We start from the raw sequence: 72,089 nt of genomic DNA on the forward strand, positions 1-72,089 counted from the left end.
GCCAGGTCTTAATTATTTTGACCTTTAAAAGTAGTAAACAGGCACCCTTGTCAGACATAGTGGCTCCCAACTCGTTAGTTGTCAGGGCATGTTACAACATGCCAACTTCAGACACCCTGGCGCCACTGTCCATCACACGCCAACTTCAGACACCCTGGCGCCACTGTCCATCACACTGTGCTGCGTGGACTATATAAGATGCGCACAAACATCGAAGAAAACACAGCACACATCAGACGGGGACTCCATGCAACACCTGCTTCTCATCAGTGAATATTTGGATCCGTTTCTCTCTTTCTTTCTCGGTTTCATTTCTTTCTTGCTTTCTGTCTTTCTATCGCGGATGTGTCAGGATCCAACGTCCATCATTTGTGCCGTGTGAGCATTCCGTGCGTCCTTGAATGTAAGTTGTTTATTGTTGCGTAGCTACTGTGTTATGTGTGTACTCGTTATCTGTAACTGTTACATGTGGCGGTAAGGCTAGCGAGTATTTCTTCTCTTTTTCTCTCATCCTGTGTCTGTCTATTTTCTTACGTGTTTGTTCTGTTCTGTTCAGTAGCCATGTAATGATAGCGCTTGTTTTCTCGTCCACGGTTTGTTACGGGAGCACATTTCATTATTAGCCATTGCCGTGTTGGGAGTGTAGTGGTGGTATGTACAGTTCATAACTGCGCCACATATTCTAACCTTCTATGCGCAATACAGCGCGGCGCAGCGCTTAAAGGAGCTACGCTCCCCTTCATTCAGCCAACACACTCTGTGTCTTCATGCGGGTGTGACTCGCTGTAAGCAGTTGCACTACGCACCTTGGTAATGATAGCTGCTGTAGGCAGCTATCCTCATCCTCCGTGTACGTTGTACACATTGTACATATTGTGTACATATCGTGTAGATAGTCAGTATCTAGTGTGTTGTGTTATTTATTATGGGGTGTAAATAGCATTCATTGGGCTTTACATTGTTTTACTTATATAGTATTCATTTGTGTGTTTTACATTTGTATTACATTGTATATAGTTATTATTCATTTGCGTTAATATATATTTAATGCGATGTGTATTTGTATTTATATCATTGTTATTATTTACATTATTGCTTGTGTGTATATTATTGCTCATGTCTTGTTGTATTTGTATTTTATTCTGTTTTCTAGTAAAACCACGGTTTACACGGTTTCTCGTGAGTGGACAACCATTAATTCCTGTTCTAACCGGACAGCCTGTGTAGCTTGCTGTATACCCGATCCAGTGTCCCTCCTATACAGTCCTTTACCCTGTCCATCACCGGACACCCATTTTTATAGGGGTGGTGGTCCCTCTTTTTAAGAAAGGGGACCGGAGAGTGTGCCCCAATTATAGGGGAATCACACTTCTCAGCCTCCCAGGGAAGGTTTACTCCAGGGTACTGGAGAGGAGAATTTGACCAATAGTCGAACCTCGGATCCAGGAGGAACAATGCGGTTTTCGTCCTGGTCGCGGAACACTGGACCAGCTCTATACCCTTCATAGGGTGCTCGAGGGTTCATGGGAGTTTGCCCAACCAGTCCACATGTGCTTTGTGGATCTGGAGAAGGCATTCGACCGTGTCCCCCGTAGTATTCTGTGGGGGGTGCTTCGGGAGTATGGGGTTCGGGGCTCTTTGCTAAGGGCTGTCCGGTCCCTGTACGAACGGAGCAGGAGTCTGGTTCGCATTGCCGGCAGTAAGTCAGACCTGTTCCCAGTGCATGTTGGACTCCGGCAGGGCTGCCCTTTGTCACCGGTTCTGTTCATAATTTTTATGGACAGAATTTCTAGGCGCAGCCAGGGGCCAGAAGGAATCCTGTTTGGGAACCACAGGATTTCATCTCTGCTTTTTGCGGATGATGTTGTCCTGTTGGCTTCTTCAAACCAGGACCTTCAGCATGCACTGGGGCGGTTTGCAGTCGAGTGTGAAGCGGCTGGGATGAGAATCAGCACCTCCAAGTCCGAGGCCATGGTTCTCGACCAGAAAAGGGTGGCTTGCCCTCTCCAGGTTGGTGGAGAAATTCTGCCTCAAGTGGAGGAGTTTAAGTATCTCGGGATCTTGTTCACGAGTGAGGGAAGGATGGAGCGTGAGATCGACAGGCGGATCGGTGCAGCCTCCACAGTGATGCGGTCGCTTTACCGGTCCGTTGTGGTGAAGAAGGAGCTGAGCCAAAAGGCGAAGCTCTCAATTTACCGGTCGATCTACGTTCCGACTCTCACCTATGGTCATGAGCTTTGGGTAATGACCGAAAGGACAAGATCGCGGATACAAGCGGCCGAAATGAGTTTCCTTCGCAGGGTGGCTGGGCGCTCCCTTAGAGATAGGGTGAGAAGCACAGTCACTCGGGAGGAGCTCGGAGTAGAGCCGCTGCTGCTCCACATCGAGAGGAATCAGCTGAGGTGGCTCGGGCATCTTTTTCGGATGCCTCCTGGACGCCTCCCTGGGGAGGTGTTCCAGGCATGTCCCCCCGGGAGGAGGCCCCGGGGAAGACCCAGGACACGCTGGAGGGACTATGTCTCTCGGCTGGCCTGGGAACGCCTCGGTGTTCTTCCCGAGGAGCTGGCCGAGGTGTCTGGGGAAAGGGAAGTTTGGGCTTCCCTGCTTAGACTGCTGCCTCCGCGACCCGGTCCCGGATAAAGCGGAAGAAGACGAGACGAGACGAGACGAGTATAAACACTAGATAAGAACTAGACATAGACTAAACACTCATATGTACACACACACACACACACACACACACACACACACACACGCAGAGACATAAATTGAAGCAAATAAACAGTCAAGGGCACTTGAGGTATAGCAGGTAAACATGAGATGAGCAGAATAAACAATAAACTAATAGCTGTTTAGGTGAGGTAGTGCGGAATAGTGCAAATAAGCAAGGTAAAGTGAAATGTGCAGTCCCTGAGTTCAGTGTGTTAATGAACGTTGAGTATGTATGTATGTATGTATGTATGTGTGTGTTTGTGTGTGTGTTGGCGGGGGAACTGTGAGGGTGACATGTCGGATGCTGAAGGGGGGGCAGGGGGGTGTGCGGGTCAAATCTGTGGGAAGGGGCAGAGGGGGGAGGAGGGGCAGAACAGGGAGGGAGTTGAGCCTCCTGACTGCCTGGTGAAAGAAACTGTCCTTGAGCCTGCTGGTTTTGGCCATCTGTATTGCACTTTCTGTTAGCTGCAGACAGTCAAAATTCAGGATCAGAGAGGAATTTCCTGGCTTGCAGACAGTGTTCAGCGCTGCAAGTTTAGTTGATACACTACCATTCAAAAGTTTGGGGTCACTTTGAAATGTCCTTATTTCTGAAAGAAAAGCACTGTTCTTTTCAATGAAGATCACTTTAAACTAATCAGAAATACACTCTATACATTGCTAATGTGGTAAATGACTATTCTAGCTGCAAATGTCTGGTTTTTGGTGCAATATCTACATAGGTGTTGTGGGTGAAATTGGTCTCAAGTGGTCAGTCTCATTAAATCAGTCTCATTAAATCAGTCTCATTAATAATACCATTAATTTTGGTGTTTAATAATAAATTACCAAACAGCTAAATTATGGTATATTCCAAATTATTATGATCACTACCAATGCAGCAATAATGTATTACTTACCATATTACATAGACACTACAGCCAATAGTATTCATATACTCTTGGGTGAAGGCAATTTGGAGTTCTTTGAGATTGTGTGACTTCAAATATATAGTAGCAAACAATGGACAAACACAGTTTAACAGAATAATTGAATTTATTATAACAATGATATACATTCAATAAGGTCAGCATATATATATATATATATATATATATATATATATATATATATATATATATATATATATATATATATGTAAGGCATAAACAGTGAGGTATTATGTGTGTGTGCGTGTGTGTGTGTGTCTGTGTGTGTTTGTCTGTGTGTGTGTTTGTGTGTGTGTGTGTGTGTGTGTATGAGAGGGATAGTGAGGGTGTGTGTGTGTGTTGGGGGAGGTGAGAATCACCTCGTGGTCTAATGAGACAAAGGAATATGTCGTGATTGCTAATCCCACTAGCTTATAACATTGCTAAATCCACTGAAATCTTGATGAGGTCAAAATATGTGTAATAATGAAATTAAAGGTGTTAGAAAGGATAGAGAAAGAGCATGCAACACCTATCTATTAAAACAACTGAGAGAACAATATAGAACCATAATGATCAGTGTGCACAATTAAACAGTTCCTGAGTTTAAATTCACACTACTTCATAAAGCTAATTCCTAAGACTAATTTTTGCCCAAATGCCAGTCTTACTTTCAGTAATCGATATCTCTATGCAGGATATGCAGAGATGTCCTGAAGAGGCTGGAGTTCACAGAAGCTCATGGGTTACTTCCGTGAAAAGGCGCAGAGAATTCCTTGGTCCGAAGCTTCGTTGTTCATGAGGAAAAGTCTCTGATCAAATAATGTGCACAGCGATTAAGTCAGAAGGAATCCAGTCGCTTCTAACTTTTAATTAACTGCTTGGGCTGCAGTCGTAACGTTACTTATAATGAACAAACAAAACCGGTTGTAACACAAAATGAGTGAGACAGCGCACTTAAGTAGTATTTTTACCGTGGCCAGTGGTAAATACGAAAGCGAGCTGAGTCTTCTTTCTTGCCAGGCAGAAGTCGTGATTTCGGATGGTCTGGTGAGAGGGTGTCTCTTTATGTCTGTATGACACAGAGTCCACAGCGCGAAAGAGGAAGACAGAAGGTTTCCAGGTCACTTATAGAGTCATGGAGGAAGTGACGTAGGTCATGGCAGAAGTTAGTTGATGGGAGTTGTAGTTCTAGACGGGACTGTGACTGTCCCTACAGTGTGTAGAGGCCCATTTCCAGCAACTATCACTCCAGTGTTCTAATGGTACAATGTGTTTGCTCATTGCCTCCGAAGGCTAATGGATGATTAGAAAACCCTTGTACAATCATGTTAGCACAGCTGAAAACAGTTTAGCTCTTTAGAGAAGCTATAAAACTGACCTTCCTTTGAGCAGATTGAGTTTCTGGAGCATCACATTTGTGGGGTCAATTAAATGCTCAAAATGGCCAGAAAAATGCCTTGACTATATTTTCTATTCATTTTACAACTTATGGTGGTAAATAAAAGTGTGACTTTTCATGGAAAACACAAAATTGTCTGGTGACCCCAAACTTTTGAACGGTAGTGTATCTTGTTGGTTGTATCACACCCAGTCAGTGCATGGAGTGCTGGGAGACACTTTGTGAGCTCATCTCCCAGTGCCAGCAGTCAGCATATACTGCAGAATTTGAAAGACTACATTAGTCTTCTGCTGAGATGTGGTTTTCCCCTTGAACATATAGGAGCAAAATTCATCCCATCTTGGTGGTCGGTTCTTAATGAATTTGTCCATGGACAGTTGGAGGTCTTGGGGCTCACAGAAGCACCTCTGCAGTCCAAAGCTGTATTCCTTCATCTCCTGCACCAGCTCAGTTGCAACCTGTTGGAAAAGTGAAACTCTCAGGGACTCTACCAAAACCTCCGGAGAACTGTTGGTAGAAAGTACCATCTGGGGTAGTCACTTGTTACTTGGGTATGTAAAGCAGACAGCATCACCATACAGCTTGGTGATAAGTTGCTTTACTGGTCTGGTTGACACTATTCCAGTTGAACCTTCATTTAGCCTGTCTCTGATGGAAGTTAGACTGTGTGCTGATGAACTGAAATCAAGACCAAGGGCTAAAAATCTAGCCTTGAAGGAGGAAACCCACACAGACACTGGGAGAAAACTCCACACAGAAAGGCCCTCGCCAGCCACGGGGCTCAAATCCAGACCTTCTTGCTGTGAGGCGACAGTACTAACCACTACACCACTGTGCCGCTGTAAACTGACTTGACTTCTAAATATTCAAATTCATCTCTAAGTTTCAGGGGTCTGTCTCCTTTAATATATTTTATGTCTATAGTTACATCCAGTACAAGTCAAAAGTTTGGACACAGTTACTCATTACTATGAATCAGTAAGTGTGCTGATTGACTGGTACTGTACATGTTATTTGTTCTTCTCTCACCCATGTCCTCTCTTATTATCTCTTATCTCTTCTTCACCTCCATTATGTCCATAAGCTCATTTTTCTTACACAAAAAAATTATTCCATTCATCAATCTCTCACCTTCCTCACCTGAACTGTCACATTATGAATAAAAACAATACAAAAACTTAAAGTGTACCTGCAGCGAATTTTAATTACTAGCTATTTCAAAAGATCACATATGATACCAGTGGTTCCATCATGTAATGGTCGTCATAAGCTCTTGTTAAGTACATGCAAGTTTTAAGTCACTGCTCCATCAGTCAGGCATGGTCAGCAACATGTCGCCTCCTTCATGGGCTGTTCCAGCACCAGTAGTGACGCACAGTCGTTGGTTTGTCTGATTGTCTGTGCTGCAGTGGACTGGTCACTGACCCTGTGTTGCAAATACCAGTCTAAGAGAACACTTTATCAACTGATCTGCTCATAAGAAATAGAAGAAATATTTACATTAACTCAAACTGATCTTTGGCTGGATTGAGTTGAAGTAAAAAAAATAAATAAATAAATAAGGCACCGTTCATTATCAGTGTCACAGTTCTCAAGCTTGAACCTAATCGCTGTCCTGAATCATGAACTGAATCATGAATTGATTCACTGTCCTGAAATTGAATCGCCATCCTGAATCATAAAATGAATCATGAATTGCATCGCTGTCCTGAATCATCCAAAGTGCATAAAATCCGCATGCCATCTCGCAACAAGTTTTACCTCCAAATAGCCCGAACTATGTCTGACAGATTTTATCCTGTTTACGGTGGGCGTTCCCACCGCGAAAGAGAAACCAATCGAAACCGAAAGAGTGAAAGTGATTATTATGCCATTACCATGTGAATAGTTTTATGAATTTGTAAGTGGGCGCTCAGCCCTCTGACTCCAGTGTGACTGAGTAAGGTGACAAGTTTTATATTTCATCTAATTTAGGTAATTTAAAAACTATAATATTATTTGTCAGTGGGCACATAGGACCCCTCCTTGAACTGCCACCTTATTGTGGTGGAGGGGTTTGTGTGCTTGAATGATCCTAGGAGCTATGTTGTCGGGGGCATTATGCCCCTGTCAGGGTTTCCCAAGGCAGACAGGTCCTAGGTGACAGGCCAGACTAAGAGCAGTTCACCAAAACCCCTATGGAGAAAAATCCGAGGACCGTGACGTTGCCCGGGATGACGCAGCCGGGGCCCCACCCTGGAGCCAGGCCCGGGGTTGGGGCTCGTATGCGAGTGCTTGGTGGCCGGGCCTTTGCCCATGGGGCCCGGCTGGGCTCAGCCCGAAGAGGTGACGTGGGCCCGACCTCCTGTGGGTTCACCACCCACAGAGGTAGCAGTAGGGGACTGGTGCAATGTGGATTGGGTGGCAGTCGAAGGCAGGGGCCTCGACGACCTGATCCCCGGACACAGAGGCTGGCTGTTGGGACATGGAATGTCACTTCGCTGGGGGGGAAAGAGCCTGAGCTTGTGCGGGAGGTTGAGAGGTACCGGCTAGAGATAGTCGGGCTCACCTCCACGCACAGCTTGGGCTCTGGAACCCAGCTCCTCGAGAGGGGCTGGACTCTCCACTTCTCTGGAGTCGCCCGTGGTGAGCGGCGGCGGGCTGGTGTGGGCTTGCTTATAGCTCCCCAGCTCAGCCGCCATGTGTTGGAGTTTACCCCAGTGAACGAGAGGGTCGCCTCGCTGTGCCTTCGGATTGGGGAGAGGGCTCTTGCTGTTGTTTGTGCCTATGGCCCAAATAGCAGTATAGAGTATCCGGCCTTCTTGGAGTCCCTGGGAGAGGTACTGAGGAGTGCTCAGACTGGGGACTCCATTGTGTTACTGGGGGACTTCAATGCTCATGTGGGAGATGACAGTGACACCTGGAGGGGCGTGGTTGGGAGGAACGGCCTCCCCGATCTGAACCCGAGTGGTGTTTTGTTATTGGACTTCTGTGCTAGTCACGGTTTGTCCATAACGAACACCATGTTCGAGCATAGGGGTGTCCATAAGTGCACGTGGCACCAGGACACCTTAGGTCGGAGGTCAATGATAGACTTTGTAGTCGTTTCATCTGATCTCCGGCCCTATGTCTTGGACACTCGGGTGAAGAGAGGGGCTGAGCTGTCAACTGATCACCACCTGGTGGTGAGTTGGATCCGCTGGCGGAGGAGGAAGCTGGACAGACCTGGCAGGCCCAAACGTATGGTGAGGGTCTGCTGGGAACGTCTGGCCGAGCACTCTGTCGGGGAGGTCTTTAACTCCCACCTCCGGGAGAGCTTTTCCCAGCTTCCGAGGGAGGCGGGGGACATTGAGTCTGAGTGGACCATGTTCTCTACCTCCATTGTGGACGCAGCTGTTCAGAGCTGTGGCCACAAGGTCTCCGGTGCCTGTCGTGGCGGCAATCCCCGAACCCGGTGGTGGACACCAGAAGTAGGGGATGCCGTCAAGCTGAAGAAGGAGTCCTATCGGGCCATGTTAACCTCCAGGACTCCCGAGGCAGCTGACGGGTATCGGCAGGCCAGGCGTGCTGCAGCTCGGGCAGTTGCGGAGGCAAAAACTCGGAACTGGGAGGAGTTCGGGGAGGCCATGGAGAAGGACTATCGGTCGGCCTCGAAGAAATTCTGGCAAACCGTCCGGCGCCTCAGGAGGGGGAAGCAGTACTCTGCCAACACTGTTTACAGTGCGGGTGGGGAGCTGTTGACCTCGACTGGGGACATTGTCGGGCGGTGGAAGGAATACTTTGAGGATCTCCTCAATCCCACCGTCATGTCTTCCACTGAGGAGACTGAGGCTGATGACTCAGAGGTGGACTCGTCCATTACCCAAGCCGAAGTCACTGAGGTGGTTTGCAAGCTCCTCGGTGGCAAGGCACCGGGGGTGGATGAGATCCACCCTGAGTATCTCAAGTCTCTGGATGTTGTGGGGCTGTCTTGGTTGACACGCCTCTGCAACATCGCGTGGCGGTCAGGGACAGTGCCTCTGGAGTGGCAGACTGGGGTGGTGGTCTCTCTTTTTAAGAAAGGGGACCGGAGAGTGTGCCCCAATTATAGGGGAATCACACTTCTCAGCCTCCCAGGGAAGGTTTACTCCAGGGTACTGGAGAGGAGAATTTGACCAATAGTCGAACCTCGGATCCAGGAGGAACAATGCGGTTTTCGTCCTGGTCGCGGAACACTGGACCAGCTCTATACCCTTCATAGGGTGCTCGAGGGTTCATGGGAGTTTGCCCAACCAGTCCACATGTGCTTTGTGGATCTGGAGAAGGCATTCGACCGTGTCCCCCGTAGTATTCTGTGGGGGGTGCTTCGGGAGTATGGGGTTCGGGGCTCTTTGCTAAGGGCTGTCCGGTCCCTGTACTAATGGAGCAGGAGTCTGGTTCGCATTGCCGGCAGTAAGTCAGACCTGTTCCCAGTGCATGTTGGACTCCGGCAGGGCTGCCCTTTGTCACCAGTTCTGTTCATAATTTTTATGGACAGAATTTCTAGGCGCAGCCAGGGGCCAGAAGGAATCCTGTTTGGGAACCACAGGATTTCATCTCTGCTTTTTGCGGATGATGTTGTCCTGTTGGCTTCTTCAAACCAGGACCTTCAGCATGCACTGGGGCGGTTTGCAGTCGAGTGTGAAGCGGCTGGGATGAGAATCAGCACCTCCAAGTCCGAGGCCATGGTTCTCGACCGGAAAAGGGTGGCTTGCCCTCTCCAGGTTGGTGGAGAAGTTCTGCCTCAAGTGGAGGAGTTTAAGTATCTCGGGATCTTGTTCATGAGTGAGGGAAGGATGGAGCGTGAGATCGACAGCCGGATCGGTGCAGCCTCCGCAGTGATGCGGTCGCTTTACCGGTCCGTTGTGGTGAAGAAGGAGCTGAGCCAAAAGGCGAAGCTCTCAATTTACCGGTCGATCTACGTTCCGACTCTCACCTATGGTCATGAGCTTTGGGTAATGACCGAAAGGACAAGATCGCGGATACAAGCGGCCGAAATGAGTTTCCTTCGCAGGGTGGCTGGGCGCTCCCTTAGAGATAGGGTGAGAAGCACAGTCACTCGGGAGGAGCTCGGAGTAGAGCCGCTGCTGCTCCACATCGAGAGGAATCAGCTGAGGTGGCTCGGGCATCTTTTTCGGATGCCTCCTGGACGCCTCCCTGGGGAGGTGTTCCAGGCATGTCCCCCCGGGAGGAGGCCCCGGGGAAGACCCAGGACACGCTGGAGGGACTATGTCTCTCGGCTGGCCTGGGAACGCCTCGGTGTTCTTCCCGAGGAGCTGGCCGAGGTGTCTGGGGAAAGGGAAGTTTGGGCTTCCCTGCTTAGACTGCTGCCTCCGCGACCCGGTCCCGGATAAAGCGGAAGAAGACAAGACGAGACGAGACGAGACGGGCACATAGGAAAGTGTAAAGTATAAAGTTTCTGTCAATATGTTTATCATGCTTGTATGATTAAAAAACTTGTGAAGATATTTATCTTAATACATGACCTATTCATTCTAAACCTGTTGAGCTTCGCTGGCGAAGCTCTCGACCCCAAATTACAACCAAATCTACTTCCACATAATGCCATGAAATAATACATATGTGCTGTAAAATAAAGCTCTATTACAAGTATTAGATCTATATTTATTCAATGTGTTCTGAAGTTACTTGACTGGGAACTGGGAATCTCGACCCACAGAACACTCACATCCGATAACCCGGAATCAACGACTGTATGCCACTTCCAGCCAGCAATGGTTCTGTCTCCACGGGTAATTCATGGAATAAAATTGTCCACAAAAGTGCTTTTATGGTGGGTTTTTTTGACTGAATGTACGCATCTTTTGTCTATAAGCATGGGCGTACCGGACGCGGGGTACGCGGGGGACATGTCCCCCGCACTTCCTGTATTTGTGCCTTCTGTCCCCCGCACTTTTTACAGCCATTACAACCACTCAATTCATTTTTAACATGTGGAAATGCGTTTTTCCGAGCCACCTCTAAACACATCATGAGCAGGCGGAGCTGAGGCGGCAAACAAACACCGCTGTCGTGTGTGATCAGAGACGCTTTAGAAAATATTGTGTGAGTATCTTTGTTGTGATTCAGATCTGGGCAGCGCTTCTGTATGTTCAGCAAACCAGCCAAGAGGCTAAAGACTTTAGACAGTTTTTTTTTCCAAACAAACCGTGTAAGTTGAGTAATGCTGTTGAATGTAGATAATGTTTAGCTAAAAGATGTCAATTAGATGTCAATTTAGTTAGTTAAGCTAGCTAGCTAACTTAGAGGCGGCAGTAACTAGTTACATTTACTCCGTTACATTTACTTGAGTAACTTTTTGGATAAATTGTACTCTTAAGAGTTGTTTTGTTGCAAAATACATTTTACTTTTACTTGATTAATATTATTCTAAAGTAACAATACTCTTACTTGAGTAACGTTACTATTTTGGCTACTCTAAGATTACTCACTTCTGGGTAGAAAATAAGAATATAAATGTATTTGTGTTCCTTTGACTGTTATTTTTGTAAAGATTTAATTTATTTTTGTGGTAGTTAAAGTTTCAAGTACATGAATTTGCTGATTATTATTACTGTATTCCCAATTCCATTTCAAAATGTTGCTTTCCACATGTTTTTTAAACTTTATTGCCACAATAGAAAGAGCAGGGTGAGAGAGGAGACAGTGGACCAGAGGCCAACAGGGATGATTATGCAGGGTCACAGGTGAGAAGAGAATATAACTAGCTATGTCACTACTACTATTCTTAATTCTATTTATAAATTTTACTTTATAGATTTATAGATTTTGACTTTAGATTTTGATAGTATATCATTTTAAAGAACTAAAGTCGGTTCCCTGGTGCTGTGCTGTTTGTGGTTATGTGGTTCTTTAGCTGCTAAGGAGAGGTGCAATTGAATGCGAGAGGATGATAAATCACTCAGTAGACCTCTGAACAATTTGTCCTCCTCACTTCTAAAATGATGGCTACGTCCCTGTCTATAAGTAATATATCCATCCATCCATCCATTATCTGTAGCCGCTTATCCTGTTCTACAGGGTCACAGGTAAGCTGGAGCCTATCCCAGCTGACTATGAGTGAGAGGCAGGGTACACCCTGGACAAGTTGCCAAGTTATCGCAGGGCTGACACAGATACAAACAACCATTCACACTCACGGTCAATTTAGAGCCACCACTTATCCTAACCTGCATGTCTTTGGACTGTGGGGGAAACTGGAGCACCTGGAGGAAACCCACAAACACAAGGAGAACATGCCCTCAGAAAGGCCCTCGTCGGCTGCTGGGCTCAAACCCAGGACCTTCTTGCTGTGAGGTGACAGTGCTAACCACTACACCGTGCCACCCCTAAGTAACACATAAAGCATGATTAATGTGTAAGCATGACCAGTACCGGTACACTTTAATTTCAGAGTAAATGAAATGAATTACCTTCTTTCTTATGATTTTTTCCCTCAGATTTTTAGACCCAGGATATTCAGTGCAGTACAGATATTACTTCATTAGGTTAAAACTTATTCACAATAAAACATGGGGTAATTTTTTTTTTGGGGGGTAAGTTTTTTTTCACTGTGCACTTCTTGTCTTATGAACTTCAAGTGAGAGAATAAAGAGAGACTGGTGACGGAGTGACTGACTGCTGGAATGTGAGTGAGAACAGGAATTAACTTGTTTTACTGATGTTGCACAACATTAAATTAGTGTGAAATGCATGACATCATTCTTTAAAAAGAAAGAAAGATGTAATTGTTGGTAAACTGCTGCTGGTATAAGAGGAATGAAACATTTTAGACAGCAGTGAAGTTCAGGCTGTCAGTAACTCCTGTCAGTGTATTTTGTGGAGAAAACATCATCCTGCTCTGCAGTGTATGGACCGGTAGTCTTTCCATATTTGGCAGTCCAGGGAATGCTGTTCAGAATTGCGCACCCGTTCCTGATCCTCCCCGCCCCTTGTGTCCATTGGATACCCAGCTGATCTTCTCGAGGCTCAGGCTGCTGCGCGCGCTTCCCAGTCTGTTTCAGCCGCTTTACTGGTCACCATGTGTCTCCTGTACGCGCTGCTGGCTCTGGTCCTCCTTCTCCTCCTCGTTCATGCCCGTTTTCTGTACCTGGTGTATGATGTGCTGTATGTAGTGAAGGTACTTGGTGTGGCCATGAGCTTGAGGAGGTCCCGCAGCTCCACTCCGTGCTACACCATCCTGGACTGTTTCTTAGACGTGGTGAAGAAGCATCCTGAGAAGTTCCTGGTGTTTGAAGGTCGCTCCTACACGTACAGCGAGGCGGATAAGCTGAGCAGTAAAGCGATGAGGGCTCTGCTCCATCACACTGAGCTGCAGGAGGGAGAAACTGTGGCTGTGTTCCTCGGGAACGAACCCAACTTCATCTGGGTTTGGCTCGGACTTTCCAAATTGGGCTGCTCCGCTGCGCTGCTCAACTCCAACATCCACTCCAGGTCCCTGCTGCAGTGCTTCAGCTGCTGCGGGGCAAAAACCCTCATCGCCGGGGCAGGTAAAATGTGTTGAGTGCAAAAGTTGGCATCCCCCTGTGACTGAATGGGAAAAAATTATTTAAAAAATTACACATCTTTATGAAAATAAGCTGGTGTTTCTCTTCAGGCTGTTGTTTTATTCATGTGGTTATTTTAAATTATTCTAAAAGTATATCATTTATCATAACAGTAATTCCTCTTTTTGCATTTTTAATCTTTCTTTTAGTCGTTGTTGTTTATACAAAAGTCCGAGGCTGCATTGAAAATCTTGATATTTTTATGCCTCCACCACCGTAAGGTGCAGCAGGCATTATGGTTTCAGGTTGTCCGCCTGTCCGTGCATGCGTCCGTCTGTCCTGAAACCTTGTGAACGCGATATCTCAAAGGCTAATGAAAGGAATTTCACCAAACTTTCACCATTTGTGCACTTTGGGACAAAGATGAAATGATTAGATTTTGAGATCAAAAGGTCTACGTCAAGGTCACTATAAGGTCAAATGTCTGTCCGAAAACCTTGTGAACACAATATCTCCAAGGCAAATGAAAGGAATTTCACCAAATTTTCACCATTTGTGCATTTGGGGACAAACATGAACTGATTAGATTTTGAGGTTAAAAGGTCACAGGTCAAGATTGCTGTGAGGTCAAATGTCCATCCCCAAATCACAACTTAATAAGGCATGTAGTCTACCAGGTGGAGGCATCCCCATCGACGCCGTTGGCGTCAAGTTCTATCTAGTTATTTTGTTTTTCATTTGAAACTCAAAATAAGAGTAAAATAAAAGAGAAATATTCAGAATTCTGCACAATTTCGAGGTCATGAGTCAGAATTCAACAAATATGACATCATATGAACTCCATATGAACTCCCTTGTTAAGAAGAAAAGGTCAGATTTTCTTCTCCCTTCTGTTGAAGCGTGTGTTCAGGTGGCACTGATGGATTTAATCAACCTGTAAAATGGATCATCAGGTTTTACACTTCAACCTTGTGGGGTCCGGTCCAGCAAAAGTGGGCAAAAGCAAAAAAAAAAAAAAATCGTACACAGATGGTGTTAGGACTAGGACTGTTTTGGCCTCTAGAGGCCGCTGTTATTTCCTTTTCATGTCGTGTTTATTTTGGCCTCTAGAGGCCGCCACTGTTCCTGTGTTTTGTGTTTGTGTTAATTGCCTAATTATCTTCACCTGTGTCCTTAATTAGTTTGTCTATTTATACCCCTGAGTTCAGTCCTCTTGTCACGGAGTCTTTGTGCTGTTATGTTTATCTCCAGTTTCCTCTGTACCGTGTTCTTTGTTTTGCACTTTGCTTTTCTGGTTTTTTGGCTTTTGTTTTGTACCTTTGGATATTTTTATTTTAGTTATCTTCTGAGCTTTTGGATTTTCTTTTTTTTGTTTTTTCATCGGATTGTAAATATTGTACATAGTATAAATAAACTGTTGTTTGATACTTTTTCTACTTCCGCCTCACGCCTCTGCATTTGAGTTATCCCCCTGGTGGCCTAGTGGGGGTTTGCTGGATTATCACACCAACGAACCAGGTTCGAATCCCAGCAAATCCCTAACAGAAAGACTCCGTCATGACCGACTCAGCAGAGGCTGCTTCAACTGTCTACCCGGCCAACCTTCAGGGAATTATGGCAGCTTTGACACGCTTCGGAGCAACCATGGACGCTCATGGACGTACGCTCACCAGCCAACGTGAGGCCCTCGCTCGCCACGAGGAACTGCTTCAGCAAATTGGGAAAACCCTGGCACAGCTGACATCTCTGCCTGCATCTCCTGCTCCTGATCCAGTTCCTGCTCCTGATCCAGCTCCCACTCCTGCTCCAGTGCCTCCTGCAATGCTGCCTTCTTCACCTCGCGAACCCAGCCTTCCTGCACCACAGAGGTATGACGGCAAGCACAGTGAGTGTCGAGAGTTCCTTACCCAGTGTCAACTCACCTTTGAGCTTCAGCCTACCACCTACACTACGGATCGCCGCAAGATTGCCTTTGTGATCACCTTATTAGCTGGTAAGGCGCGAGCCTGGGCTACTGCTATCTGGCAAAGACAGGGACCTGAGTGCTTTGATTTCCAGCTGTTTTCTGAAGAGATGCTTCGGGTCTTCGTTCAGGCAGACATCAGTACCGACGCAGCCCGAAAGCTCATGTCCATCCGGCAAGGAGGAAGCGTCGCAGATTACGCCATCTCGTTCCGAACACTCGCAGCAGTAAGTGGATGGAACGAGACTGCCCTGGTGTCAGCCTTCCACCATGGTCTGTCTGACCCCATCAAGGACGGTCTGGCCTCTATTGGATGCCCAAGTGACCTCGAAACCCTCATCTCACATGCTATTCGTCTGGACAACAGGATGAGAGAACGCCACCAAGCCTTGAGCCCCCCCAGCCTCCCTACCTCTACCTGGAGACCGTCTACCTCCTTCAGTGACTGTCCAGAACCCATGCAAGTGGGTCGTACTCGCCTCTCCGCATCTGAGAGGGAGCGCAGAAGGAGGGACAAGTGCTGCATCTACTGTGGCAAACCTGGTCACTTCCGAGCATCATGTCCCGAACTCTTGGGAAAAGGACCGCCCCGTCCAGCCGAGGGAGGGTTGTGACGGGGCCTACCCTCTCTCCCGGACTCCCTGGCCAAGGAATCTACATCCCGGTCTCCATCTCCTGGGGTGAGTCTGTCCACTCTTGTCAAGCTTTGATAGACTCAGGGGCGGCTGGGAACTTTATGGATATTCACTTCGCCCAAAGCATCAATATTCCGACTGCACCTCTTGAAATCCCACTGTCTGTGTCTGCCCTCGATGGCCAAGCGTTAGGTGATGGAAGAGTCACCCAAGTTACTTCTCCAGTTTTCCTCCAGTCTCAAGGTCACAAGGAAGAAATATCCCTGCACCTGATTCCTTCACCTGAGTTCCCAGTTATTCTAGGCCTTCCTTGGCTTACTCGCCACAACCCTCGCATAGACTGGGTAACAAGCCAGGTTGTGGAATGGGGCCCTGCATGCCATGCCTCTTGTCTGCTCTCTAGCTCTCCTGTGTCTCCTGCCGAGCCCCCTGATCTCACCGAGTTATCTCAAGTTCCCACAGAGTACTGGGATCTCAAGGAGGTATTCAGCAAGAGCAGGGCCGCCGTTCTTCCTCCGCACCGGGCCTACGACTGTGCCATCGACTTGCTCCCTGGGACTACCCCTCCTCGTGGCAGACTGTTTTCACTCTCTCAGCCAGAACGCAAGGCCATGGAGGAATACCTCAAAGATGCCCTGGTCTCTGGGTTTATTCGACCCTCCACTTCACCTGCTGGAGCCGGCTTCTTCTTTGTCGGCAAGAAGGATGGGGGGCTCCGACCATGTATTGATTACAGGGGCCTGAATAAGATCACTGTGCGCAACCGATATCCCCTTCCGCTGATGTCCACAGCTTTCGACCTGCTCCAAGGCGCCACCGTCTTCACCAAGTTGGACCTACGGAACGCATACCACCTCATCCGTATCCGACAGGGAGACGAGTGGAAGACTGCCTTTAACACCCCGTCTGGGCACTACGAATACCAGGTGATGCCCTTCGGACTCACCAACGCACCAGCTGTTTTTCAGGCCCTAATCAACGACGTCTTAAGGGACATGATTAACCTGTACGTTTTTGTCTACCTCGATGACATCCTTATCTTTTCCAAGACCGTGCAGGAGCACCGCCACCATGTCCGCCAGGTTCTCCAGAGGCTGCTACAGAACAATCTGTTCGCCAAGGCCCAGAAATGCGAATTTCATGTTCCCGAGGTCTCCTTTCTGGGATTTATTGTACGGACAGGCCAACTCCAAATGGACCCTGCCAAGACCCTGGCCGTCCGGGATTGGCCTACTCCCAAGTCCGTTAAGGAGGTTCAGCGGTTCTTAGGATTCGCTAACTTCTACCGCAAGTTCATCAGGAACTTCAGTTCTGTGGCAGCACCCATGTCAGACCTCACCAAAGGGACAGGTGGATCTTATGGCTGGTCTCCTCAGGCAGAAAAGGCGTTCAAAGACCTCAAGGACCGCTTCTACACGGCACCCATTCTGGTTCTCCCGGACACCTCCCAACCATTCATCGTGGAGGTGGACGCCTCGGACAGTGGTGTCGGCGCGGTGCTCTCTCAACGTTCGGAAGGAAAGCTGCACCCCTGCGCTTACTTCTCCCACCGCCTGAGTCCTGCTGAGTCCCGGTACGATGTGGGGGATCGAGAACTGCTAGCGGTCAAACTGGCCCTTGAGGAGTGGAGGCACTGGCTGGAGGGAGCACAACATCCATTCCTGGTTTGGACTGACCACAAGAACCTGGAGTACCTCCAGCAAGCCAAGAGACTGAACCCTCGACAGGCTAGGTGGGCCCTGTTTTTCAGTCGATTTGACTTCACCCTCTCATACCGCCCCGGCTCCAAGAACACCAAACCTGACGCACTGTCCAGACTGTTCTCTGCCACTAACAGGGAGAATGAAGTCGGGCCTATTATCCCTGTGTCCCGGATTGTGGCCCCTGTCCGCTGGGGTATTGAGGAGGCTGTCCGACGAGCCCAACGCCAGGACCCCGGTCCTGGGACGGGGCCACCAGGCCTCTTGTACGTCCCACATCAAGCCCGGGCCAAGGATCTCCAGTGGGGTCACTCTTCCCCTCTCACCGCCCACCCGGGAGCTCGGAGGACCCTGGACTTCCTGAAAAGACGCTTCTGGTGGCCTAACATGGAGCAGGAAGTAAGGTCATTTGTCCTGTCCTGTGAGGTTTGCACCAGAACCAAGAACCCACGACAGCGTCCCCAGGGTCTCCTGCATCCTCTGACCATTCCCCGGCGTCCCTGGTCCCACGTGGCAGTCGACTTTATCACGGGTCTCCCTGAGTCACAAGGTAACACGGTCATTTTGGTCTTAGTTGACAGATTCTCCAAGGCCTGCCGCTTCATACCACTGTGCAAACTCCCCTCTGCTCTTGAAACTGCGAAACTTTTGTTTAATCATGTCTTCCGAGTCTTTGGTCTTCCACAGGACATCGTCTCAGACCGAGGGCCCCAGTTCTCCTCCCGAGTGTGGCACGGGTTCTGCAAGGTCATCGGAGCCACTGCCAGCCTCTCCTCTGGGTTTCACCCACAGTCCAATGGTCAGACGGAGAGGCTCAACCAGGACCTGGAAACCACCCTGCGAGGCCTGGCTATGGATAACCCGACATCGTGGAGCACCTGGCTGCCATGGGCGGAGTACGCCCACAACACCCTGCAGTCATCGGCCACCAAGCTGTCGCCATTCCAGTGCCAATTCGGGTTCCAGCCACCTCTGTTCCCGGACCAGGAGGAGGACGCGGGGGTGCCCTCGGTCAACCAATATGTGAGACGGTGTCGCAAGACCTGGAGCAAGGTCAGGAAGACCCTCATACAGACCTCCAGAACCAACCAGACTCAGGCCAACCGCCATAGAAGACCTGCACACGCTTTCCGCCCTGGGCAGCGTGTTTGGCTGTCCACTAAGGACCTTCCACTGCGGGTGGAGAACCGCAAGCTTGCTCCTCGCTACATTGGCCCCTTCAAGGTGGTGCGCAGGGTGAACCCTGTCTCCTACCGGCTCCAGTTGCCCCGGACTCTGAGGATCAACCCCACTTTCCATGTTTCCCTGTTACGGCCCGTACTGACGTCTACGTATGCCCCTGCCCCTAGGAACCCCCCACCCCCCCGCATCTTCCAGGGGCAGACTGTGTTCACTGTGAATCGCCTGCTTGACTCCCGCCGGGTCCGCGGCGGGTTGCAATATCTGGTGGACTGGGAGGGCTATGGTCCTGAGGAGCGCTGCTGGGTTCCTGCTCGGGATGTCCTTGATAAAGAACTATGTCGGGACTTCCATTCGGCCCATCCGGATCGCCCTGGGAACGTCAGGAGACGCTCCTAGAGGGGGGGGGTCCTGTTAGGACTAGGACTGTTTTGGCCTCTAGAGGCCGCTGTTATTTCCTTTTCATGTCGTGTTTATTTTGGCCTCTAGAGGCCGCCACTGTTCCTGTGTTTTGTGTTTGTGTTAATTGCCTAATTATCTTCACCTGTGTCCTTAATTAGTTTGTCTATTTATACCCCTGAGTTCAGTCCTCTTGTCACGGAGTCTTTGTGCTGTTATGTTTATCTCCAGTTTCCTCTGTACCGTGTTCTTTGTTTTGCACTTTGCTTTTCTGGTTTTTTGGCTTTTGTTTTGTACCTTTGGATATTTTTATTTTAGTTATCTTCTGAGCTTTTGGATTTTCTTTTTTTTGTTTTTTCATCGGATTGTAAATATTGTACATAGTATAAATAAACTGTTGTTTGATACTTTTTCTACTTCCGCCTCACGCCTCTGCATTTGAGTTATCCCCCTGGTGGCCTAGTGGGGGTTTGCTGGATTATCACACCAACGAACCAGGTTCGAATCCCAGCAAATCCCTAACAGATGGAATAGATTTTCAGTACAGACATGCAGAAAACATTCTACACTGAAAAGCAAAAGCTTCCTAGCATTCCTCTGCAGTTTAGTGAAGATATGTCAGCAGAGGGCTGGGTTTTATAAAGAAGTAAACAGTGCTGTTTTTTGTTGAGAGAAGTGTACGGTGTGTCAGGCCCGGTGCCAGGAACAGTTTACTAAGGGGGCAATTAGAAATCGCAAGGGAGCAAATATTTTTCATATAGTGTGTAATAGTGATGGCGGTCTGACAACGTGTTTCAAACAATTAACTGCGCCAACCACAAAACCACGGCCCTGAAGGTTGCTTTAGTCCGGGAAAATCATGTGACATATTACCAGGGCAGTTTTATCAACTCCCATGCCCACCTGTTAACCCTCCCCTCCAATTTTCTCACAGATGCATTACAACCCGAAAGATGCCAAACATAAAACAACACACACAAACCTACAGGCAAGTCCTTTAAATTTAAAATACATACAAATAGCTCCGCAGCATGAAAACAAAACGTCAATGCAAGTCTAAGGTACTTGGCTCGGCGGCCAAAATCATCTCATCTCATCTCATTATCTCTAGCCACTTTATCCTGTTCTACAGGGTCGCAGGCAAGCTGGAGCCTATCCCAGCTGACTACGGGTGAAAGGCGGGGTACACCCTGGACAAGTCGCCAGGTCATCACAGGGCTGACACATAGACACACAGACAACCATTCACACTCACATTCACACCTATGGTCAATTTAGAGTCATCAGTTAACCTAACCGGCATGTCTTTGGACTGTGGGGGAAACCGGAGCACCCGGAGGAAACCCATGCGGACACGGGGAGAACATGCAAACTCCGCACAGAAAGGCCCTCGCCGGCCATGGGGCTCGAATCCGGACCTTCTTGCTGTGAGGCGACAGCGCTAACCACTACACCACCGTGCCGCCCGGCCAAAATCATAATTTAAAAAAATCAACAGACCCCGCGGCTGCACCAGTAATAGCCTTCCTGACTCCTGACCGAGTCAACACTAACCACTTAATCCACGATCCCAGTTTAGGTGTGTAGGGGACAAAGCACTCTGAAGTGATGAATTTTCACCCCCGCTGAATGGGGGGTGATGTGTTTTGACACAATCCATTTTCTTATATCCATTCTGATGCCATCTAACACACGGTCAGCAGCAAACTGCGAATTAACCACCAACACTCTCAAAACCCTTTGCCTGCGTGTACAGCGTCAGCAATGAAAGAGTAACAATGTGCAACGTAAGAATCATAACAACCAATCAGATTTGTTCTACCGTGCCAGTTTTAGTAATGATTTATGTGAAATGTATTTTTGTGCAATGCGCAACCACTTAATATTGACTTCTGCTGCCTCAGAGATTCTGTCTCACAGAGTAAACAGTCACTGACACACACACACACACACAGTAATGTTTCTCAGATGTTCCTCAGTTTACTGTAGGACAAATGTGTGTGTTGTAGCTCTTTGATTGGATGATGATGATGATAATGATGTGATTGACGATGCTAAGTTATCTATGTATAATGTAAATGGGTGATGAAGCAAAGAAGAGAGACATTATGTACCATTACATCACCCGTCATGATCATAGTCTGATGAAAAGAAGAAAAACAGTGAATGAAGGTTATATTGATCAGTAAGCAAAGAGCAGAACGTGCGAGTGAAGATAAATCTAAGTAAACAAAACAAGTAGCAATCAGAACAGCCTGTTCCAATTCCAAGCATCCAAAACATATCTTTCTATCATGTAGGTATGATAAGACAGGATGTTACATACGATACACTCGGATAAAGGTCCTTATCTCATCTCATTATCTCAAGCCGCTTTATCCTGTTCTACAGGGTCGCAGGCAAGCTGGAGCCTATCCCAGCTGACTACGGGCGAAAGGCGGGGTTCACCCTGGACAAGTCGCCAGGTCATCACAGGGCTGACACATAGACACAGACAACCATTCACACTCACATTCACACCTACGCTCAATTTAGAGTCACCAGTTAACCTAACCTGCATGTCTTTGGACTGTGGGGGAAACCGGAGCACCCGGAGGAAACCCACGCGGACACAGGGAGAACATGCAAACTCCACACAGAAAGGCCCTCGCCGGCCCCGGGGCTCGAACCCAGGACTAAAGGTCCTTATATTAGATAAAACTTTATTGATCCCTTTGGGAGGGTTCCCTCAGGGAAATTAAGAATGGCAATACGTCAGTGAACTTGCATAAAAAAATATTGAATCATGAATAAAAAAACATCCCTCCAAGTTTCAGGTTACTTAATTGTACACAAAAGATAATTTGTGTTGATTCCATGGCGACAGCCATCGGGGGGGGCGGGACAACGCTTCTGGAAATATCTGAAGGTGGTATTTACTGCTGGAAGTGTTGGGGCGATATAAAATTCATTCTCTTTGGAAATGTCTGTGAATGTTCAGTCATCCAGGTCATCATAAACCGTAAGTGCTAAAGAAGGCAACTGGACTTGCTTGAAATTCTTGAAATTCTCTATGAGTGATAAAAATGCGTGATAAAAATGACAGATAATGTGTGATAAAAATGGCAGAAAAAAAACGAGCAGACTGGTTAATTAGCTGGGCACGAGACGGCCAAGTTAAAATCGGTTTGGCATCGATATCTGAAAAACTGTGTGATGCTTTGCAATCACATAATTAACAGTTATTCCACAAAATCGAGTCATACATGAGCTGATAGCTGACGAGGCGTACACCGGTAGCACCGAGTTGTCTATAAACCGTGTATGACAAGATTGAGTGGAATAACTGTTTTATTCTATCCACATTCAGTGGATTTTGAGAAACAGAGCATTTTTATTTTTTATTTTTTGCAAATTCAATAAATAAAAAAAACTTTATCCAAAACGTCCAACAAAATAATTTCTGCTTAGAATGTAAACAACCCAGCAAAATGACAGGAGCAATTTGTGAAAACTGCAATAATAATAATAATAATAATAATAATAATAATTCTTGAACAATAAAAAAGATACATTCTTATCATCAAATACTTTCATTCCATATTTTGTTTTGGGGTTTTCTTTTCGAGCAGAGTTTTTATTTCGTCCTCAGTTGGTTCAGCAACACGCTCCACCATTTTGTTTTTCTCTACTCACAGAATATGAGCTGATATCCTAGTAGTAAAACCATTTTGTTTTTCTCTACTCACAGAATATGAGCTGATATCCTAGTAGTAGAGTAGCCAATCAGAGCACGCAATTGCTCATATCCAGTGAATGTGGATAGAATAATGAGAAATATTTTCCATGGTATTTTCTGATGGATCTTTTTTTTGCCACAGTGTCTCATGAATGACCATAGCAACATTCTGCTATTCTGAAAAAAAAAAAAAAATAGGCCATACTATGCTGTAACTGACCAGTCAGGATTGTGTATTTAGTAAAGTTGTGTAATAAAGTGTCTAATTGTCTGGTTGCTTCTTTATTCCTGCAGTGTTGATTGTTGAACAGTGAAGCATCGAGCTTTTCGGAATGAAGACTAAAACATGATCAGAGTGTTTTTTATGATTAAACAGCAAGCGAGGAGTCGCGTTCTAATGGTTCTTAAATTTACCTTCAGTGAGGATTGTATTTAAAGCAGATATGCAGAGCCATGGCCTGACTTTCGTTTATAAATGCCTTGAGACCTCAAAAATGGCACAGAAATACTGTAGTTTTAAGCGTTAACAATAAATCTAATATAGTCATTTTTACGATTAAAGTGATTTATATAGGTAGCGGTCTGAGTGAATGACCTTGACATCTGTAACGTCACAGCAGGAAGTCTATCGGTCTCATCGCCATTTCCACTATACTAAAACACAGAGCTGACTGCAACTCCGAGCCTCCATTTTGAGCTAATTTATCGCCATGCCACGTAGATGTGTTGCTGGCGGGTGCAGCAACATGACAGAAGGTGGATTTACGTTGCATTCATGGCCCAAGAATGTTCAAACTGCAAAGATTTGGATGCGTTTTGCGAGAAGTTCACGGGCACGTTGGGCGCCTACGAAGTGGTCTCTCCTCTGCTCTGCACATTTTACTGAAGACTCGTACGAGACCTCTGATCTGTTGAGGAGTGTTGGCTATAAGCCCGGATTGAAAGAGGGTGCAGTACCAACAATTAAAGAAAAATAAGACAAGAAAAATATTTATTTTATTTTATTTTTTTAAAGAAGAGTGTATGCATGTGGTTCATTGGCAGCAGAACAAGATGGCGGCGCCCTGTGGACCGCTGTCTTACTAACAGAAAAACAAAACTTTTTCCACTTACTAAAGTAAGTAACTTAACAAAAAGAAGATGCGACAATGCCTCCAAAGAAAACCATAAATAATCCTCAGATGGAGGATGACCTCAAGGAAATCCGTAAGTCGCTAAATCTAATGTCAGAGGAGTTGACTAAAGTAACTAAACAGCTGACAGTGCTAACAGAACTTGTAGGTGAAGTCAAACCATGGGCGCAGCCAAGGGGGGAAAGATTAGAACAATTCTAGGGGCCCAGCACTGCCATGGGGCCCTTTAAGGGGCTGATAATATGCTTTTAATGATTTTCATAAGACTTTTGAAATAACAACAATGCAATATTCCATCTGGTAAAATGAGCTAATTGAACAAGGTTGTCTATTTCTTGAGTTCTTCAACATATTGTCATTTAACCCTCCCCCTTTTGCGAAATGGTACGGTCCAGTTCTGGTAGAAGCGCGATGCGTTAAATCTGTGTGCTGATCAGTGCAACGCTACTTGCTGCTGTGTCGCGGTGCAGCAGCCAGCCAGCCAGCCAGCCAGCCAGTAGTGGAGTGCGTACAGTCTATGATCGCTAAATATGAAGAGTGGCTGTCAAAAACGTAAAGAAAGGCAGCTGAAAGCTGAGAGGGACCGGAGAGGCAGGCAACTGGTCACTCAGTTTTTCCCAAAGAAAGGTAGCTATCGCTCACATGTGTGTTCAAAATATTAGCGAATGGTAAATGAACAGTATGAACGTGGTTGGATTAGCCTATCAAGAGAACACTTTTACAGTTTGTACAGTGACATTTTTTCCATTTTAATAACTGAACTGACTTGTGTGATAAACAAGATGAAATATTACATTATGCTGGTGCTAATAACTAGTGCTAATAACCAGTTTCATAACTAATGGGGTGCCCTAAATATGCATAGATTCAGCCTCAGGGGGACCTCCGCCCTACCAAACCACTGAACCCCCCTTTGGAGAAGGAGGTAAGCAGCAATACAACCCATAAATGCTTTAGGATTGAAGTTTTTAATGAGCGAGCGCCATATACAGTTTGCTAGATTAAAGTGTTGCTAATAACGGACACCAGTCAAGTGTTTGGCATGGTTACATGTGTGGAATGTTCACACGTTCTAAACCTTTGGTTTCAAATTGAGGAGCTGGAGAAAGTGCAGCACACATAAAAGAGGGATAGCGGTTACAACATATGAAGAAATACGTACGTAATTGATCAAATTGAAATGTCACTCCATGTCACTTTGAAATAAATTTATAATAAGATGTTTCCTGTCTTTTATGGGTAACATTTGTAAGGCTACTGAGTATGGAGTTCATTTAAATGCATCAAACTTGAATGCATCAAACTTTTTCATGCATTAACTAACCCCTCATCAGGCCATGATGCAGCAGCCAGGGAGGACAAATAATGACAATAGTGCAATTATGACGAGGGTGGGCAAAGTTGGGGGGCCCAAAATTCTAATCTTTCATGGGGCCCAAAATTTCTGGCAGCACCCCTGAGTCAAACAATTAAAGAACATGATCAAAGAAAAGGACAAAACCATCTATGATCTGGAACGAAGGATAAATTATTTGGAACAATACACACAAATGAATGACGTTATTGTAACCAGACTATATGTTAAACCCCGATCATATGCTAAAGCTGTGGCTGAAGGCGGAAACGTTAACGAGGATGCTGGAACCGAGGATCTGCAAACACTGGAAATGCAGCTCCTGCAATTTTTCGAGAGTAAGAACATCTACCTCGATGCTAACAGCATCTCAGCGTGTCACACCCTTCCTTGAATGGACCACAAATCTAAACCTGCCATCATTGTTCGTTTTGTGAATCGCAAGTACAAAACTGAACTACTGATGCAGGGGAAGAAGTTAAAGGGGTCCGAGGTCTACTTGAACGAACATTTAACTAAGAAAAATGCCGAGATTGCCCGAGAGGCCCGCAACCTGAGGAAAAACAATAAGATAAAAGCAACATGGACCAGGAAATGTAAGGTGTTGATACAACTGAATGGATCCACACCTGAACAGGCCAAAGTAATAACGGTAAGGGAGCTTAAAGACCTTGATCCATACAGATAATGTTGCTGTTTTTTGCTGTTGTTTTTTTTTCACAAAGAAAGTATGGCCTAGTCGGTGGTGTGTTATGGAGCAGATCAGAAATAGACTGTTTGTAGCAATGCAGTTTGCGTCATTGCTTTTTTTTTCTTTTTCTTTTTTCCCCTTGTTTGGACTGATTTCTATATTATTGATATGGCATATAAGTGGGTTTTTTCCCTCTTTAATTGTTTTTTTTTTTCAAAATGAACGTTGCATGGATCTTCTGGGGTTTTGCATTGAACTATGCCCTTATTTTTGCATGGAACCTTGTTCTTATTTGCTGCATGAAATGTTACTTTATGCATGGAACTTTGTTTTGTCGCATGGAACATTGCCTTTTGGGTACTATATCCAGGAAGGATATCCCCCTGCTATTTTTCTATGTATTACTATTTTATTTATTATTTATTTTGATGTATTGGACTTAAAATGGGCAAAAACAACACGTTGTTTACCTGCATTTAGATTAATCCATGTAACTTGTATTGTGTGTTTAAGTTAGCGGTATAAGATTATTTAATTTGCTTCAGAATGTGATTGTCTCAGTTCATCTGATTATTTAATGAGCCTTTTATGTTTTATCAGTGAAAATGCATGCATGTACATGTATGTTGCATAAGTTATAACACCCATACTGTTTTGAGACAGTAATCCACGCCTTCATAACATCTCGGCTGGATTACTGTAATGCACTTTATTTTGGAGTCAGCCAGTCCTCCCTCGTACGTCTCCAGCTGGTGCAAAATGCAGCCGCTCGCCTCCTAACTGGAGCACGTAAGAGGGAGCACATAACTCCCATCCTGGCCTCCCTCCACTGGCTGCCTGTGCACTTTAGAGTCCATTTTAAGATTCTTTTATTTGTTTTTAAATCTTTAAATGGTCTTGCCCCCCTTACCTCTCCGAGCTCCTTCAACCCTACGCTCCTGCTCAGTGCCTCAGGTCAGCTGACTTGCTGCTCCTGGAGGTACCGAGGTCCAAACAGAAGCTCAGAGGGGATAGAGCTTTCTCCACTGCTGCTCCAAGATTATGGAATGAGCTACCATTGCACATTAGGCAAGCCTCCTCACTGTCCATTTTTAAAACTAGTCTTAAAACCCATTTTTACTCCTTGGCTTTTAACTCCGCATGAGACTCTGCTCTTGTTTTAGTGTTTTATGGTTTGCTTTTATTTATTGTTTTATTGTTTTTAATCGCTTTTAAAAACAATGAAACAACTGTTCTACTGTCTGTTTTATTTATTTCATTGCTTTTAATTGTTTTATGTCTTTCTGTACAGCACCTTGTTTTCAACTACGGTTGTTTTAAAGTGCTATATAAATAAAGTTGAGTTGAGTTGAGTTGAGTTAATGCGAATCAACCCACAATCAATGAAGTCAAATCAGTCTTAGTTGAGCAAGTCGGTAACGGTATTTCTTACTTTCACCATTAATTTTTATGACTTTGGTCTATAGCTGTAAAAGGCCTCGGCCTTAAAACCGGTTACCGCTGTGATGTCACGCACTCAGGGCTGGCTGGCTCAGCGGGGCAGCTCCAATCACAACCTTGCGGTCGATTTTAACTCTCAAAAATATATTTTTTATTCCCATTTATGCAGCATACAAGAGTCAAGGATGGAGATACTATCCACTCAGAAATGTATTTAAAAATAAAGGTTCTGCGGATCTCCTTTAAGGACATCATGTTGTGATTTCTTGGTTGTTCTGATGTGTTCTCATGTTCTCCGGGTGCGTTCTCATCCTGAGTGTGTTCTGTTTGTTTATATATCTGATTTTTATATTGTGTATGTAACACATGAATATGTTGTTCCACTGCAGTGCTGATCTGCAGCTGATCACATTGTGCAAATGGTTAAAAATTACAAAAGCTCAAACGGTTGTCAGGTAAATATTGATCCTTAAATAAGTGCATCCAAAGGCAGTGTGGGACTCAGCAGATCAGCTCCAAGCTACTGTTGAAACCGAACTGAGTCAAAGATTAACATCCGATCAGCTGTTTGTTCTTGTGTGTAGTGACAGGGTCTCAGAAAGGTCTGATGTGTTACAGCTAGAAGGTTGAATCCACTGCTGTGGGTCAGTTTTGGGTCAATTTTGACTCTCCTGGTTCAGCTGGAGCAGACTGATGGTGTGGACTGATTGATTTGAGAAACCCTCAGGATTCAGACCAGGTTTATGATCTGCTCTAGCTCCTTATAAACCTGAAGCAGGTGAGGAACATCTGCAGGATCAGGTGTGTTTGAGGAGAAAGTGAGTCTGTGTGCAGGTTCAGGACTGGGTTGGGAAAGTCAAGTGTAATCAGCAGGCCTGTTATCTGACATGTTTGCTTTTTGCCCTGCTGGAACTTGGCAAGTGTTTTCAGTGAACATGAGGCAGATGACTCAATGATCCCTCTAACTCTCCTCACTCTCAGTTCCTTATAACCTCCTGTAGTGAGTTCAATGCGTGGGTGGAGCACAGAAGATGGCAGGACAGAGATCAGGATGCAAAAACGGCTTTTTATTGCCAAACTTTTCAGTCTAACATTTAAACAACACATTCAGAGACGGACTCACGCACACGCAGCCTGTAGTCTCCTCTCAATCACTCCCCTCTGCTCTCACTCTCCCTCCTTAAGTAAGGCGCGGTTTACTGGGGAGAACACACACAAAACATAGGTTAATCACACTCAGGTGTAGTGATTCTGCCACTTACCTTCCCCAACTCCGCCCTCCTGTCACAGACCGGCGCTTGACCACACCCCTGCTGCCACATACCCCCACCGCCTGACTCAGGCTGGGCGCCCGTCCGGCCCGCAGCCGACTCCCCCCCCCCCTTGACGGGAGAGGAAGTCCGCCACGACCATCTGCGCCCCCGGCCTGTGGACCACCTTGAAGTTGAAAGGTTGGAGCGCTAGATACCAACAGGTGATCCGCGCGTTGGCATCCTTCATGCGGTGGAGCCACTGGAGGGGCGCGTGGTCCGAACAGAGGGTGAAAGAGCACCCCAGCAGGTAGTAACGGAGGGCGAGGACCGCCCACTTGATCGCCAGGCACTCTTTCTCGATGGTGCTGTAGCGCCCCTCACGCACTGACAGCTTTCGGCTGATGTATAATACTGGGTGATCCTCTCCCCCCACCTGCTGGGACAAAACAGCCCCCAGCCCTCTGTCCGACGCATCCGTCTGTAACAAAAAAGGGAGAGAGAAGTCAGGGGAGTGCAAAAGTGGCCCCCCACACAGTGCAGCCTTTACCTCAGAGAAAGCCCGCTGGCACTGCTCCATCCACTGGACCGGATCTGGCGCCCCCTTTTTAGTGAGGTCAGTCAGCGGGCTGGTGACGTCCGAATAATTAGGTATAAACCTACGATAATAGCCAGCCAGCCCCAGGAACTGTCTCACCCCCTTTTTGGTCTTGGGCCTCGGGCAGGCCGCAATCGCTGCTGTCTTATTAATTTGGGGATGCACCTGCCCGTTACCCAAGTGGAAGCCCAGATACCGTACTTCCACCCACCCAATCGCACACTTCTTCGGGTTGGCAGTGAGCCCCGCCCACCTCAGCGACCTAAGGACGGCCCTCAGGTGTTGCAGGTGCCGCTGCCAGTCATTACTATAAATGATGATGTCGTCTAAGTAAGCGGCCGCATAGGTGGCGTGGGGCTGGAGGACCCGGTCCATCAGCTGCTGAAACATAGCGGGCGCCCCAAACAGCCCAAACGGAACTGTGACGAACTGGTGTAAGCCGAACGGTGTGGAAAAGGCCATTTTTTTCCCGGGATAATGGAGTCAAGGGGATCTGCCAATATCCCTTCGTCAAATCCAGTGTCGAGTAAAAGCGAGCCGTGCCTAGTCGATCGAGCAGCTCATCAATACGAGGCATTGGGTACGCGTCAAATTTAGACACCGCGTTGACTTTTCTATAGTCCACACAGAACCGGACCAAGCCGTCGGCCTTGGGAACCAAGACCACCGGGCTGCTCCAGTCACTGTGGGACTCCTCGACGATGCCCATTTCGAGCATGGCCTGAAGTTCTTCCCGAACCACCTTTTTTTTGTGTTCGGGTAATCTATAAGGATGGCTACGCACTACCACCCCCGGGGGCGTCTCTATGTGGTGTTCTATGAGGTTGGTGCGACCGGGCAGGGGCGAGAACACATCCGAAAACTCGGCCTGCAACTGGGCGACCTCCGTGAGTTGGGTCGGGGAGAGGTGGTCTCCACAGGGGACCGGAGAGGTGCGAGATGCCAATGACCCTTTTTGGACCTCCGGCCCCAGCTCCGCCTTCTCCGGAACTACCGACACCAACGCCATGGGGACCTCCTCGTTCCAGAGCTTCAGCAGATTGAGGTGGTAGATCTGTAGCGCCCCCTCCCTGTCCGTTCGCCTAACCTCATAGTCGACGTCCCCGACTCGCCGTGTGACCTCAAAGGGCCCTTGCCACTTGGCGATTAATTTGGAGCTCGACGTGGGCAACAGGACGAGTACCTTATCTCCCGGAGTGAATTCTCTAAGGCGCGTGCCCTTGTTGTACAGGCGGGTTTGCCATTCCTGGGCCTGCCGCAAATTCTCCTGAGTTAGGTGGGTGAGCGTGTGGAGTTTTGCGCGCAGATCCATAACGTATTGAATTTCATTTTTGCTCTGTGAAGGTCCCTCCTCCCAATTTTCCCACAGTACATCTAAGATGCCGCGCGGCTTATGCCCATACAATAATTCAAATGGGGAGAACCCCGTGGAGGCTTGGGGGACCTCTCGCACTGCAAACAACAAGGGTTCGAGCCACTTATCCCAGTTACGTGCGTCCTCACTTACGAATTTTTTGATAATATTCTTGAGGGTGCGATTGAACCGTTCGACTAAGCCGTCCGTCTGTGGGTGATACACGCTGGTGCGGATCGGCTTAATACCCAGTAGCCCATACAGTTCGGCCAGTGTTCGTGACATAAACGAGGCGCCTTGGTCAGTCAGAATCTCTTTCGGGATTCCGACCCGGGAGATGACGTGGAAGAGGGCCTCTGCAATACTACGTGCGGAGATATTGCGAAGAGGCACTGCTTCCGGGTATCGCGTTGCATAGTCCACCAGAACCAATATAAAGTGGTACCCTCGTGTTGACCGATCTAATGGCCCGACGAGATCCATCCCAATTCTTTCAAACGGGGTCTCGATTAATGGTAGAGGGCGCAAGGGCGCTTTTGGAATGGCCGCTGGATTTACCAACTGGCATTCGCGGCACACCGTACACCACTTATGGACGTCACCGTGAATCCCCGGCCAATAGAATTGGGCCATTATCCGGGCGAGTGTTTTATCCTGCCCGAGGTGTCCCGCCATGGGATTAAAGTGAGCCGCCTGGAATACCAATTCCCGGCGGCTCTTTGGAATTAACAACTGGGTGACACGCTCCTTCGTCTGAGTGTCCTGCGTCACTCAGTATAACCTATCCTTTAAAATGGAAAAATAGGGGAAGGGCGGGGTGGCGTTCGGCTGGAGCGTTTGACCATCGATTACTCTCACTTGGTCAAACGCGTGTCGCAGAGTTTCATCTCACAATTGTTCCAGTGGGAAATCCGTGAGGGATTCCCCAATAGAAAGAGGAGGGGCCGGGGGTTCCTCACTCTGTCTCAGAGATGACATAGACGGCTCTGCGACCGCAGCTCCAGCCAAAGCGACACCGGGACCCTCCCCTGATAACCGGCAGGACCCACTCTTTACTAGGCGTGCCATCAACCCCCGAAATCCCGGCCAATCAGTCCCCAAGATCAAAGAGTGGGTAAGGCGAGGATTAACCGCCGCCTTCACTATGGATTTGTCCCCTCTGAAATGTATGTGGACTGACACCAACGGGTAGTAGTGAACATCCCCATGCACACACAACACCTTCACCCCTTGTGCTCCCCCCAATGCCTCGTCTTGCACCAGGCTTTGGCGGATCGAGGTCTGATTGCAACCCGAATCCACCAACGCCTGATATGTCGCCCCTTGTACACTTATCGGTATGCGATACGCTCCGGCCTGATCGAGGGCAGCCTCTGGCGCATCGGGGATCCGCACCACCGCCCCCACCTCCATCGCGGCACACTGTTGCTGCAGGTGGCCCAGTTCCCCGCAGCACCAGCAAACCGGCCCGGGCCTCCCCTCTGCAGCTGTGGTTTGAGGGTCACTCACCTGAGGGGGGGGGGAGAGACAGACACAGAAGGAAGAAACGGGAGGGCACCACGGGTGCGGTGGGCCGGCTGGGGTGGAGCCAGCCCCCGCCTCCGTGGTGGGGGAATGGGGCAAGGACGGGACACGGGAGGAGGGGGGAGAGAGAGAGAGAGAGAAGAGGAGAGAGATGATGATGCCATCCGTTGTCCTGCCGCTGGGACAGCCGCCAGATGATCCTCTGCCAGTCCTACGGCCTGATCCAGTGACGCCGGGCGGTGGCACTGGACCCACTCCGCGGTTCCGGCGGGCAGGCGGGCGATGAACTGTTCCAGCGCCACCTGGTCGATGATTCCCTCGGCGTCGCGATCTTCGGCCCTCAGCCACCGCCAGCAGGCATTCCAGAGCTGCTGGCCGAACGCGAACGGGCTGCCGACTTCCTCCATCCGCAGCGTACGGAAGCGCTGGTGCTGCTGCTCCGGCGTGCGCCCCACGCGCTGGAGGACAGCCCGGTGAAGGTTGGCGTAGGCCTGCCGGTGGTCGGCGGGGAGCTGTAGTGCGGCTAACTGTGCCTCTCCCGTCAGGAGGGAGAGGAGGCGCGCTGCGCGCTGCTCCATCGGCCACCCCGAGGCTTCGGCGACCTGCTCGAATAACGTGATGAACGCCTCGGGGTCGTCCTGCGGGCCCATCTTAGTCAAGGTGATGGGAGATGGGCCCGTGGCCGGGGCGCTGGTGGACCCCGCCGACACGAGGAGGCGCCGGAACGCCTCTCGGTCTTCCTGCTGAGCCAGCACCAGGGCTTCGAAGCGGCGCTCCTGCTCCTTCCGGAGCATGACAAGTGCCTGGTGCTGGCTCTGCTGAGCCGTGGTGAGGGCGTGGACCAAGTCCGTGAACGGGGAGGATTCCATGGGGCTGCAGGACTGGTGCTCCACCTTTCCCGGGTTTCGGCACCACTGTAGCGAGTTCAATGCGTGGGTGGAGCACAGAAGACGGCAGGACAGAGATCAGGATGCAAAAACGGCTTTTTATTGCCAAACTTTTCAGTCTAACATTTAAACTAAACATTCGGAGACGGACTCGCGCACACGCAGCCTGTAGTCTCCTCTCAATCACTCCCCTCCGCTCTCACTCTCCCTCCTTAAGTAGGGCGCGGTTTACTGGGGAGAACACACACAAAACATAGGTTAATCACACTCAGGTGTAGCGATTCTGCCACTTACCTTCCCCAACTCCGCCCTCCTGTCACAGACCGGCGCTTGACCACGCCCCCGCTGCCACACCTCCATTTATTTCTTTAAGCAATTCTTGCTTTATCTTTCTTTATTTCTACTTATCGCTTCCCTCTTCCTTTCTTCTTCTTCTTCTTCTTCTTCTTTTCCTTCTCTCACCCCGCCCTCTTTTCGTTTCTGAGTGCAGCTGTTGCTTTTGTACAGAACGCACTCTGAATTCTAGGGAATTAAAGCAACACACCTTTCAGCTCAGTGGAACCTCCAACACATTAAAACACTCACACACACTTTATCGTCACACACTGAATTAATCTTTTATTATTTTTATATTATACAGCTGAGTGCAAAAGTTGCGTCAGTCTCAGGATAAAATGAAGGACAAAATACATAATTTTGTTTATTTTATATAAATACAAAGAAGGCTCAGTGTAAGATTAGTGTGAGTTGAACTGGTTATTAACCTTCTGAAAATAAAGTACTAGTAGCCTGAGTAGTAGTAGTAACAGAATTTAATTTGTTTGTTTTCACAGATGTTGTTTCATTAACATAAGTAACAAAATGGTCAAATAACTAAGGTTAAGGTGTTAATAGTGGGAAAAAAAGTTTGTACCCCCCATTCTGATTGTGATATTAATATTGTCAGTGTCTCAACAGAAAGGTCTGTGATTGGTGAATGCACTCTTGATGGACTTTAATTTATTTTTAATGAGTGATGAGTCTACCTGTTAAGTGTAAGTTTTGATTGTAAATTTTCTAAATGTGAAACAGTGGACATTTGATCCCATGTCCATGCAATAAAATGTATTATGACATCCCTCATAAACATGTAGGTCAATGATAGGAAGTGCGTAAAAGAGAAATTAAATGAAATGAGCTGGGTATACTATTAATGCTCCAAGGTAAATGGAAGTGAGAATAGTTCCCCTCATAAAATAAGTGTAGAAATGGCTTAAGGTGGGTGGAGCACAGAAGCACGGCAGACCAGAACTGAGTTCTCTCAAACTCCTTTATTTTAGCTTTTCATCTTTCACTTTACACTCTCCCAGTCACACGCACCCACACACAAGCATTCTGGTTGGGGGACAGCTCCCTTCTTCTGCTCTCCCTCTCCTCTTATAGGGCGCGGTCACTGGGGAAGACCCCCAAACACAGGTTAATTCCCATCAGGTGCAGTGACTCCGCCCCCCATTCACAGACGATGCTTGACCACGCCCCCACTGCCACAATAAGATAATACTTTATTTATCCCCAAGGACAAATTCAAATATCCAGCAACTCATTAAAAAAAACAATCATTTTCCACCAGTCATAACCATAAAAAGACTAAAATAAATAGAACAATTAAAATAGGGATAATAAGTAAGATAAAAACATGATAAATCAGTCCCCCCAGGATTTCGCGGGCCTTTTTTGTGATTGTTGCGGGCTAAAATGACTGATGTTGCGGGGTTTTTTCCAAAAAATTGCAATGAAAGTTGCGGTGTTTTTTAGGTTTTTGTTGCGATTACATTGCGTGAGGAAGTGAAAGTTGCGAGAAATTGTTGCGATTTTCTCTTTTTGTGATTAAAATTGAGTGATATGTTAAATATTAAGTTATTACTGAAAAACTATTGATTAAAAAAACAAAGACACTGAGAAATGGTCCTATAAACAACTTTACCAATATAAAAGATTACCAGGACTACAAAAATGCAGAAAAATAGGCTTTACTTATCCAAATGCACCTGTTGGTTCAAAAGTTAAAGTGCAGAGAACCTCACAGCACAACATGAAGTTACCTTAAAATATAATATAAATGCCTCAGCTTTCATGTAAGAAAAAAAACTATTAATACTAGTCCTGTGTGCAGGCAGTCTCTCCTGAAGAATAAATTAAACAATAATTATAAACTAATAAAATAAATGGCTCAGGCTTCATAGAAGAAGAAAAAAACAATTGGAACAGAATCTCACAGTATGATGCTGAAGCTGCCTAAACAATGGAAAATAAAATACCATTTTGGCAAAAATGTTGGCATCCATTAATTTGTTGTATTAAGTAAAAAAATAATGTAAAGTGCACACAGTCCTTCACTGTAAACATAACACACTTTCAGTAACAGAATTTAAGCCTATATAAACACTGACTCGCACATGCTGCTTCTCTTGAACGTATACACTGGAAGTAAGGCGGAAGGTAGTTTGTCGACGTCACCTCAAGATGACGCCAACGATTGGTCAAATTTGCGGGAAAGTTGCGGAGATTGGATATAATAGCAACACCGCCCTGAATTCACGGGGATTGGTTGAATTTGTGTTGATGTTGCAAATCACAACATCGCGAAATCCTGGAGGGTCTGATAAATAAATAGATAAAAAGTGCAAGATGGGGCTGGGGGGGTCAGAGGGCATTAAAAAAGTCTTATTGCAGTGGGGACAAAGGAGCTCCTAAACTGCTCAGATCTACAGCGCAGTGAGAGGAGCCGCCTGCGGCTCCTCTGCCCAACAAGGAGGCTGTGGAGAGGGTGTCTGCTGTTCTCCATTAAAGCTTTTAGTTTGTTCAATGAACCCCTCTCCACCACAGTTCTGAGTGAGTCCAGCCTCCTACCAAGCACCGAGCTGGCTTTTTTCACCAGCTTGTCCAGCCACTTGGTGTTTTTGTCTGTCAGGCTGCACCCCCAACACACAGAAGCATAAAAGAGGACACCGGCCACAACAGCATGATAAAATATGTGCAGCATCTCATCACACACATCAAAAGACCTCGGCCTCCACAGTAAGAACACAAGATGGCGGCACAGGTGTTTTAGCTTGTATCTGTCCTACTCATGTTTGTTTTTTCTACTTGTCTGCGTCTTTGTTTTAAAAGTTTTCTAACTTTTATTACAACATACAGTGGTGCTTGAAAGTTTGTGAACCCTTTAGAATTTTCTATATTTCTGCATAAATATGACCTAAAACATCATCAGATTTTCACACAAGTCCTAAAAGTAGATAAAGAGAACCCAGTTAAACAAATGAGACAAAAATATTAAACTTGGTCATTTATTTATTGAGGAAAATGATCCAATATTACATATCTGTGAGTGGCAAAAGTATGTGAACCTCTAGGATTAGCAATTAATTTGAAGGTGAAATTAGAGTCAGGTGTTTTCAATCAATGGGATGACAATCAGGTGTGAGTGGGCACCCTGTTTTATTTAAAGAACAGGGATCTATCAAAGTCTGATCTTCACAACACATGTTTGGGGAAGTGTATCATGACACGAACAAAGGAGATTTCTGAGGACCTCAGAAAAAGTGTTGTTGATGCTCATCAGGGTGGAAAAGGTTACAAAACCTAAAGAGTCATCTCTAAAGAGTTTGGACTCCACCAATCCACAGTCAGACAGATTGTGTACAAATGGAGGAAATTCAAGACCATTGTTACCCTCCTCAGGAGTGGTCGACCAACAAAGATCACTCCAGGAACAAAGCGTGTAATAGTCGGTGAGGTCACAGAGGACCCCAGGGTAACTTCTCAGCAACTGAAGGCCTCTCTCACATTGGCTAATGTTAATGTTCATGAGTCCACCATCAGGAGAACACTGAACAACAATGGTGTGCATGGCAGGGTTGCAAGGAGAAAGCCACTGCTCTCCAAAAAGAACATTGCTGCTCGTCTGCAGTTTGCTAAAGGTCACGTGGACAAGCCAGAAGGCTATTGGAAAAATGTTTTGTGGACAGATGAGACCAAAATAGAACTTTTTGGCTTAAATGAGAAGCGTTATGTTTGGAGAAAGGAAAACACTGCATTCCAGCATAAGAACCTTATCCCAACTGTGAAACATGGTGGTGGTAGTATCATGGTTTGGGCCCGTTTTGCTGCATCTGGGCCAGGACGGCTTGCCATCATTGATGGAACAATGGATTCTGAATTATACCAGCGAATTCTAAAGGAAAATCTGTCCATGAACTGAATCTCAAGAGAAGGTGGGTCATGCAGCAAGACAACGACCCTAAGCACACAAGTCATTCTACCAAAGAATGGTTAAAGAAGAATAAAGTTAATGTTTTGTAATGGCCAAGTCAAAGTCCTGAATTTAATCCAATCAAAATGTTGTGGAAGGACCTGAAGCGAGCAGTTCATGTGAGGAAACCCACCAACATCCCAGAGTTGAAGCTGTTCTGTATGGCAGAATGGGCTAAAATTCCTCCAAGCCGGTGTGCAGGACTGATCAACAGTTACCGCAAACGTTTAGTTGCAGTTATTGCTGCACAAGGGGGTCACACCAGATACTGAAAGCAAAGGTTCACATACTTTTGCTACTCACAGATATGTAATATTGGATCATTTTCCTCAATAAATAAATGACCAAGTATAATATTTTATCTCATTTGATTAACTGGGTTCTCTTTATCTACTTTTAGGACTTGTGTGAAAATCTGATGATGTTTTAGGTCATTTTTATGCAGAAATATAGAAAATTCTAAAGAGTTCACAAACTTTCAAGCACCACTGTAACTTCCACTATTAACAAGAAATAATTGACATAGCCAAATTATGTTACAACAACAAAAGGACAATATGTGGCCAGTTGGATGGCTATACTTGCTGGGCAGCTTGGTACTGTCAGTCCCTGTCATGGAGAGATCAGGACATGGTGATGGTTTGGATACTTCCCTTTGGATTATTTCCCCCTGCACAGTAACATGCTGTATCCAGACATAACATCGTGTTCCCAATGGATTACGGTAGAGTGCACTGCTGGGTTGTCTACACAATACAATTGTCTACACAACAGCATCATCGTTACAGACAGCGATAGATGCATTACAGTCTGCTTTTAGCGTGCTACAAAGTTCCCTACTTAATTTGAGACTGGTACTAAATATCAAAAAGACAAAATTTATGATTTTTACACGTTCTCGCTCATCACTTACTAATTTTACAATTTCAACACTAGATGGCACTCATTTAGAGAGGGTAAATTCTTATAAATATTTAGGGGTATGGCTTGATAAAAAGCTAAACTTTGGAATTCATATTGATAACCTTCTAAAAAAAAAAAGCTCAGACCAAAGTTAAGTTTGTATTTTCGGCTGAAAAAATGTTTCCCTTTTGTTGTTAGATTGAGATTGTTCTAAAGTACCTTTCTACCAATTTTAGATTATGGTGATATATATGCATGCTCCTATTTCTTTTTTGAAAAAAATTGGACATAGTGTATTATGCTGCTTTACGTTTTGTGACAGACACAAAAGCAAGAACACATCACTGTAAACTGTATGAAATGGTTCAATGGACGTCACTGTCACTCTGAAGGAAAAGTCATGTTCTGATTTTTCATAGTTAAAGCATTGATTGGTAAATTACCACTCTACATCAGTAATCTGTTGTCACATCAAACCCGTGCTTATAGCACAAGGTCATCAAATAAAATAATCTTGAACATCCCATCAACATGAACAGTGTTGGGCAAAACTTCCTTTAGCTCATTTGTGCCATATGCCTGGAATGAACTTCAGAACAAACTAAATCTTGAGTTATTACTCTCTCTCAATGTATTTAAAAACCTTTTAAAGACAACTATTACAGAACAATGTCATTGTTTCTAACCTAGCTTCTCTGGTTTCTTAACATATCTTAACTGTACCCTCCTCTATGTTTTTTCTTTATTCTTTGTTTTCTTTTAAACTGAATGTTTTATTGTAGTGTGCGTCTTCTGTTATGGTCTTTGTATTTACTGTAACTTTTTGCTGCCTATCTTGGCCAGGAATCCCTGGCAGCAGAGATATTGTATCTCAATGGGATCTTCCTGGAAAAATAAAGGCTAAAAAATAAAAAATAATAATAAAAAAATAGAAGAAGAAGAAGAAGAAGAGGCGGCTCTGCCCCTTCTTGTAGAGAACATCAGTGTTCAGGGACCAGTCCAGCTTGTCATCCAATAGGACCTCCAGGTATTTGTAGGAGTGCACCACCTCAATTCCCCTGTCCTCATATGGAGACTGGCAGATGGGGTGGCCTACATCTTCTGAAATCCACCACCATCTCCTTAGTCTTAGTGGTATTAAGGTGGAGGCAACTCCTACTGCACCAATCCTTGAAGTCCTCCACTTATGTCCTGTGAGTGAACTGTGAAAGAAAAGGGGAGGGGCAGGGGGCGAGGTTAATTTCAGGTGGAAGCAAAAAAAATTCATACTCACTTAAAATATTATGATTTTTTAAGTGAGTCTAAGGACATAATTTGCACACTGCAACTTTAATAACACTTCAGAGTCATTCATGATTTCATCCATCCATCCATCTATCCATCCATTTTCTGCTGCTTATCCAGGTCACGGGGGTAGCAGCCTAAGCAGAGCAGCCCAGACTTCCCTCTCCCTGGCCACCTCCACCAGCTCTTCCAGGGTTAATACAGAGGCTTTCTCAGGCCAGCCGAGAGATGTAATCTCTCCAGCGTGTCCTGGGTCTGCCCCAGGGTCTCCTCCTGGTGGGGCATGCCCAGAGAATTTCCCCTGGGAGGCAACGGGGGCATCCTATAACAAGGTGCCCAAACCACCTCAACTGACTCCTTTCGATGTGGAGGAGCAGCGGTTCTACTCTGAATCTCTCCCGAATGACCGAGCTTCTCACCTTGTCTCTAAGGGAGAGCCCAGCCACTCTGCAGAGAAAACTCATTTCTACCGCTTGTATCCACGATCTCATTCTTTCAGTCACTACCCACAGCTTGTGACCATAGGTGAGAGTGAGAACATAGATGGACCAGTAAATTGAGAGATTTGCCTTTTGGCTCACCTCTCTCTTCACCACAACTTCATGATTTCATACAGTGTGTAAAAGGTGTGTGTGTGTGTTCATTTTTAAATGCCATGCCATTTTCATATTTAAAAACAGTAAATGTGAAGTGTGTAATCTAGAAATAATTCCATCTCCAGATAGCAGAAGGGGAGGAGCTACAGCACAGGCTTCATGAATATTAATGCGATCGCTACTAATCTGTGCTTTAATACAACAACCTGAACTGAACATAAACATCTCGACATTAACGTTTTCACAGCGTAGCATGTGTGAGTCTGTTATCTCTCTCGGTGTGTGTGCACTGTGTTGTAGCAGATTTTTGTCCATGTGTTGAGTTCTGGTACGTTGTAGGTGTGTTGTGGCATGTTTAGGGATAAAACACTATTTTCCTGCATGTTATCTGCAGATTTAGAGGAAGCAGTGGAGGAAGTACTTCCTGCATTGAAGGAACAGGAAGTGCATGTGTTCCTGCTGGGTGAAAATTGTCAGAAGAATGGACTCATAAACCTGAGTGAGAAAATCAGTGCTGAGAGCGACGAGCAGCTACCACGTTCACTTCGATCCAAAGTCACCATGAAAACACCTGCAATCTACATTTACACTTCAGGCACCACTGGTAGGACACACACACAGAAACATGCACACACATGCACACCAAGACACACTAGTGTTCCAGAATCTTAAACTTTTGCTAGCTAGCTAAATCTTTGATAAAGACAGTGATTGTGGAAACAAGACAGAACCATCAGGAGCATCATCATCATTTCCCCTCAGATGTGCAGTGCAATACACATGTACTCTCTGTGTATATGTGTGTTTCAGGTCTTCCAAAAGCGGCTATGATCAGCCATGAGTGGATGTGGATGGCCTCCTCCCTACAGTGAATGTCTGGTGTCACTTCTGATGATATCATCTACGTGTACCTGCCCCTGTACCACAGCTCCGCCTTCCTCATGGGCCTGACCGGGGCAATACAGAAGGGTACATCCCTTAGCCCCGCCCACAGAACCACTGTATGAAAGTTACAATGTTGTTCATTTCTGAATTAGTTATGGTGTGTGTGTGTGTGTGTGTGTGTGTGTGTGTGTGTGTGTGTGTTCAGGAATCACGGTGGTGTTGAGGAAGAAGTTCTCCGTGTCTCAGTTCTGGAACGACTGCAGGAAGTACAATGTGACAGTGATCCAGTATAATGGTGAGATTATGCGCTACCTCTGTAATACACCCAAGGTAACACAACACACACATCACGAACACATACCCAGTATAACTCGCTAACCCCCTCAGAGATGTGTTTTCTCCTGTAGACGGACAGCGATCGTGTGCACAACGTGCGTCTTGCTATCGGAAATGGTATCCGTGCCGATACATGGACGGAGTTTATGCAGCGGTTTGGAAACATACGTATCTGTGAGTGCTATGGTACGACAGAAGGAAACATTGGGTTTGTCAACTACACTGGGAAAATAGGTGCCATCGGACGGGTGAATGTGATCCTAAAGGTTAGCACGTGATTTACCACCTATAACTATAACATTTTAACTAATACACAACAACAGTGTGTTAATGTTCTCATGATTTGGATGTGTGTGTGTGTGTGTGTGTGTGTGTGTAGCAATTTGTACATTTTGCTTTCATTAAATATGACTATGAGATGGGAGAACCAGTTAGAGACTCCCGAGGATTCTGTGTGAAGGTTTCAGATGGTAAGTAGGACGACCTGTACTGTTCGAGCCTGACATCCGACAGAACCCTACTGTTAGCAACAGGTTTTTAAAGACAATATTAAAAAACCTTACTGTGAAGACCACTGTTGCTAATTTGACTGATATTAGCTACCAAAATCATGTCTTATAGCAAATAAGTAGACTTAAATTAAAATTAAGTTTTCCCCAAGCACTGTAGCTGATTTTAAATTTACAGTGTCTTGCAAAAGAATTAAAATGGATTTTTGGGGGGCTTAGCACCATTTGATTTACACAGCATGCCTACAGCTTTAAAGGTGCAAATAGTTTTTTTTTTATTGTGGCACAAACAATAAGATGAAAAAAACAGAAATCTGGAGTATGCATAGGTATTCACCCCCTTTCATATGAAACCCCTAAATAAGAGCATCATTAAATCCATTATAGCAAAATGGAACGAATATGGCACCACTACAAAACTGACAAGAGAAGGCCCCGCCCACCAAAACTCACAGACCGGGCAAGGAGGGCATTAATCAGAGATCCAACAAAGACACCAAAGATAACACTGAAGGAGCTGCAAAGATCCACAGTGGAGATGGGAGTATCTGTCCATAGGACCAATTTAAGCCATACACTCCACAGAGTGGGCGGGGCTTTATGGAAGAGTGGCCAGAAAAAAGTCATTGCTTAAGAAAACACGTTTGGAGTTTGCCCAACAGCATGTGGCAGACTCCCCAAACACACGGAAGAAGATTGTCTAGTCAAATGAGACCATCATGGGAAACGCCATGTGCGCTGCAAACCCAACACTTCCCATCACCCTGAGAACACCAGGGTGAAGCATGGTGGTGGCAGCATCATGCTGTGGGGATATTTTTCATCTGCAGGGACAGGAAAGCTGGTCAGGACTGAAGGAAAGATGGATGGCACCAAATACAGGGCAATTCTGGAGGAAAACCTGTTTGAGTCAGCCAGAGGTTTGAGACTGGGACAAAGGTTCACGTTCCAGCAGGACAATGACCCTAAACATACCGCTAAAGTGACACTGGAGTGATTTAAATGGAAACATGTAAATGTCTGGGAATGGCCTGATGAAAGCCCAGACCTCAATCCAATTGAGAATCTGCGGCATAATGGCCACTTTAATAGGAACTTGTTGTTGGTTCTAAGATCCCTGTTCTTGGCTGCAGGAGTGGAACCCAATGTGTTCTTCTGCTGTTGCATGTTAAGATGCTTTTCTGCTCACCACAGTTGTAAAGAGTGATTATATGAATTACTATATCCTTCCTGGCAAAAAAGCTCAAACCAATCTGTCCATTTCCCTCTGACCCTCTCTTATCAACAAGGCGTTTGTTTCCACCCACAGAACTGTTGCTCACTCACTCAGTGATTTGTGTTTTCCGCACCATTCTTTGTAAACTCTAGAGACTGTTGCGTGTGAAAACCTCAGGAGATCAGCAGGTTCTGAAATACTCAAACCAGTCCATCTGGATCAAACCAACACCCATACCACAGTGAAAGAAAGTCACACTTTGAGATCACAATTTTTCCCATTCTGATGTTTGAACATTGTGAACATTAACTGAAGCTACTGATTTGTATCTGCGTGATTTGATGCATCGTGCTGCTGTCGAGCGATTGACTGATTAGAGAACTGCAGAAAGCAGACAGCAGGTGGGTGTGGGGGTGTTCCTAATAAAGTGTCTGGTGAATGTAGATCTTTTGGATTTGGACTATTAAAAGTGGTTAGTCCTCCAGGTAACCATTGTGCTTTGCACCACCTCTGATCTCCATTGGAATTTGCAACACTGCCTTTGTAAATAGCATTGTTAATTCATTTAAAAGACAGCAGCCATAAACTTTAACAACTTGCATGTGTGAGCTGTTTGTTCTGTTTATCATGTGGTAGTAAAGATTAATGAAATGTGGTTAACACAGAAGGCAAGTCGTAGTTAATTAAAACCACAAAGCAGCCAGCAGTAGTCGTGTGTTTGTGTGTTTGTGTGTGTCCACGCGCACACGTGTGTGCAGGAGAAACAGGCCTGCTGGTGGGTAAGATCACTAAAACAGCTCCGTTTGCTGGCTATGCTAACAACAAGAAGCAAACAGACAAAAAGAAGCTGAGAAATGTGTTTGAGCAGGGAGATGTTTACTTTAACACTGGAGACCTGATGAAGGTTGACCAGGAAGGCTTCATCTACTTCCAGGACCGCGTAGGAGACACGTTCAGGTGCTCATCCACCAAACAAACCGAGATTGTTCAGGATACATCACAATGTGCTGTGTGTGTTTATTGCTGTTTACTTTGTTGCAGGAGGAAGGGTGAGAACGTTGCTACCACTGAAGTGGCTGATATTTTGATCATGATGGATTTCATCGAGGAGGTTAATGTCTTTGGAGTCAAAGTGCCAGGTATGAAATCAACTTATCTTGCAGAAAATTTCCATTCATCACCATTCGCATGAGATACATTTAAGGGAATTGGGTTTTGGAAGTGATGGGAATCTAGTGCTTTGGCTATAAGCAGGTTTGTTGAGAAACATGATTTCAGACAGAAGATATTCATCTCTTGTGTTTCTGAAGTAATGCCAGATAAAATCAGATGATCGTTTCAAAGATGGATTGGAACAGTTAATAGACTGGTACCAAAATTCAAAAAAGTGCTTATTTAAGGAGTTCAAGGCATTTTTGAGACAAAGTCGGCAAACAGTCTTATTTTGTCAATTTGGGTGTGCCGAATTCAAATCTGAAATATGCCGAGCTCTATCTGACCTCTGTTGACCTCTAGAGGTCATTGAACTTTGGGCCTGTAAACGTCTCAGCTGAACCCAGTTTCTCAGCTTTCTAAGGAATGAAATGTACTAAAATGATTAATGACTTTAGCAAATGGCCTTGTTTGTTAAATGTTTGGGTGCTGAATTCATTTTTCATTTGTAAAACGACATATGACCTCTGATAACCTCAAGGTCATTAAACTTGGCCTATAGGCCTATGCATTTAACGACATTTTTAAACTGACTTTACTCCCCCAAAAAGAATATGAACAGACAAAAAACAAATAGAAAGGAACAAATACAACATTAAATGCCAGTCCATGTACATGTGACTTACTTTTCACAATGAGAATGCCTAGGCGATCACCTTACATAACATTGCATTACATTTAGCGGTTATTGTTTATACAAAGCTACTGAAAAAAGGACAGATTCAGCAGCATACAAAATGTGGGGGCATACAGGGTATACAGGTTAATCAGGGTTAGTATATATGAGAGTTTTTTTCTTTGTTGTTTGTTTTTTGTAAAGGCTTTACCCCATTTAAAACAAAACAAAACAAAAAACAAAGTGTGTGTGTTGAAGGTCATGAGGGCAGAATTGGAATGGCTGCTGTCATGCTGAAGGAGGGACAGGGCTTCGATAGCTCTGCTGCATACAAACACATTGAGGGCTACCTGCCCACATACGCCAGGCCATGTTTCATTCGAATACAGGTAACACCAAACATCATCATCATCATCACTGAAACACACCATGAATACTTTCACTAGGCAAGTAACAATTCACCCAGGTCACAATTCAATTTGATTTATGATGTTTTTGAAACCATCTAAAAAATACATGACATCTCCAATCCTTCCCCCTCCCAACCTCATGGAACATACAGAGAGTCTTGTATGATGTGCTGTGGGTCCCTGCATTGGGTGTAGTTTTGAAAACAACCTGGGACCCAGTATGCCTATGCCATTCTCTATTCCTGTGGTGATAAGAAATAGAAAACATAGAGCATATTTAACCCAGGGGGTAAACCAGTCTAGTCTCCTTCCTGTTTCAAAACAACATCAGAGTGCCCAAGCGGATATTACTTCTAGACTTTCTGTAAAGCTAGCTCTTCTGAACGTTAGATCACTTTCAAACAAGTCATTTTTAATTAATGATCTTATTTGCAAACACAATCTTGATTTTTTGCTTCTAACTGAAACATGGCTGGATCAAGCAAAGAGTGCTACCACCCTTATTGAAGCAGCTCCCCCAAATTTTAATTTCATGAGTGCTACCCGACAGGGGAAAGGTGGAGGGATCGCAAATATATTCAAAGCCTCTTTTCAATGTAAACAATCCTCACTTGGTGATTTTACATCCTTTGAACACTTATGTGCACTTGTTACATGCTCTGCTAACATATTGTTATTAACTATTTATAGGCCTCCGAGACATTCAGCCAAAGTTTTTCTGGAAGAGTTTGGTGAACTGTTGTCAGTCATTTGCTTAGAGTTTGACTGTCTTATTATATCTGGGGATTTTAACTTGCATGTAGATAATCCTGAAAACACTTATGCCAGAGAACTACTTGCACTTATTGACAACTTCAACCTAGTACAACATGTACAGGGGCCGACCCACTCTCGTGGTCATACCCTTAACCTCGTTATCACAAAGGGTCTTACTGTTTCTGCTACTGTTGTTGACCTGGCCTTATCTGATCATTTCTGTGTTTTCTCTGATGTTTCTATGTCCCCTCACATTCAGAACAGCTCAACGACTATGGGTAGGAGAGTCATAAACGACAACACATGTGTTCTCTTTGAGCAAGCTCTCTCTCGGATCTCAACCATTTTGGTTGACTCTGTAGACGACTTACTGGAAATTTTTAATTTAATATGACCCAAATTATGGATGATATTGCTCCATTCAAAATCAAAAGAGTCAATGACAAGCAGAAAGCACCATGGAAGCAATACCCAGCTGTTAAATTGCTAAAGAGAGAATGTAGAAAAACTGAAAGAAAATGGTGCAAATCTAAACTTCACATCCATTATCAAATCCATAAAGAGCTGCTTTGTAAATATAATTATGAAATTCATAAAGCAAGACCGTCTTTCTTCTCCAACATCATCAACAGGAATATGAACAATGCCCGTGTGCTATTTTCAACAGTAGAGAAGCTAACTAATCCCCCACCACAATTAGCACCTGAACTTCTCTCAGTTAATAAATGCAATGAGTTTGCATCCTTCTTCAAAGGTAAAATTGATAAAATACAGCAGAATATTCCTCATAATATATCTCAGTTGCAAATAACTGAAAAGCTGCAATCACCAGTGACACAGACAGACAATGTCAACACAATGTCAGAATTTTGTTGGATTGATGACGAGACTCTTGAAAAAACTGTACAAAATCTCAGTTCCTCAACATCTGAATTGGACATTCTGCCCACCAACTTTTTTTAAGTCTGTTCTTCACCTCATAATTACAGATGTGCTTCAGATCATAAATACATCCCTAGAGACTGGCATTCTTCCTGTGTCCCTGAAAAAAGCCGTTGTAAAACCCCTACTTAAAAAGAATAATCTGGATGCTTCAGTATTAAACAACTACAGGCCAATATCAAATCTACCATTCATCGGGAAAATCCTTGAAAAAATTGTCTTCAATCAATTAACTGCCTTCTTGATATCAAACAGCCGTTTTGATAACTTTCAGTCAGGATTTTGTGCCAATCATAGCACTGAAACAGCACTGATTAAAGTTATAAATTACATACATCTTAATACTGATGCAGGCAAAACATCGGTCCTGGTGTTACTGGACCTCAGTGCAGCTTTTGATACTGTTGATCACAACATACTGCTATATCGACTTGAACACTGGGTTGGGTTGACTGGTAAAGTTATCAATTGGTTAAAATCATACTTAAAAGATAGAAGCTTCTTTGTTCCCATGGGAAATTGTACCTCAACATCAATGTCCTTGACCTGTGGTGTCCCCCAGGGGTCGATCCTTGGACCATTACTATTCAACCTTTATATGCTCCCACTTGGTCAAATTATCAAGAACAACTCAATTTTGTATCACTGCTATGCAGATGACACCCAAATTTATCTTGCTCTATCACCTAATGATTATGCCCCCCTTGAATGTCTCTACCAGTGTATCGACCAAATCAACAACTGGATGTCACAAAATTTTCTTCAGCTGAACACAGATAAAACAGAAGTAATTCTATTTGGGAAAAAAGATGAAAGAATCAGGATTACCACTATTCTTGACACAAAGGGGATTAAAACAAAAGATATGTTTAAAAATCTTGGTGTTTTCATTGACAGCAAGCTAAACTTTGACAGTCACATGAAAGCAATCACTAAATCGGCATTTTATCACCTAAAAAACATTTCCAAACTAAGAGGACTTATGTCAAAAAAATGATTCGGAAAAACTTATACATGCCTTCATCTCTAGTAGGGTTCACAGCCCTGCCAAAAAAGACCATCAATCGACTTCAGGTGATTCAAAATGCAGCAGCTAGGGTTCTCACATGAACAAAAAGAACAGAGCACATTACTCCAATTCTAAGGTCCCTTCACTCGCTTCCAGTAAGCTACAGAATTGACTTTAAAGCATTGCTGCTGGTGTACAAATCTCTAAATGGTACAGGGCCCAATTACCTCTCTGATATGTTGCAGCGGCCTAACCCAACCAGATCTACCAGATCGCAGCAGCAAAATTTACTGGTAAAACCTGTTGTTAAAACAAAGTGTGGTGAAGCAGATTTTAGCTACTATGCAGTACAGCTCTGGAACCAACTGCCAGAGGACATTAAAAATGCTCCTGCTGTTGGCAGCTTCAAATCTAGACTAAAGACCAAGCTGTTCTCAGATGCTTTCTGCTAACTGATCATGTTTTAAACTTTACTTAACTTTTACAGTCTCTGCATGTTTTAAACTTTACTTAACTTTTATTCTATTTTATTCTGCTGTTTTTTTACTGAACTTTTACTTCATTTTATTATTTTATTTCTACTATTGTTTAATTCTTATTATTTTTTTCTCTCTTCTTCCCCATTTATTTTATGTAATTTTATTTTCTATTGTTTACTGTTTTGCTTTTACCTCTGTAAAGCACATTGAACTGCCATTGTGTATGAAACGTGCTATATAAATAAACTTGCCTTGCCTTGAAAAAATAATTAAATAAAGAAAATTTTATTCCCCAAAAAAAACATTTATTTTTCCTTTTCTTTATAAACTTAACTTTTCCTTTTGTTAAATTAAACAAATAAAAACACTTTTTACATTAATGGCATTTAGCAGATGCTCTTATCCAGAGCAACATACAACACACCCAGAGGTTAGGTGCCTTGCTCAAGGGCACTTCAGCCATTCCTGCTGGTCCAGGGAATCAAACCGGCAACCTTTTGGTCCCAAAGCTGCTTCTCTACCCCTTAGGCCTAATGGTCTTTTCCATGTTTGTTTCTTTTTCTTAATAACCAACAATAATTATTTGCCTAAGTTTGTAAATGCTGGAGTAAAATATACTAGCCTGTTAAATAAAATCTTCCTTTTATTAAAAATTAAAAAGTCTAACAAATAGTTCTTTTTTGAATAAACTTTCATGAACATTTGTATTTCCTCCATTTGCTTCACTTTTCTTTATCTTTCAGCAGTCTGTAAAAAGAGAGCTCTGATTTCTTATTAGATCTATATATACACAATCACACAGCAGCTCTTTCACATTTTTTATCTGTTTTTGTGTGTTTTTGTGGCATTAGAGCTGTGTTACTTCCACCTATGGTGAAGTCACATGTATTCTTCTGTATAGGAATAAGAGTTTATGCAGCCTGATAATCACGATTTGTGATTTTTATTTCTTTGATTTGAATATTCATAGATTTGTATCACAATTTATTATTGCATTATATACTGTGACATGCCTACCTTTAACACAACCATCATTAAGTATTGGATGCTAATTAAACCTTGCAAAGGTCAACATTTTGCAAGGATTAACTGTCCTTGAAAAGTAGTTTTATAATATCACCATGAAAATGTGTTGAAACTACATTACAGGCATTTAACAACCGCTCTTATCCAGATGACATATAACACACCCAGAGCAGCAGGTGGGGGTTCAGTGCCTTGCTCAAGGGCACTTCAGCCATTGCTGCTGGTCCAGGGAATTGAACCAGCAACCTTTTGGTCCAAATGTTGGTTCTCTAACCTTTAGGCCATGGCTTCCCAAATGAGTTTGATGTTTATCTGTAGTTGTTGGTCATATTATTTGTGGACATTAACGGATAAATTTGTTCTGTCTTTTGAGATTCAGCATGCATGTGACGTTCCTCAGCACAGCTTCAGACACAACTTGATAAACAATGAGCTAGTTAATGTAGCTAGCTAACAAACTAACACTAGCTAGTAAGGCTTCTTATCAGATGGTGCTACGTTAGACTGTAAATGCTTTTATACCACAACACTGCTGAATCCTGGGTTGTGATTGGTCATTGAGTGGTGATTGGTAAATGATTATTTTTCTATAACAGCAGCTCTGACAAATCACAGGTTTATGTTAATGCACTCCTTTTAATACATTATCATTTCTATAGTAATGGCTTATTTGCCAGGATTCATCCGGTTCAAACTCAGGGTCAAAACAGTAACGTGTTTCTCTGCTCTCCTGCAGGAGACGCTAGACATCACCAGCACCTACAAACAGATGAAGGTGAAACTGTCTGAGGAGGGATTCGATTCCAAAGCCATCCAGGATAAGCTCTATTTCCTGGACGACAGGAAGAAAACCTATGTCCCATGACGGAGGACATCTTTAAGTCCATAAGCGATGGACAATTGAGATTATAACACACACAGAAAGCGAGACAAAAAAATGAAGTGCCTTAAAACAGAGATTTTTATTATTCAAACATCAAACAGGATTACCTAATTTTTCACGGTAGATAATGCAAATAGCCCTCTGTATTTAATCCTTCGTTTGTCTAATTTTTATTTCAGTTTTATTTGTTATCTGTTTGACATTTTCTTGCTACTGTAACACGTGAATTTCCCCGATGTGGGATGAATAAAGTGAATCTAATAATGTATAATTAGTGTTTTGCCATTAAAATGGTAGATTAAATACAAAGAACAGGAAAAAGGAAATGTGGATATCTCTGTAATACCAAAAACACATTAGAGTTATATTTGTATTATATGTTTTATAAATGTGATAAGGATTTGACCTGCAGCTGATGTCAGTAAATAAAGTTTGATTTGAGAATCAGGGTGGTGATTTTCTGTGATCGCCGAAAGCGGATGGAATCAGCGGAATCTGTTCACTCAAGCAGAAATGGCTGTTTTTGATCTTTCTGAAATCTAACACCCTTTATTTTGAAAAAAAAACCCACCACAACAAAATCAATATTGTTTGATGTTCTGTTTCAGACAACCAGTAACTAATTGCATTGTATCTTTAAAGCGAGATGGCCTTTTGATTTCATAAAATCGGTGAAATTTAATTCCCTCTGAAATGTGGTCATTGTGATATGTTTATTTCTGTAATATCTCACAAAATATCAGGCCATTCTGTGGCTGGGAAGTTATTTAATTTGAGGGGATTGAAGCAAATAATGTGCATGAAATCGCTCGCTTCACACAGTCAAGCAGACAGAGGAAGTCCGTGTGTGCATGTGCAGGTTTACCTTCTTCTTTTGGGTTTTACAGCAGCTGGCATCCACAGTGTCACATTACTGCCATCTACAAGGCAAGGCAAGGCAAGTTTATTTATATAGCACATTTCATACACAGTGGCAGTTCAATGTGCTTTACAGAAGTAAAAGCAAAACAGTAAGCAATAGAAAATAAAATTACATAAAATAAATGGGGAAGAAAAATAATAAGAATTAAACAATAGTAGAAATAAAATAATAAAATGAAATAAAAGTTCAATTTAAAAAAACAGCAGAATAAAATAGAATAAAATTTAAGTAAAATTTAAAACATGCAGAGACTGTAAAAGTAAAGAGTTTAAAACATGTAGAGATGACAATATTAATAATTTAGCAGAAAGCATCTGAGAACAGCTTGGTCTTTAGTCTAGATTTGAAGCTGCCAACAGCAGGAGCATTTTTGATGTCCTCTGGCAGTTGGTTCCATAGCTGTACTGCATAGTAGCTAAAAGCTGCTTCACCACACTTTGTTTTCACAACAGGTTTTAACAGTAAATTTTTCTGCTGCGATCTGGTAGATCTGATTGGGTTAGGCCGCTGCAACATATCAGAGAGGTAATTGGGCCCTGTACCATTTAGAGATTTGTACACCAGCAGCAATGCTTTAAAGTCAATTCTGTAGCTTACTGGAAGCCAGTGAAGGGACCTTAGAATTGGAGTAATGTGCTCTGTTCTTTTTGTTCGTGTGAGAACCCTAGCCGCTGCATTTTGAACCAGCTGAAGTTGTTTGATGGTCTTTTTTGGCAGGCCTGTGAAAAGGCCATTGCAGTAATCAACCCTACTAGAGATGAAGGCATGTATCAGTTTTTTCCAGATCATGTTTTGACATAAGTCCTCTTAGTTTGGAAAAGTTTTTTAGGTGATAAAATGCTGTTTTAGTGATTGCTTTCATGTGACTGTCAAAGTTTAGCTCGTTGTCAATGAAAACACCAAAATTTTTAACCATTTCTTTTGTTTTAATCTCCTTTGTGTCAAGAATAGTAGTAATCCTGAGTCTTTCATCTTTTTTTCCAAATAGAATTACTTCTGTTTTATCTGTGTTCAGCTGAAGAAAATTTTGTGACATCCAGTTGTTGATTTGGTCGATACACTGGTAGAGACATTCAAGGGGGGCATAATCATTAGGTGATAGAGCAAAATAAATTTGGGTGTCATCTGCATAGCAGTGATACAAAATTGAATTGTTCTTGATAATTTGACCAAGTGGGAGCATATAAAGGTTGAATAGTAATGGTCCAAGAATCGATCCCTGGGGGACACCACAGGTCAAGGACATTGATGTTGAGGAACAATTTCCCAGGGTAACAAAGAAGCTTCTATCTTTTAAGTATGATTTTAACCAATTGATAACTTTACCAGTCAACCCAACCCAGTGTTCAAGTCGATATAGCAGTATGTTGTGATCAACAGTATCAAAAGCTGCACTGAGGTCCAGTAACACCAGGACCGATGTTTTGCCTGCATCAGTATTAAGACGTATGTCATTTATAACTTTAATCAGCGCTGTTTCAGTGCTATGATTGGCACGAAATCCTGACTGAAAGTTATCAAAACAGCTGTTTGATATCAAGAAGGCAGTTAATTGATTGAAGACAATTTCTTCAAGGATTTTCCCGATGAATCGTAGATTTTATATTGGCCTGTAGTTATTTAATACTGAAGCATCCAGATTATTCTTTTTAAGTAGGGGCTTTACAACGGCTTTTTTCAGGGACACAGGAACAATGCCAGTCTCTAGGGATGTATTTATGATTTGAAGCACATCTGTAATTATAAGATGAAGAACAGACTTAAAAAAGTTGATGGGCAGAATGTCCAATTCAGATGTTGAGGAACTGAGATTTTGTACAGTTTTTTCAAGAGTCTCATAATCAGTTAAACAAAATTCTGACACTGTGTTGAAGTTATCTGTCTGTGTCACTGGTGATTGCAGTTTTTCAATTATTTTCAACTGAGATATATTATGAGCAATATTCTGCTGTATTTTATCAATTTTACCTTTGAAGAAGGATGCAAACTCATTGCATTTATTAACTGAGAGAAGTTCAGGTGCTAATTGTGGTGGGGGATTAGTTAGCTTCTCTACTGTTGAAAATAGCACACGGGCATTGTTCATATTCCTGTTGATGATGTTGGAGAAGAAAGACTGTCTTGCTTTACGAGTTTCATAATTATATTTACAAAGCATCTATTTATGGAGTGTTAGGGTTTTGCTGGGATTCAAACCTGTTTCGTTGGCGTGATGATCCAGCAAACCCCCACTAGGCCACCAGGGGAATGACTCAAATGCAGAGGCGTGAGGCGGAAGTAGAAAAGTAACAAAAGGTTTATTAATACTATGTACACTATATACAATCCAGGGCAAAAAAAAAAAACAAAAAAAAACCAAAGAGTATAATTCAAAAAGAAAAAGGCAAAAATGCAAAAGCTCAGAAGATCCACAAAACACAGTACAAAGGAAACTGGAGATAAACATAACAGCACAAAGACTCCGTGACAAGAGGACTGAACTCAGGGGTATAAATACACAAACTAATTAAGGACACAGGTGAAGATAATTAGGACTAACAGGCAATTAACAAAAAAAACCACAAAACACAGGAACAGTGGCGGCCTCTAGAGGCCAAAATAAATATGACACGAAAAGGAAATAACAGCGGCCTCTAGAGGCCAAAACAGTCCAAGTCCTAACAGGACCCCCCCCTCTAGGAGCGTCTCCTGACGTTCCCAGGGCGATCCGGATGGGCCGAATGGAAGTCCCGACACAGTTCTTTATCCAGGACATCCCGAGCAGGAACCCAGCAGCGCTCCTCAGGACCATAGCCCTCCCAGTCCACCAGATATTGCAACCCACCGCGGACCCGGCGGGAGTCAAGCAGGCGATGCACAGTGAACACAGTCTGCCCCTGGAAGATGCGGGGGGGTGGGGGGTTCCTAGGGGCAGGGGCATACGTAGACGTCAGTACAGGCCGCAACAGGGAAACATGGAAAGTGGGGTTGATCCTCAGAGTCCGGGGCAACTGAAGCCGGTAGGAGACAGGGTTCACCCTGCGCACCACCTTGAAGGGGCCAATGTAGCGAGGAGCAAGCTTGCGGTTCTCCACCCGCAGCGGAAGGTCCTTAGTGGACAGCCAAACCTGCTGGCCAGGGCGGAAAGTGTGTGCAGGTCTTCTGTGTCGGTTGGCCTGAGTCTGGTTGGTTCTGGAGGTCTGTATGAGGGTCTTCCTGACCTTGCTCCAGGTCTTGCGACACCGTCTCACATATTGGTTGACCGAGGGCACCCCCGCGTCCTCCTCCTGGTCCAGGAACAGAGGTGGCTGGAACCCGAATTGGCACTGGAATGGCGACAGCTTGGTGGCTGATGACTGCAGGGTGTTGTGGGCGTACTCTGCCCATGGCAGCCAGGTGCTCCACGATGTCGGGTTATCCATAGCCAGGCCTCGCAGGGTGGTTTCCAGGTCCTGGTTGAGCCTCTCCGTCTGACCATTGGACTGTGGGTGAAACCCAGAGGAGAGGCTGGCAGTGGCTCCGATGACCTTGCAGAACCCGTGCCACACTCGGGAGGAGAACTGGGGCCCTCGGTCTGAGACGATGTCCTGTGGAAGACCAAAGACTCGGAAGACATGATTAAATATAAGTTTTGCTGTTTCAAGAGCAGAGGGGATTTTGCACAGAGGTATGAAGCGGCAGGCCTTGGAGAATCTGTCAACAATGACCAAAATGACCATGTTACCTTGTGACTCAGGGAGACCCGTGATGAAGTCGACTGCCACGTGGGACCAGGGACGCCGGGGAATGGTCAGAGGATGCAGGAGACCCTGGGGACGCTGTCGTGGGTTCTTGGTTCTGGTGCAAACCTCACAGGACAGGACAAATGACCTTACTTCCTGCTCCATGTTAGGCCACCAGAAGCGTCTTTTCAGGAAGTCCAGGGTCCTCCGAGCTCCCGGGTGGGCGGTGAGAGGGGAAGAGTGACCCCACTGGAGAACCTTGGCCCGGGCTTGATGTGGGACGTACAAGAGGCCCGGTGGCCCCGTCCCAGGACCGGGGTCCTGGCGTTGGGCTCGTCGAACAGCCTCCTCAATACCCCAGCGGACAGGGGCCACAATCCGGGACACCGGGATAATAGGCCCGACTTCATTCTCCCTGTTAGTGGCAGAGAACAGCCTGGACAGTGCATCCGGTTTGGTGTTCTTGGAGCCGGGACGGTACGAGAGGGTGAAGTCAAACCGACTGAAAAACAGGGCCCACCTAGCCTGTCGAGGGTTCAGTCTTTTGGCTTGCTGGAGGTACTCCAGGTTCTTGTGGTCAGTCCAAACCAGGAATGGATGTTGCGCTCCCTCCAGCCAGTGCCTCCACTCCTCAAGGGCCAGTTTGACCGCTAGCAGTTCTCGATCCCCCACATCGTACCGGGACTCCGCAGGACTCAGGCGGTGGGAGAAGTAAGCGCAGGGGTGCAGCTTTCCTTCCGAACGTTGAGAGAGTACTGCACCGACACCACTGTCCGAGGCGTCCACCTCCACGATGAATGGTTGGGAGGTGTCCGGGAGGACCAGAATGGGTGCCGTGCAGAAGCGGGCCTTGAGGTCTTTGAACGCCTTTTCTGCCTGAGGAGACCAGCCATAAGATCCACCTGTCCCTTTGGTGAGGTCTGACATGGGTGCTGCCACAGAACTGAAGTTCCTGATGAACTTGCGGTAGAAGTTAGCGAATCCTAAGAACCGCTGAACCTCCTTAACGGACTTGGGAGTAGGCCAGTCCCGGACGGCCAGGGTCTTGGCAGGGTCCATTTGGAGTTGGCCTGTCCGTACAATAAATCCCAGAAAGGAGACCTCGGGAACATGAAATTCGCATTTCTGGGCCTTGGCGAACAGATTGTTCTGTAGCAGCCTCTGGAGAACCTGGCGGACATGGTGGCGGTGCTCCTGCACGGTCTTGGAAAAGATAAGGATGTCATCGAGGTAGACAAAGACGTACAGGTTAATCATGTCCCTTAAGACGTCGTTGATTAGGGCCTGAAAAACAGCTGGTGCGTTGGTGAGTCCGAAGGGCATCACCTGGTATTCGTAGTGCCCAGACGGGGTGTTAAAGGCAGTCTTCCACTCGTCTCCCTGTCGGATACGGATGAGGTGGTATGCGTTTCGTAGGTCCAACTTGGTGAAGACGGTGGCGCCTTGGAGCAGGTCAAAAGCAGTGGACATCAGCGGAAGGGGATATCGGTTGCGCACAGTGATCTTGTTCAGGCCCCTGTAGTCAATACATGGTCGAAGCCCCCCATCCTTCTTGCTGACAAAGAAGAAGCCAGCACCAGCAGGTGAGGTGGAGGGTCGAATGAACCCAGAGACCAGGGCGTCTTTGAGGTATTCCTCCATAGCCTTGCGTTCTGGCTGAGAGAGGGAAAACAGTCTGCCACGAGGAGGGGTAGTCCCAGGGAGCAAGTCGATGGCACAGTCGTAGGCCCGGTGCGGAGGAAGAACGGCGGCCCTGCTCTTGCTGAATACCTCCTTGAGATCCCAGTACTCTGTGGGAACTTGAGATAACTCGGTGAGATCAGGGGGCTCGGCAGGAGACACAGGAGAGCTAGAGAGCAGACAAGAGGCATGGCATGCAGGGCCCCATTCCACAACCTGGCTTGTTACCCAGTCTATGCGAGGGTTGTGGCGAGTAAGCCAAGGAAGGCCTAGAATAACTGGGAACTCAGGTGAAGGAATCAGGTGCAGGGATATTTCTTCCTTGTGACCTTGAGACTGGAGGAAGACTGGAGAAGTAACTTGAGTGACTCTTCCATCACCTAACGCTTGGCCATCGAGGGCAGACACAGACAGAGGGACTTCAAGAGGTGCAGTAGGTATATTGATGCTTTGGGCGAAGTGAATATCCATAAAGTTCCCAGCCGCCCCTGAGTCTATCAAAGCTTGACAAGAGTGGACAGACTCACCCCAGGAGATGGAGACCGGGATGTAGATTCCTTGGCCAGGGAGTCCGGGAGAGAGGGTAGGCCCCGTCACAACCCTCCCTCGGCTGGACGGGGCGGTCCTTTTCCCAAGAGTTCGGGACATGATGCTTGGAAGTGACCAGGCTTGCCACAGTAGATGCAGCACTTGTCCCTCCTTCTGCGCTCCCTCTCAGATGCAGAGAGGCGAGTACGACCCACTTGCATGGGTTCTGGACAGTCACTGAAGGAGGTAGACGGTCTCCAGGTAGAGGTAGGGAGGCTGGGGGGGCTCAAGGCTTGGTGGCGTTCTCTCATCCTGTTGTCCAGACGAATAGCATGTGAGATGAGGGTTTCGAGGTCACTTGGGCATCCAATAGAGGCCAGACCGTCCTTGATGGGGTCAGACAGACCATGGTGGAAGGCTGACACCAGGGCAGTCTCGTTCCATCCACTTACTGCTGCGAGTGTTCGGAACGAGATGGCGTAATCTGCGACGCTTCCTCCTTGCCGGATGGACATGAGCTTTCGGGCTGCGTCGGTACTGATGTCTGCCTGATCGAAGACCCGAAGCATCTCTTCAGAAAACAGCTGGAAATCAAAGCACTCAGGTCCCTGTCTTTGCCAGATAGCAGTAGCCCAGGCTCGCGCCTTACCAGCTAATAAGGTGATCACAAAGGCAATCTTGCGGCGATCCGTAGTGTAGGTGGTAGGCTGAAGCTCAAAGGTGAGTTGACACTGGGTAAGGAACTCTCGGCACTCACTGTGCTTGCCGTCGTACCTCTGTGGTGCAGGAAGGCTGGGTTCGCGAGGTGAAGAAGGCAGCATGGCAGGAGGCACTGGAGCAGGAGTGGGAGCTGGATCAGGAGCAGGAACTGGATCAGGAGCAGGAGATGCAGGCAGAGATGTCAGCTGTGCCAGGGTTTTCCCAATTTGCTGAAGCAGTTCCTCGTGGCGAGCAAGGGCCTCACGTTGGCTGGTGAGCGTACATCCATGAGCGTCCATGGTCACTCCGAAGCGTGTCAAAGCTGCCATAATTCCCTGAAGGTTGGCCGGGTAGACAGTTGAAGCAGCCTCTGCTGAGTCGGTCATGACGGAGTTTTTCTGTTAGGGTTTTGCTGGGATTCGAACCTGGTTCGTTGGTGTGATGATCCAGCAAACCCCCACTAGGCCACCAAGGGAATGACTCAAATGCAGAGGCGTGAGGCGGAAGTAGAAAAGTAACAAAAGGTTTATTAATACTATGTACACTATATACAATCCAGGGCAAAAAAAAAAAAAAAAGCGTATAATTCAAAAAGAAAAAGGCAAAAATGCAAAAGCTCAGAAGATCCACAAAACACAGTACAAAGGAAACTGGAGATAAACATAACAGCACAAAGACTCCGTGACAAGAGGACTGAACTCAGGGGTATAAATACACAAACTAATTAAGGACACAGGTGAAGATAATTAGGACTAACAGGCAATTAACAAAAAAACCCACAAAACACAGGAACAGTGGCGGCCTCTAGAGGCCAAAATAAATATGACACGAAAAGGAAATAACAGCGGCCTCTAGAGGCCAAAACAGTCCAAGTCCTAACATGGAGAGATGCTTTATCTACAGGTTTACCTTTGAGCGTGCACTGACAGTTCCATCATTCTGTCACTAAACGAACAGCTGATCACACCGAGGTGCTCGCTGACTGCCCATATTTATTAGTTTGGTCCTGTGTTTCCTTTCCTTCATATATAACATAATGTCTTTTCTTCTCGCTTTCCATTACTGTAGTCGCTCTTTCACGTTTCATTCGCACACTCACGTCCTCCAACTAGGAGAGACATCAAGGCATTTTGAACCTCACTACTATATGACTTTTCAAACCCACACTAGAATAGTGTGTCATTGAACTAACCACCATGACACAGAGGCACTTGTGATGGTGTTTGTGAAGATCCATTGGCACACTCACCTTTTGGAGAAAGTTCACTTCGCCCACAGTGCTCACTTTCCCCACGTCGTTAAAGAAGCTCATGTTCCCATCAGATGCTAGTGTAGAACTCTTTAATGATTTTTACACAAAACCTGTGCTGAAATTCTTGCCACACATCAGCACGAAGTCCGTTTCCAATGGCCATTCGCACCGTATGCTGTCAGTCTGTCTCTTTCTGGGAAAACAGACAGTGTTACTCTGTGCAACAGTCGAGAAGAAATAAGTAGATTAGTGATGTCAAAATGAAATTGTCCCTGAGCCATGTCAGCATGTTTTGAGACCCAGAAGAAGCTGTAATCAATATTTGTATTTTTTTAAACATATTTTGTTCCTTTTTAAAAATCTTATCATGTTCTACCAGTAATCTAGTCTCTGAAATTAGAATATGATGTTTCTTGAAAGAAGAGCTAACAGAAACTATTATTACCAGATTCTATAACTGTATTAAAGTGAATGCAGTATTGGGTAATAATATTTATTATACTGATTAGCCTATAAAAATGTTATTATTATTATTATTAACAATAATAATAAGTCTTTGTTATGGCGGCACGGTGGTGTAGTGGTTAGTGCTGTCGCCTCACAGCAAGAAAGTCCGGGTTCGAGCCCCGTGGCTGGCGAGGGCCTTTCTGTGTGGAGTTTGCATGTTGTCCGCGTGGGTTTCCTCCGGGTGCTCCAGTTTCCCCCACAGTCCAAAGACATGCAGGTTAGGTGAACTGGTGACTCTAAATTTGAACGTAGATGTGAATGTGAGTGTGAATGGTTGTCTGTGTCAGCCCTGTGATGACCTGGCAACTTGTCCAGGGTGTACCCCGCCTTTCACCCGTAGTCAGCTGGGATAGGCTCCAGCTTGCCTGCGACCCTGTAGAAGGATAATGAGATTTTGTTCCTTTTTAAAAATCTTATCATGTTCTACCAGTAATCTAGTCTCTGAAATTAGAATATGATGTTTCTTGAAAGAAGAGCTAACAGAAACTATTATTACCAGATTCTATAACTGTATTAAAGTGAATGCAGTATTGGGTAATAATATTTATTATACTGATTAGCCTATAAAAATGTTATTATTATTATTATTAACAATAATAATAAGTCTTTGTTATGGCGGCACGGTGGTGTAGTGGTTAGCACTGTCGCCTCACAGCAAGAAAGTCCGGGTTCGAGCCCCGTGGCCGGCGAGGGCCTTTCTGTGTGGAGTTTGCATGTTCTCCCCGTGTCCGCGTGGGTTTCCTCTGGGTGCTCCGGTTTCCCCCACAGTCCAAAGACATGCAGGTTAGGTTAACTGGTGACTCTAAATTGACCGTAGGTGTGAATGTGAGTGTGAATGGTTGTCTGTGTCAGCCCTGTGATGACCTGGCAACTTGTCCAGGGTGTACCCCGCCTTTCGCCCGTAGTCAGCTGGGATAGGCTCCAGCTTGCCTGCGATCCTGTAGAACAGGATAAAGCGGCTAGAGATAATGAGATGAGATGAGAAGTCTTTGTTATTGGACTTCTGCGCTAGTCACAGTTCATCCATAACAAACACCATGTTCAAGCATAGGGGTGTCCATAAGTGCACGTGGCACCAGGACACCTTAGGACGGAGGTCAATGGTCGACTTTCTTGTCTTTTCATCTGATCTCCGGCCCTATGTCTTGGACACTCAGGTGAAGAGAGGGCTGAGCTGTCAACTGATCACCACCTGGTGGTGTGTTGGATCTGCTGGCGGAGGAGGAAGCCGGACAGACTTGGCAGGCCCAAACATATGGTGAGTGTCTGCTGGGAACGTCTGGCCGAGCACTCTGTCAGGGAGGTCTTTAACTCCCACCTCAGGGAGAGCTTCTCCCAGCTTCCGAGGGAGGCAGGGGACATTGAGTCTGAGTGGACCATGTTCTCTGCCTCCATTGTCAATGCGGCTGTTCGGAGCTATGGCTGCAAGGTCTCCGGTGCCTGTCGGGGCGGCAATCCCCGAACCCAGTGGTGGACACCGGAAGTAAGGGATGCCGTCAAGCTGAAGAAGGAGTCCTATCAGGCCATGTTGGCCTCTGGGACTCCTGAGACAGCTGACGGATATCGGCAGGCCAGGTGTGCCGCAGCTCAGGCAGTTGTGGAGGCAAAAACTCAGAACTGGGAGGAGTTCTGTGATGCCATGGAGGAGGACTATTGATCAGCCTCAAGGAAATTCTGGCAAACCGTCCGGCGCCTCAGGAGGGGGAAGCAGTACTCTGCCAACACTGTTTACATTGTGGGTGGGGAGCTGTTGACCTTGACTGGGGATATTGTCAGGCGGTGGAAGGAATACTTTGAGGATCTCCTCAATCCCACCATTACTTCTTCCATTGAGGAAGCGGAGGCTGATGACTCAGAGGTGGACTCATCCATTACACAAGCCAAAGTCATTGAGGTGGTTTGCAAGCTCCTCGGTGGCAAGGCACCGGGGGTGGATGAGATCCGCCCTGAGTATCTCAAGTCTCTGGATGTTGTGGGGCTGTCTTGGTTGACACACCTCTGCAACATCACATGGTGGTTGGGGACAGTGCCTCTGGAGTGGCAGACTGGGGTGGCGGTCCCTCTTTTTAAGAAAGGGGACTGGAGAGTGTGCTCCAATTATAGGGGAATCACACTTCTCAGCCTCCCCGGGAAGGTTTACTCCAGGGTACTGGACAGGAGAATTGGGCCAATAGTCGAACCTCGGATCCAGGAGGAACAATGCGGTTTTCGTCCTGGTCATGGAACACTGGACCAGCTCTATACCCTTCATAGGGTGCTCGAGGGTTCATGGGAGTTTGCCCAACCAGTCCACATGTGCTTTGTGGATCTGGAGAAGGCATTCGACTGTGTCCCTCAGGGTATCCATATTTTGGGGTTCAGGGCTCTTTGTAAGAGCTGTCCGGTCCCTGTACGAATGGAGCAGGAGTCTGGTTTGCATTGCCGGCAGTAAGTCAGGCCTGTTCCCAGTGCATGTTGGACTCCGGCAGGGCTGCCCTTTGTCACCGGTTCTGTTCATAATTTTTATGGACAGAATTTCTAGGTGCAGCCAGGGGCTGGAGGGAATCCTGTTTGAGAACCACAGGATTTCATCTCTGCTTTTTGCGGAGGATGTTGTCCTGTTGGCTTCTTCAAACCAGGACCTTCAGCATGCACTGGGGCGGTTTGCAGTCGAGTGTGAAGTGGCTGGGATGAGAATCAGCACCTCCAAGTCCGAGGCCATGGTTCTCGACCAGAAAAGGGTGGCTTGCTGTCTTCAGGTTGGTGGCAGGTTGGTCCTGCCTCAAGTGTTGGAGTTTAAGTATCTCGGGATCTTGTTCACGAGTGAGGGAAGGATGGAGCGTGAGATCGACAGGCAGATTGGTACAGCCTCCAAAGTGATGTGGTCGCTTTACTGGTCCGTTGTGGTGAAGAAGGAGCTGAGCCAAAAGACGACGCTCTCGATTTACTGGTCGATCTACGTTCCGACACTCACCGATGGTCATGAGCTTTGGGTAATGACCAAGAGAACAAGATCGCGGATACATGCGGCCAAAATGAGTTTCCTTCGCAGGGTGGCTGGGTGTTCCCTTAGAGATAGGGTGAGAAGCACAGTCACTCGGAAGAAGCTCAGAGTGGAGCCACTGCTCCTCCAGATCGAGAGGAATCAGCTGAGGTGGCTTGGGCATCTCTTTCGGATGCCTCCTGGACGCCTCCCTGGGGAGGTGTTCCAGGCATGTCCCCCTGGGAGGAGGCCCCGGGGAAGACCCAGGACACACTGGAGGGACTATGTCTCTCGGCTGGTTTGGGAATGCCTCGGTGTTCTTCCCGAGGAGCTGGCCGAGGTATCTGGGGAGAGGGAAGTTTGGGCTTCCATGCTCAGACTTCTGCCTCTGTGACCTGGCCCCAGATAAGCGGAAGAAAATGAGATGAGATGAGATGAGATAAGGCATTCCTTTGTTTTGTCACATTTTATTAGATATCAGCTGCTGTGATGAGAAACCAGATCAGACTGTTGTAGAGGTGCACTTTTTCTGTTTCTGTCTGAAAGCTATGAGCCTGATAGCTGCATTATAAACACAGATATATCGAGGTGAGTGAGGATGAAGTAGTTATTTTAATCTTTGTCAGTGAAACTGTCATAAAGACATTTTATGGCAATGTTATTAATATGGAAAGATTGTTTTGTGATAGATTGTGCCTTAAATGATTAAATAAGAAATGAGCATCATCATTCACTCATACTGCTGTCTGACATCGAAGTCATGGGCGTGTCACCATCACCAGTTTAACTGTAGAGATCAAGAAAACAATCATGATTTTGTTGAGTAGCATACATCATCTCATTCCACTGAAATTATATGAAATGTACCAGAATGTTGTGTTTGCAGAAACAACAATCTTACCAACACAGAGGCAGAATAACGTATGCCGCTTTTCCACTACCAACGCGGCTGAGTTGAGCTGAGCCGTGCCATGCTGAGTTGGGCTGAGTCGAGCTGAGTGGGGCTGTTGGAGTTGCATTTCGACTACAACCGCGCTGAACCGTGCTGGCTGGAAGTGGGTGGACACATTGGGTGGAGTTAGTGAAAGTGGGTGGACGTCACGTGATGTCGTTAGGCAGCGCAAACAGTGACATCAGTGACCTTTTAAGTGGTAGTCTCACGACCCGGATAGTAAACAATAAACATGGAGGACATGGAGTCGTTAGTGTTGCTGGTCTTGGTGCTGTGGCTTGTTGTCACTGACAACGCCAACAGATACTAGCAAGAGCGTATAGATGAGGCAAGGTGCATAAGGCTTCAGAAATTCTCGTAATTCGTAATTTGTAATTCTTCTTCCAGGTTTATGGTGTTTACAGATCCCAGCGTGCTCGCGGGGCATGTGAGGACACTCCTCCTCACCAATCAGTGCACAGGGGAGTGTCTCCTCATGCCCCTAGCCCCACTCGGCTGGGTTTGGCTCACTTCAGCCCCACTCCAAAACCGTGCGAGTTTTGGGTGCTGAGTAGGGCTGAAGCGAGCTGAGTCGTGCTGTTCTGAGGTAGTCGAAACGCGAGCTGTGTCGGGCTGAAGTGAGCTGAAGCGAGCTGAAGTGAGCTGAAAAAGGGTAGTGGAAAAGGGCCATTAGACTGAAGATATCAGCTGCTCTGTCCAGGGCGAAAGCACCCCCCTCCAACCTCACCATCCAAGAAAGGAGGGCTCTTACACTGCTTCAAAGAGACTGGAACATCACCATCCTTCCTGCTGACAAAGGGAGATGCACAGTGTTGCTAAACACAGCGGACTACTACTCCAGGATGACCAGTCTCCTCAGCGACACTACCACCTATGAAACCTTGAGGCGGGACCCCACAAGTTGTTACAAAAAGAAAGTTGTTAGCTGCCTGCAACAACTAGAAAAGGACAAAGCCATCAACCGATCTCTGTACTACAGATTGTACCCTGGGAAAGCTGTTCCTCTCATATACGGACTTCCCAAGATTCACAAGGAAGGAGCTTCACTCAGACCTATCATCTGCAGTATAAACTCTGTTACTTACAACATTGCCAAACACCTGGCCACCATCCTGGCTCCTCTCGTTGGGAATATGCCACATCACATCAAAAACTCCCAAGATTTTTCTACTAAAGTTGCAGACCTCAAACTAGACTTAGATGAAACCATGGTTTCCTACGACGTCACTTCTCTGTTCACCTGCATTCCCACCACAGAAGCAGTTGAATCTGTTAGAAAACGACTCCTTTGAGACAGCACTTTATTGGATAGAATGAACCTCACCACGGACCAGATTTGCACCCTGCTTGACCTCTGCCTGACTACCACTTATTTCCAGTTTAATGAAAGTTTCTACAGACAGAAGCATGGATGCGCCATGGGCTCACCGGTATCCCCTATTGTGGCCAATCTTTAGATGGAGGAAGTGGAACATAAAGCTTTGACCACTTTTTCAGGAGTTGCTCCCAGCCACTGGTTCAGATATGTGGATGACACCTGGGTTAAAATCAAAAGCCATGAGGTGGAAGCCTTCTCTAAGCACATCAATGCAGTGGATATTAACATCAACTTCACTCGGGAGGACGTCAGTGGGAATAATCTAGCCTTCTTGGATTGTGATGTACACATTAGACAAGACAGAAGCCTGAGCATCGAGGTCTACCAGAAACCCACACACACAGACCAGTACCTACTCTTTGACTCTCACCACCCACTGGAACACAAATTGGGGGTCATTAGGACCTTGCAACACAGGGCTCAGAATATCCCTACAACAATAGAGGGAAAAGAGAAGGAGCAGAATCACATTAAGAAAGCACTTCAGAACTGCAGGTATCCCAACTGGTCTTTCCTCAAGAGCAGAAAAAGGAACAGAATGGACAAGGAGGATAACAGGAACAAACTCAAGAACATTGTCATTCCCTACATTTCTGGTCTATCTGAGAAACTCAGGAGGATCTTTGACAAACACAACATTCCGGTACATTTCAGACCCAGTAACACTCTGAAGCAGAAACTGGTCCACCCTAATGACAGAATACCCAGACACAAACAGGACAACATAGTGTATGCCATTCAGTGCAGTGAGGAATGCACGGACTTATATATTGGGGAGACAAAGCAACCGCTTCACAGGCACATGGCTCAACACAGGAGAGCCAGTTCCTCAGGCCAGGACTCTGCTGTCTACCTTCATCTTAACAACAAAGGACACTCATTTCAGGATTGCAACGTACGCATTTTAGCCAGAGAGGATCGTTGGTATGAGCGAGGAGTTAAAGAAGCCATTTTTGTCAACCTGGAACGGCCATCACTGAACAGAGGTGGGGGTCTAAGACATCATTTATCAGCCACCTACAATGCAGTCCTTGGCACACTTCCCAGACAACTGAATGCACACCAAAACCCAGCTGTTTTCAGTGACTCACAAGAGGACAGAGAGAATCAGCATTCCATTGATCACCCTAACGGGCAATCTATTGATCATCCTAACGACTCTCAAGGATGTTCACAACCAGCCCCCAGTTGACCCACACCAACAGGATGACTCAATGACACCTTAGATGAGCTTTTCATCCATGAGAGGATAAATACCTGATGCTCCTTACCAGTCAGACAGAACTGAAGAAGCCTTTCGGATGAGAGGTGAAACGTCTTCAAGAATCTTCAAGCAAGTCCATTTGCTCTCTTTTACCACCCACAGTTTACCATGACCTGGATGACTGAGAATCTTCACAGACATCAGGTGCAGTGATTCCGCCACTTACCTTCCCTGATTCCACCCTCCATTCACAGACCGACGCTTGACCACGCCCCCGCTGCCACATACCCCCACCGCCCAACTCAGGCCGGGCAGCCATCCGGCCTGCATCCAACTCCCCCCTCCGATGGGAGAGGAAGTCCACTACAACCATCTGCGCCCCTGGCCTGTGGACCACCTTGAACTTAAATGGCTGGAGTGCCAGATACCAACGGGTGATCCACGTGTTGGCATCCTTCATGCAGTGGAGCCACTGCAGGGGCGCGTGGTCTGACCAAAGGGTGAAAGGGCGCCCCAGCAGATAGTAGCAGAGTGTGAGGACCACCCACTTGATGGTGAGGCATTCCTTCTCTATGGTGCTGTACCTGCCCTCGGCGCACTGACAGCTTGCGGCTGATGTACAGCACTGGACGGTCCTCCCCCTCCACCTCCTGGGACAGAACCGCCCCAGCCCTCTGTCTGATGCCTCCATCTGTAAAACAAAGGGGAGTGAAAAGTCAGGGGAGTGTAACAGTGGCCCCCCACAAAGTGCAGCCTTTACCTTAGAAAAAGCCCGCTGGCATTGCTCCGTCCACTGGACCGGATCTGGTGCCCCCTTTTTAGTGAGATCAGTCAGCGGGCTGGTGACATCCAAATAATTAGGTATAAACCTACGATAGTAGCCAGCCAGCCCCAGGAACTGCCTCAACCCCTTTTTGGTCTTGGGCCTCGGGCAGGCCGCAATCGCTGCTGTCTTATTGATTTGGGGATGCACCTGCCCATTGCCCAAGTGGAAGCCCAGATACCGTACTTCCATCTGCCCAATCGCACACTTCTTCGGGTTGGCTGTGAGCCCCACTCACCTCAGCGACCCCAGGACAGCCCTCGGGTATGTTAAGTGCCACGGTCAGTCATTACTATAAACAATAATGTCATCTAGGTATGCAGCCGCATAGGTGGCATGGGGGCGGAGGACCCTATCCATAAGCCACTGGAATGTAGCGGGTGCCCCAAACAACCCAAACGGAAGTGTGACGAACTGGTGTAAGCCAAACTTTGTGGAAAAAGCCATTTTCTCATGGGATAGTGGAGTCAAGGGGATCTGCCAATATCCCTTTGTCAAATCCAGTGTCGAATAAAAACGAGCCGTGCCTAGTCGATTGAGCAACTCGTCAATATGAGGCATTGGGTACGCGTCAAATTTAGACACCGTGTTGACTTTTCTATAGTCTACCCAGAACCAGACCGACCCGTCGGCCTTGGGAACCAAGACCACCGGACTGCTCCAGTCACTGTGGGACTCCTCAACGATGCCCATTTCGAGCATGGCCTCGAGTTCTTCCCGAACCACCTTTTTCTTGTGTTCAGGCAGTCTGTAAGGGCAGCTGCGCACTACCACCCCCGGGGGCGTCTCAATGTGGTGTTCTATGAGATGGGTGCAGCCGGGCAGGGGCGAGAACACGTCAGAAAATTCTGTTTGCAACCGGATGACCTCCGCGAGCTGGGTCAGGGAGAGGTGGGCTCCACAGGGGACCGGAGCGGTGGGTGATGCCGATTTTCCCTTTTGAACCTCCAGCCCCAGCTCCGCCTTCTCTGGAACCACCGATAGCAGCGCCACAGGGACCTCCTCGCTCCAACATTTTAACAGATTGAGGTGGTATACAGTGGTGCTTGAAAGTTTGTGAACCCTTTAGAATTTTCTATATTTCTGCATAAATATGACCTAAAACATCATCAGATTTTCACACAAATCCTAAAAGTAGATAAAGAGAACCCAGTTAAACAAATGAGACAAAAATATTATACTTGGTCATTTATTTATTGAGGAAAATGATCCAATATTACATATCTGTGAGTGGCAAAAGTATGTGAACCTTTTCTTTCAGTATCTGGTGTGACCCCCTTGTGCAGCAATAACTGCAACTAAACGTTTCCGGTAACTGTTGATCAGTCCTGCACACTGGCTTGGAGGAATTTTAGCCCATTCCTCCATACAGAACAGCTTCAACTCTGGGATGTTGGTGGGTTTCCTCACATGAACTGCTCACTTCAGGTCCTTCCACAACATTTTGATTGGATTAAGGTCAGGACTTTGACTTGGTCATTCCAAAACATTAACTTTATTCTTCTTTAACCATTCTTTGGTAGAACGGCTTGTGTGCTTAGGGTTGTTGTCTTGCTGCATGACACACCTTCTCTTGAGATTCAGTTCATGGACAGATGTCCTGACATTTTCCTTCAGAATTCGCTGGTATAATTCAGAATTCATTGTTCCATCAATGATGGCAAGCCGTTCTGGCCCAGATGCGGCAAAACAGGCCCAAACCATGATACTACCACCACCATGTTTCACAGATGGGATAAGGTTCTTCCACTGGAATGCAGTGTTTTCCTTTCTCCAAACATAACGCTCCACATTTAAACCAAAAGATCTATTTTGGTCTCATCCGTCCACAAAACATTTTTCCAATAGCCTTCTGGCTTGTCCATGTGATCTTTAGCAAACTGTAGACGAGCAGCAATGTTCTTTTTGGAGAGCAGTGGCTTTCTCCTTGCAACCCTGCCATGCACACCATTGTTGTTCAGTGTTCTCCTGATGGTGGACTCATGAACATTAACATTAGCCAATGTGAGAGAGGCCTTCAGTTGCTTAGAAGTTACCCTGGGGTCGTTTGTGATCTCGCCAACTATTACACGCCTTGCTTTTCGAGTGATCTTTGTTGGTCGACCACTCCTGGGGAGGGTAACAACAGTCTTGAATTTCCTCGGAAGACACGGAAGAGTGCTTCAGCAACACTACGTGCGGAGATATTGCGGAGCGGCACTGCTTCCGGATATCGCGTTGCATAGTCCACCAGAACTAAAATAAAGCGATACCCTCGTGTTGACTGATCTAATGGCCCAACGAGATCCATCCCAATTCTTTTGAACGGGGTCTCGATTAATGGTAGAGGGCTCAAAGGCGCTTTTGGAATGGCCGCTGGATTTACTAAATGGCATTCGCGGCACGCCGTACACCACCTACAGACATCGCCGTGAATGCCTGGCCAATAGAACCGGGCCATTATTCGGGCTAGTGTCTTATCCTGCCCTAAGTGTCCAGCAATGGGATTAAAGTGACCTGCCTGGAATACCAATTCCTGGCGGCTCTTTGGGATCAAAAGTTGGGTTACTTGTTCCTTAGTCTGAGTGTCCTGCGTCACTCGGTATAACCTATCCTTAATAATGGAAAAATAGGGGAAGGATGGGGTGGCGTTTGGCTGGAGCATTTGACCATCAATTACTTTCACTTGGTCAAACGCATGCCGCAGAGACTCGTTTCACGATTGCTGTAATGGAAAATCTGCGAGGGATTCCCCGAGAGAGGGAGGAGGAGCCTGCTGCTCCTCACTCTGACGCAGTGATGACGTAGATGGCTCTGTGACAGCTGCTCCCGCCAATGCCACACCGGGACCTCCCCTCGCTAAACTACGGCAGGACCCACTCTTCACTAAGTGCATCCTTAAATCCCGAAATCCTGGCCAATCAGTCCCCAAAATTATAGAGTGGGTGAGGCGAGGATTAACCGCCACCTGTACTCTAAATTTCTCCCCTCGAAACAGAATGTGGACTGACACTAAAGGGTAGTTGTGAACATCCCTGTGCACACACAACACCTTCACCAACTGTACTCTGCCCAATGCTTCGTCTTGCACCAGGCTTTGGTGGATTGAGGTCTGATTACAGCCGGAGTCCACCCAAGCCTGATACGTATCCCCTTGGATACTCACCGGTATGTGATATGCTCCAGCCCGATCAAGGGCGGTTCCTGGCGCGTCGGGGATCCAGACCACCGCGCCCACCTCCATCGCCGAGCATTGATGCTGGAGGTGCCCCGGCTCCCCACAACGCCAGCACACCGGCCCAGGCTCTCTCTCTGCACTGGTGTTCCGGATATCACTCACCTGAGAGGGGGAAGACACAGACACGGAAGTAGGAAACAGTAGGACACCGCGGGTGCGGCGGGCCGGCTGGGGTGGAGCCGGCCTCTGCCTCCGTGGTGGGGGAATGGGGCAAGGGCGAGGAACAGGAGGGGAGAGAGAGAGAGGGGAGGGGAGAGATGCTGTCCTGCCATTGGAACGGCCGCCATATGGTCCTCCGCCAGCACAATGGCCTGATCCAGCGACGCCGGGCGATGGCACTGGACCCACTCCGTGGTCCCTTCCGGAAGTCGAGCAACAAACTGCTCCAGCGCCACCAGTGTAGGTGCAGTTGGTTTTAAGTGATCAATCTCATTGAATCAGTCTCATTGAATCATATAAATTGAATCACTCATTGAATTGTTTAAATTGAATCAGTCTCATTGAATCATTCCATTAATTTTGGTGCTTAATAACAAATTACCAAGCAGCCAAATTATGGTATATTCCAAATTATTATGATCACTTACTGTATTACATAACTCACATGCACCTTTTAGAATTCTTTTGAGATTGGGCGACTTCAGAGAATATTAAGCACAACAAATAAAGACACACAGTTTCAATAATAATGGAATTTATTATAGCAAAGATAAAAAATGAATGATAGCAGTTGAAATATATACAAATATGATATATACTCGATGTGTGTGTGTGTGTGTGTGTGTGTGTGTGTGCATTAAAAAGAAATTAAACATTAAACATGAAACATGTAGTGTGTGTGTGTGGGGGGTCTCCACGTGTGGAGACAAAGATTAGCCTTGTGTGGCTAGCTAAGATATGTTTGTGTCCACATGGTGGACAAAGAGTTAGCCTGTGTGTGGCCTGAACAAAGAGTTAGCATGGATTGCTAGCTAAGGTGTGTTGGTCATGTGTGGAGACAAAGATTAGCCTTGTGTTGCTAAGCTAAGACAAAGAAATGCTAGCTAAGGTGTTTTTGTGGGTGTGAGGCCTTGTGACCATGTGGTGGAGGCCTTGTGTAGCTAAGCTAAGACAAAGGAAAGCTAGCTAAGGTGTGTTTGTGAGGCCCGAGGATCCTACCTCGTGGAGTTAAAACAAAAGGTGTGTATGTGAGTGTGGAGAAGGGCCGCCACATGTTCCCTTGAGACAATACACTTAGCCCTGGAGGCTAATGGGACAAAAGAATTAGGCTAATTTCACTAGCTTATAACAGTACTAGATCCACTGAAATCTTGATGCAGTCAAGATGTGTAATAAGGAAATCGAGGATGTTAGTGAGGAATAGAGAAGCATGCACAGCCTATCTATTAAACAATTGAGAGGTCAAAAACAAAGAACAATCAATTCAATACCCTGAGGGTCTACAGTGTGCACATTTAAACCGTTCCTGAGTTTAAATTCAAACTTCTTCATAAAACTAATTCCTAAGACTAGGTTTTGTACCCAAATGCCAAGTCTTACTTCAGTATCTCATCTCTACAT

At 45.9% G+C, this 72,089-nt stretch overlaps 1 pseudogene; it reads left to right on the top strand.

Annotated features, from left to right (window-relative positions):
* The first annotated feature begins 13,060 nt into the window (after window positions 1-13,060).
* LOC132887604 (long-chain fatty acid transport protein 2-like) lies at window positions 13,061-50,733 on the top strand (annotated as a pseudogene).
* Window positions 50,734-72,089: the final 21,356 nt, after the last annotated feature.

Source organism: Neoarius graeffei, chromosome 6 (genome assembly GCF_027579695.1).
Source record: "Neoarius graeffei isolate fNeoGra1 chromosome 6, fNeoGra1.pri, whole genome shotgun sequence".
In the NCBI taxonomy this organism is placed as follows: domain Eukaryota; kingdom Metazoa; phylum Chordata; class Actinopteri; order Siluriformes; family Ariidae; genus Neoarius; species Neoarius graeffei.